Raw genomic sequence first — 72,089 nt, forward strand, 5'->3', positions numbered from 1 at the left:
ATATGTGCCTACGTGGACATCATAAATATTGCATCATTTTAAATAGTAATGTATCCATGTGGGCACATATATACCTTTAAAATACACTATTAAATAGTGCAGGGGGGTAAAACATCCTCCATAAAATTTGGTATCGTAACAACAATTTCGGCCAAAGTTAGAGTATTTTTTACACCTTTTTCCCTTTATCTTTTAACATATTTTTTCAAGTTTTTTGAGACTTAGATTTTTGAATGGTCCAATAAAGGTTAGTCCATAGATATTAGTAACTCTAATAAAGCTCAATTCAAAATCAAATCAATACTAATACTAACAAAATAAATTAATTCAACATTAAGAATGACAATAATATTGAATAATTGTTCTGTAGTTCTACATTGGTTTAGACATTTAAAATACATAACCTAATTTTAATTTTTCATTAATGTTTAATCATGTAATTAATACTTATTAGACTTATTTTATCAATGATTTAATACTTTTAAATTATGATAATTTTCATTACGACTTATCAAATTTGCAATATTTATTTTACATGATTTCATTATTATTTATTGATATTTTAGTGTCATCATTCATCTCATATATTTTGTTATTTTCTTAAGAAATACCTTAGATAGTTGATATTTGTTGGACTAAAGAAATATTTGGAACACAAATTAATTATATGTTTGTATGAATACTTTACCGGAAATATCCAAAAACCTGAAAAAATCCGACACAAATAGTTTGATTTGATATTTGAAAAATCCGAACCAATCAAAAAAAGCCTGAGGTTGGAAAATCCAACAAAACCCTGAGTTTTATTAGTTTGATTTGGTTTATATATTTAAAATTTTGACACAAATAATTTGGTTTAATATTTGAAAAATCCAAATCAACTCGGTCATGTACACTCCTACCTAGAACCAAGCATGAGCCATCTATTTAGTAATAGATTCTCTTAAGAAGATACTTATATAGTTCTTAATATAATTTTGAACATAATTACAAGATTTATTATAACTAGTGTCGGTTCTTAAGAACCCTTCCCTACGATAGATTTGCTCCTATCTCTATTTATTTGAATTAGCATCGAAAAATCTCATTTTAAAATAGTAAAATATTCTTTATCAAAAATATTTTTATTTTCAAGACTTAGAATTCGAGATTATCTTTTACTGATTTTAAAAGCTTGTTTTTTATTTAAATTAATAATAAGCAAAGCTTGAATCAGTCATTTGTGTCTGACTCAGTAGACAATCATTTGAATTTTAAAACCGATAAAGTAAATGACTTAAAAAAAGTATTCACAAATCATTACTTTTGTTTTTCCTGCATATTTATCTATTTGTTTTTTAAATATATTGAAGACTTTTCGTAGCAAACCAAAGCGACAACTTTTGTAATCTCCATTAACAGCACAATATTATTTTATTAATTGTAAAGTTATTAATTTGATCTTTCATTGATAATTTTGGTTGCGATAGTGGAAACATAATTAAGCACGCATCAAGTACATATTATATATAATGATAATTTTGTTATATCACCCTTTGAATATAATAAATATAATGTCTTGAAAAATGTAATAGGAAATAACTATAATTAATTATAAGGTTAATTTAGAAATTAAGTGAAATTATAATTGATTTCATAAAGTGGACAAATATTGTTGGACATATCAAAATAGTATAGTGGACAACTATTGTTAGACGGAGGAAGTACTATTACATAGATCAAGAATTGCTAATCTCTCAATACAAGCCGTGTATGTTAATTGGTAGAAATATAGCGGCGGAATTAAAATTATCATTACGAGATTCAAAATATTAAAAAAAATGATATATACTATTGCTTCATTTATAAAATTACACTGAGTAAATTTTTCATTTAATACTATATTTATATATATAGCTCCACCCTATAAAAGAGTTCCTCAAAATAAATAAGAAAAAGTATAAGCAATAATTTATAACTTATTTCATTAAGCTTTTAAAAAGTCAAAAAGTGATTTTCTCAACAAACAAAAGAAGTGCTTAGTTTGGACTTTAGAGAGTTGAGATGTTTGATAAAAGCTTATTACAAAAAATATAAAGGATCATTTGATAGCTAGTTTAGATGTGAGTTATGCAGGTATCAGATTCTATTTAAGTTATATTATGTTTAGTAGTTGATTAGGAGATAAATTATTCATATATAAAATTAATATGATGGTAAGTTTGCAATTTAAAACCTGCAAAAGTATACGTATAAGTTATGAAGGAATCTATGTATATTTTATACATAATAGAATAGAAGATGAAATAATTAATACATAAATAACTAATCTTTAGATAACTAATAGAATCACCCATAATTAATCTCTACATTACTCATATTTGCATAACTCTAATCAGCTATCGAACGAGCCCTAAGTGCTTTTTGAGTTGTAGCAAAAGCTACTTTCAAAATCTTGACCAAACACAATTGTTGTTTAAATATTGACAAAAAATTTTTAAATAAATTAGTCAACCACAAATTACTATTCTCCAACAAAAAAAATATAGTAAAGATTTAGCCAAAGTACTCCCCCCCCCCTTACACACCCACCCACCCACCATTTGCTACTCGTAATGCAGCAATACAAATTACGTATGATAAAGAACGTCACATTAGTCTGAAAGTTTCAGTGAAATTGCATAATTAACTTAACCAATACGTTACTTTATATAATCATTATATCAAATGATAGAATTAGTCAAATAAATATACCTTGTCCTATGTCTATAAAATATTTCAAAATTAAGCAACTTGAACAAAATAAAATCACAATCATAGCCAAATTAAACTTAGCAATTTCAAAAAATGTCATATTCATTGGTTTCTCCCAACACCTTTGCTCTAAAACTAAAAATACACTGCAAAATTTGTGAGAAGAAATTGAGAAACATGTTGTTGAAAATACAAGGTGTCCAATCAGTACAAATTGATGAAAAACTTGGAAATTTAGTCATTTCAGGAACAGTTGATCCTACAACAATTCTAACCATGTTAGAAAAACTTGGTAGAAAAGCTGAACTTATATGGGAACAAGGACAACCGATAAACGTTCAGACTATCACACAATCAAACGTGATTAATTCGTTGAACGATTCAGACATTATAACTCGTCAACTAGAGCAATTGTCTCGAATTCCAGGATTGCAAACTATGGAGGTGATAACAACTATCAGGTTGACTATCCAAGGCGAATCAAGAAATGACCCTAGTGATAAAGTCTTGGAAATTAGGACTACCAACAATTTGAACAAGCCTAGTCATCCATTTGATCATTCACAAGGTGATGGTAATGGTGGTGGTGTTTTTTGCGCGGCTTCTTCATCATGTTGTGGTTGTCATCATGATGCTATAAGTCATAGTCAAAATATTCATGGATGTTGTTGCCATGGTGGTAATACTAGTAAAAATAATTGTTGGGGTAAGGCACACCCCTCAGACTCTCAACCTCCACTTGCACCCTCAGGCTCTCAACCTCCACTTGCACCCTCAGGTTCTCAACCTCCACTAGCACTAACACCACCATCGTGGTCAAGTGGTAGTACTATTGCATCGGCCCCTCCTTTGCCATACGATTTTTATCATTATCAGGCACCACCACCACCATCATCATCACCAATACACCACACCTATTACAATGCGTTAAGCGATGAGAATGCAAATGGCTGTGCAATCCTATGATTTGCTGCCATATGTGTGTGTGTTTTTGTGTCATCCTTCATGTCAATATGTGGTTTAAGGTACAAATGTTACACAAAAAATAAGGGAGCAATTCCCAGTAGTTCATACAACTGGTTAACTGCTCTTCTAACTGTACTTTTTAAAGTTCGCTCTTTGTTGGGAAAATATTATTGTTTCATAAAAATTTTAAGGTGTGGAAGGTACTTTTGTAAACGAACATTTTTTTTAGAAGCTATGCAATTTATTATTTTTAATACAATGCATAAGAAATAATCTTTAACATAACTAATACAAGCATTACTTATACACTCTACCAAACGTCGATCATGATGAGGAAACACTATTCTAGTGTTCAGAAACTAACTGCCTTAATCCATGGGTATTACAAATATCAACATAAGAATTTGTCTAGGGAAGACCCAAAATCACAGTTCCACAAACTTTTGGGACAGAGTTCACTAAAGGAAATCACAAAGTATCATAAAAGTGTTGACAATTCATAACGATGGAGTTAGCGAAGAATGCAGTTAAATCCCATGACATACTAACGTAATATAACAGATCTAGTCATAATAGAGAACTCTAGACAGAATCTCAGATTTACAGCAAAAATGAACATTAGGTCAGCTTATCAAGAAAAATACAGATATGTAGAATTAAGAAGAAACACAAAGTAGTACAAGTCTGCGTAATTCCAATTCCAATACAGGTGCCATAACGCTCACTGGAACATGATAGCCACATCCAAGTAATCTCCTATCTGAAGTGGCAAGAAACAAGTCAATACCAAATTCCGAGAAAAACGATGAGGTCAATGATCTCATATGAACAGAGTGTTACCTGAAATTTAAGTTCACTCAATGTTTTGCTGCCATTATCTGGTCGCCTCATATTGGGGTAAGAAAATGTAGTCCCCACCTTCATGTCACAGAGAATAAACACTATAAGATCACTGTTTGCTTGAGAACATCACGAACATATACCATTGCATTACAAATGGAAATGCAATCCTGGATTTCTCACACAAAAACATCTGAACAGTAAAATTTGATGAAACATTGCCAGCCTAGGAATGAGGATGTAAATACTACAATTAACCGTCACTTTTTCCAAAATCTCAGAACTTCCTAATTTCCTTTTATTTTGCTACTATTGGGAATTGAAATTTAACCATAAAACTACGACACATGCATTGATAGACTGTAGGAGCATGAATTCCCTGGACATAGTTTAAGAATAACTTTTGATCAATCCCTACTTGAGCATTTTGGTTCATCACCAAGGCAGAACAATGAAGACAAGCGAATTATCTCATGTTTGCTGGTCAGCAGTTAGACCAGAGTCAGAGCTCAGTTTCAACTTTGTAGTTTCATCATCTTTCTGGAACTATATTTTGGGTGTCTTCCAAAATAGAACTATTAATCTACAAGAAGTTAGGTTTAGATGGTGTGTTATATTTTCCTTTACCCTCAATCCTCTAGTCACATGGGTAGCAATTTCAATGCACCAAAGACATTTTTGTTTTCCTTGAATATCATCCATACAGATATGTGTGCACATTAGATGAAAGTTGACAAATTAATAATTTTGCGTCTGATGGTAGTTCAACAATCACAAAAGACTAATCTAGCCAATAAACATAATATCCTAGAAAAGAGGATGGAAGGCATACAGATAAGAAGATAAAGGGCATTGATGGATACAAGGACACTATCAAATGCAAACACGAAGTTCATGTACAAACAAGCATATAGAGAAATGAAGTGAGATAGACCTCTCTAACGACAAAGCGCCCCCTTTTATCCGGATAGACAAAAGCAAAGGACAAAATTGCATCTCTTCGTCTTGCTTCTGGAGCTACCTCTTTAACCTGATACAGTCACAGGAAATAGATAAACCAGATGGAATGTAAATGTTTGCCATGGAAATATACAGCCACAGTACAGCTGAACCGGCATGGTCCCAGAACCAATTGTCTACAAATTGTGCCACAGAATTGCAGATGGATATGATTACTTACACTGCAACTTTTTGCTTGGCATCCAGGCAGACCAAATAAGGTTTTTTCAAAAGAAAGATAACAATATTACAAATCTTCGGTAGAAAGGTTGCGCTGGAAGCCATATTTACATGACCATTTAAAAAAAAAAAAAAAAACCATATTTACATGTTTAAAACAAGCAGAAGTATACAGCCTTATTCTTCTTTCAAGGATTCAATAATTTCTAACAGGGAATCCAAATCTTCTAGATGTTTTCTTAACACCAAAAATGAAAAGTAAGAATTCAGTTCAAATTGATTTTCTGAATAGAACTACTTCCTTCAAAACATCTGAAGTTAATTTCCTTCCAAATAAGGAGTTTTCATTTCTGATAAGTAGTTGGCTCACATAAAACCATAAGAGAGACAGTTTTGACATAACCTGCAACTGTCTAAGCAATAGCTGATAACATCAATTGGTTCAGGACACCTTACACTCTTACTTTCATGCCGAACTTTATCAATATACCAGCTCACAGAGGTCAGAAATTCATAGTATGCTGCACCTAGTTTCAATGAGGTACTATATATGAACTGAACAACTCAAATACAAGCTATGTATATGGAAGAAGACTCAGCACTCAAAAGATAAAAACAGCTCATCTCCCAGACAATTAGTCATACAAGGCAAGGATAGAAGGCACATTGCAAGAAAATTGCAACAATATCCTAACATCCTGAATTGCTTTATGCATGCTGGCAGATAGTGAGCATGAGAATATACAAAGAGGAGGGAGACAACAACTAAATTGAAGAGACCAGTTAAAATATATACTGTGTGTTACTTTCTTCATACCAGATCAGTTAGTTCGCGCAGAGTAGCATCCATCCATGTATAAATTTGGACCTCATCTTTGGGTTCCTTGCCTCTCACAGCAAATTCATTAACATTGTGATGGCCTCCAACCTGTAAGTTCCAAAGTGAAGCACCCACCGAGTATATCATTAATTAACCATAAAGCAATTCAGCTTTTTGGTTCATAATCATACTTGTCTTAAACGTGGTGAACCAAAAAATATGCTCGCATGGCCATTTTTTGGGGAAAATCAACTAGTGAAGCATACGCAAATCATATACATTTCGAAGGCGAACACAATACGAAAAGCAAAATCTTACAGATAACTTCATTAACTTTCAGAAATTTGAAAGCTGGTAAAACTTAAGGGGTCGTTTGGTAGCTGGATAAGTAAAAAGTTATCCATGTACTAATTTTCATATAACTTATACGACGTTTGGTAGGTAGATAGGACATATGTTAATTCATGTAAAAATTAATACAACGTTTGGTTAACAATTTAGAAACCCGCATAACAAATACATGTTTAAGTTATGAGGGAATCTATGTATTATTTTATGCAGGATATAAGGTGGAATAACTAATGCATGTATAACTAATCCCTGCATAAATAATACATAGATTCACTTATAATTAATCCCTACACTACTAACACCTACATAACTCTAACCAGCTACCAAACGACCCCTAAGGGTTATGTCCAATAGAACATCTTCGAAAGGTCTTAGTCTTGCTCATGGTTATTCCATTATAAAAATTTGCCTTCTATCAAAACAGAGAAACAAAAAAATAGAGCTCGATTGGAGAACATACCTTAGTGAAAACACGAAGCAACAGAGGACAAGTCTGGTTTTTGATGGTATCCCCAAAAGAAACAAAAAAAAAGGTTTTGTAAGTAATTTCCAGTATGCAAAGAATATTCGATTTATGTTCTATGAACGCACATTAGCATAGCAAGTACGAATAAAACATGCAAAATATTTGTACATGTTAATAGAAAAATACATGCCAACTCGCTGATAAAGAGAACACACACAAAAATAAAACAATCATTAGATTACTCAGCATGTACAGTCCCAAGATAATACAAAGTGATGCCAGGTCTCAGTTCATATATTTCTAGTATCAGTTACAACCCATTTTCTTCAACTTGGTAAGCAGCTTGTACAACAAACAACACAAGTGCCTGCATTCCTTTTTACCTTTTTAGTCTGCCCAGGCGGAGAAGGAGGAAGGGAAACCAAGCTTCCATTCTTTTGAAAATAAATGCAAAGGCAAACCAGGCAATATTCTATTTATCAAGGTACATGACATGAATTAACCATAACAGCCCATTCGGTGATTGGTACTGTACCAAATGACTACACTGTCTCCTCACAATTTACAGCTTATGGCAGGCAAAAGGTCTTTTTTTGGGTACATTGGCTAAAAGTTTATGCATGTAGATATCCTTGATATAGTACTATGGTAAAATCAGAATAGACATGGAAGAAAGTAGCATATCACCATTGCATTTAATTTTTCTTCAATTTACATAGTGATGCATTCTCCTTTAACTTCTAAATTCTCAAACTTACATTTGTTTTTTGGGGATAGTGTTAAACTTCCATTTACCAAATCAAATTTCATTCCGTGAATACTAATACACCAACCAGAGTAAGACTAGTCAAATCAGTATTGAAACGAAAAGAGTCCAAATAGAGCAAAATGATATGGTCAGCCCAACAGTGGCAGAGGTGAGATTTTCTCTAGAGGCTCATAAACACACGAAGAAGTCAAAAGGAAATTCAACATCTACTATATATATATACACATAATTTTAATACTTAAAGGTGTGGCCTAGTGCGCCAATGAAGTGGTTGAGAGTTATGAGGTCTCATGTTCAAATCTGAGCGGAGATTAAAAAACAGTAGGTGATTCCTCTCATCTGTTCTAACCTTGGTGGAACATGTTGCTAGTGTGAGGTAACACGTATGTGGAATTAGTCGAGGTGCACAAAAGCTGACACGGACACCATGGTCATAAAAAATAACACATAATTTTAACTATGTATAAACAATATAATTTTCCGTCTCAGAGTTGTTGTCGAATAACAATACACCATAAGATCTTTTCTAACCAAAACCCTAGCGAGAGTCCGCAACATAAGAATAGCTTCAAAACTCAAACAGCACCAGCACAAGCTACTTCACTCCAAAAACAACCTAAATCCCTAACCAAACCAGTGTAACCTAAGTCAGAAACAGAGGATTCAAGCAAGAAAGAAAGGAAAAAAGTAGGACCTTTTCGCGATCAACTGGTACGGGGCGTGGAGCAATCCTTTGAGGAGGTGGACCAAGTGGACCTCTGGGTGGAGGAGGAGGTAATGGTCTTCCTCTTCTCTGAACATCCGCCATTGTTGTTCACTCCGGTCCGTCTGTCTGTCACTCTTTAATACAACAGAGGTTTAAGCAATTTTTTCTAGCTTTGGATCTTTATCTTGGGCCTTATAGTATTAGAACCCTGTTGGGCTTTAATAAAATTGAAAATTTGGCATAGAATGGCCATTTTGTATTTTTTGGGTCAAAGAAAAATCCCTGCTTCTCTTGCTACCTATGAAATGAGTCTCTCTTTCATTCACTAAGGGTTTGTTTGGAAAGTCACTTGATAATTGAAATTGGTGTAATTACTAGGGTAGTAATTATCAGCATAGTAATTACACTGTCTAGTAATTACACTGACCTGTTTGGTTGCCACAATGTAATTACACATGTCCTGTTTGGATGCCACAGTGTAATTACACATGTCCTGTTTGGATGTCACAGTGTAATTACACATGTTTTGTTTGGATGCACGTTACAATCATAAAATTATAATAAATTTTAAAAATAAAAATTAATTATTTAAAATTTATACTAGACAAATAAGAAACTTTATAAATGACATTAAATTAAATATTTAAGATATATATATATATTTGAAAATATATTAATTAATAAACAAATTTTCTGTAGCTAATATTATAAAAAATAATTGATTTATATTTTTTCAAATTAATATATTTCAATTATATTGATCGTAACAACTAAAAGTATAAAGTTTCTACGAACATCGTGAAATGCATGTTTGATAAAAAGAATAATATATAAATAAAATGTCATAAATTATTAAATGTTTGACAAAAATATAATTTATCAAGTCTAATTAAAAAATGACGTGCAATGTAAATTCAATATTACTAAAACAAATGAAACTGAAAATATTACATAAGTTATAAATTCAAAACAAAAAATTTAACATAATACTCTTATAACAAATTTCAACATAGCAATAAATATGATTTATTTTTATTTTTTCTTAATAAAGAAAACGTAAGTCTATAAACAATAAATTCTATTTTTATTTAAAAATTAGAATACTAATAAAATTATGCTAATGAGAAAATAAGCATGGCATAAAGAAATAGATAATACGAAAAAATTACGTAGAATCACGTAAAGTAAGGTTGAGAACAAGAAGAAAATGAAATATAATAATATAAAATAAAAAATAAACTTTTACAAATTTTTAGAATAATAAAAATTAAAAAAAAAAGAACTTAAAATAATAGAAGTAAAAAAAAATAAAAAATAGAAATAAAAAAAAATTAAAAAGTAATCAGGTGGTAATTAGTAATTACACCATGTAATTACCAGCAATTCACTGCCTCTGCCTATGAATTGTAGAGTGCAATTACCCCCTACCAATTACACCAATTACCTGCTGACCAAGTAATTACCTGTCCTTCCAAACAGGACAAGACAGTGTAATTACATTAATTACACCAAATCCAATTACCACGGTGTCCTTCCAAACAGGCCCTAAAGAAAATTAGCACCACGTGAATCATGACTCATAATCCTTAAGTAAATATAGGTGTTTTTTCTAGTAATTTTTTCATTGTGTACTTTTTTAAAAATCATTTTCTTTGTTCGAAGTTTTAGTCTCTTCATTTGAGGCACTCTATCGTAGGAAGTGTAGGTCTTTTATTGATTGGTTTAAAATTAGCGAAGTGGTTTTAATAAGGTTTGAGTCAGTTCATGAGGATATGGAGAAAATTCGACTTACTAGGGATAGGTTGAGAATGTCCTAGAGGAGACAGAAATTTTAGGTCGATGTGAAGAGGAGAGAGCTAGAATTTGTTGTAGATGATTGGGTTTATCTTAAAATTTCACCCATGAAGAGGGTGATAAAGTTTGGTAAGAAAGGGAAGTTCAGTCCCTGCTATGTAGGTCCTCATCAGATTTTGAGGCATTTTGGCAATGTGGCTTATGAGCTGGATTTGCCTTCAGAGTTAGCATTAGTGCATCCAGTGTTTAATGTGTCCTTGTTGAAGAAATGTATTGGTGATCAGACTTTAGTTGTACCTTTAGAGAGTGTCAGTGTGAAGGAAAGTCTCGCTTACGAAGATCCCCAATTGAAATTCTTGACCATTAGGTCCGTAAGTTGAGGAATTAGGAAGTCGCTTCAGTAAAAGTCCTTTGGAGGAATAAGTTAGTTGATGATGCTTCTTGGGAAGCCAAAGCTGATATGATGTTCAAATACCCCCATTTCTTTCCTTCCAATTCAGTTTCAGTAGGTAATAGTCATGTTATTCAGTATTTTCACATCTCAGTATATATGCATGTTCATGAAATCAATTTAAACTCCATGTTTTAGTTTAGAGTCAGTCCCTCCTTCAATTTTTAGTGTTTAACTTTCAGTGTTGAGTTGAAGATATTTCCCTACTTTTTTCAATCTAGTTAGATCTCATTCGAGGATGAATGTTCCCATGGAAAAGATATTGTAACACCTTAGAAGTCCCTCAATATATATCAGGTTTGGTGAATGCAGAAAAATTTGAAATTTGTAGATTTTTGAATCTTATCGATAGATTTTATGAATTGTAAAAGTAAGTACGACTCATAGGGAGCAAAATTGGTTTAGTAATTACGAGTGGGTTTCACAAGTCGTGTCTGGTTCTACGAGTCATAGACATACCTCATAAGACAACTTCAGAAACATGAAATTTAGCTTGAACAGGATATAAGGAAAACAAAGGACGTAGTTGGATCTATGGTTCGTAGAAAGGGTCTCGTAGATCATACTTCATAGAATAGGTATTTCAATATATTTGTTTCCTACGGATGGGTAGTACGAATCGCACAATGGACTACGGGTCATGATTTTGATTCGTGGTTTGAAAGTCCAAAAACTCATAAATTTCCTCCAAGTTCTACAAGCAGGGACCTCGTAAAGTCTTTTTGACAATTTTTAATAAGAATTATTTTGGTCTTTTTTCATTTTTTTAATCCAGATACTACGTTGTTTTGACCTATTCTAAGTGGGATTAAAAAATTATCATCAGTCTAAATCTATCATTCTCTCATAACTCACCCATAATTTAATTTCTTCTCTCTTAAGTCTGCTCCCTAACTAGGGTTCCAAGCTTCAAGCCTCAATTGAAAAAGTAAAGCTAGGATTTCCACTTCAAGTATATGAAAACTTTATCAATAGGTCTTTGTTCAACCATTGAGTCTCAAAGAAACCCCAATTTCTGCAAGTTATGATTTCCCAGAACTAGGGTTTAGATGATTTTCATGGCTCTTATTGAAATTCAATTTCTCCTTCATGATTAGTCTTCAATTGAATGATTTTGATCGTAATTCAATGTTTTCAATGATATTTTCAAAAACTCATAGCAAGTAAGTATTTTTCATGATTAGAATTATGTTTTTTCATATGCATGTCTTAGATTATCATATTTTTATGAATTATGATGATTTCGAATAAAGTATCTCTCAATATATACACATATATCATAATTTAAATACTTTCAGATAAAGTATCTTTCAGATTATGTTCATTTATCATAATTTATAAGCTACTCAGTATTTTATTAGTTATCAATATGAGTCAGTAATACAAATTATTATTGTTTCTTGATTTATCATGTTTCCTTGGGAGTATATTTAGCACCGAGTAAACTTTTTGAATAAATATTTTCGTTTAGTGCTTCTGGACCTTTAGTAGTAATCTCTAAGTCCCAAAACTACTTGTCACCGTAGGATTAGTCTTTATAGACTGTAGTTAGTGAATACACCTTAACTTAGATATTGGAATCTTACCTTGGCAAGTATGGACACTCTCTTTTTAATGTGGGAGCGGTACACTAAACTCCATGTAGTAGTTCACATGATTTATGTCAATTTTATTATCTCTTATCGGTTTCTTATCTTGACAAGTATGGACACTCTCATTTTAGTGTGGGAGCAGTACACTAAACTCCATGTAGTAGCTCACATGATTTATGTTAGTTTTATTATCTCCACCCTCAAATTTTCAGATATTACACAACTTTGTATATATGTAATTTCATATCAGTATATCTCAGTTTCATGTTTTTACTTAATCATTGCATCAACATGTTTCACACATTTAGTATGTTCAGCTATCATGTTTATTATGCATTTTCTCATACTCAGTACATTCTAAGTACTGACCACATACTTTATGCTTATATTTTTTATAATATAGGTTCTGACGCTTATCATCATACTCGTGATTAGTGTTATCTCTGATCAGCTAGCAGCATCATTGGTGAATCCTCATCTCCCCGAGGACAACCTTTATCTTTCTTTCAGTATTGGACTTTCAGTTTCAGACATATTAGAGTTAGCTAGAGGTTTGTCTTAGCAACTCATGTTAGTAGAGGCTTTCAAACAATCAGTTAGATTCCGCTATATTATGTTGTCTTCCAGACATTGTCTATTTCAATATTATAAATTCTATCCAGATATTTCAGTTTTAGCTTCCGCATATGTATTTCAATTTTATGTTATTTTGCTAATCTTAGTGTCATGCCAGGAGGTTAACTTGGGATCGCTCGTTGTTCTGAGCATTGTGCCACGTCTAGGGAGTAGTTTAGGGGTGTGACAGTACATATACTATACATATCTATACATACTTATACATATAATTTACATATCTATACATACTTATACATATAACATCCATATGCATATACTATATACACACACCATACACAATCGATTGTATATGTAGTGTATACTTTAGTCATTTTTGATAATTTAGATGACCGAATGATATATATTAGTAACTATCTCAAAATTCTAAAAACTATAAGACCCGCCTGACCATGAAAATTGGCATATTTGAAGCAAAAAAAAAAAATCGCTTTCAAATACAAAAAAATGATATTTAAAAATTGGAGTTTTGTTTAACCATGAATACAAATTTGAGTTGTCTTTAAATTTTCATGAGTGATTTAGAGTGAAAGTGGAAATAAACTTTTGATGTTTTTCAAATTTCAAAATTAAACTTCGAAGTTGATTTTCAATTTTTTGAAATTTTAATGACTAAACATAATTTCCTGAATTTTACTACGAAAATTGAATAAAATATTCATGATCAAATGAACACAAATGAGCATAAGAAAATTAACTTTAAATCCTAATTAAACTTCCCATCAAAGACTTCTACATATATTGAAATAATTGAAATAGGGAGAATATGTCTTTGCTATAACTTGAATTGGTTTAATCATCTCTGTACATACACATAGGCATAACAAGAAAAATAATAACATATCCACTCCATGACACTAAAGTAATACTAAAATCTAAAGGGTAAATGCAGAGAGCAGGTTAACTAAATAATGTTAATTGTGCAGGGTCCTTATAGTTATAGTCTAATATAGTGATTATACTAATATTGTTTGTTTGATATTTATGTATGACTAAAAACTAAAATAGTAAATTATTATATTCTCAGTGGGTTATCGATTAACCCAATATTAAAAAATTAATATCAAATCGATAACCCAATATTTTTTTTTTATAAAACCATTAAATAACTGTTAACCCAATAACCCAATAACATTTTTTCGTTCGGTTTATCAGTCGGTTCGATTTTTACCCCTAGCCAGGGTTTTGTCTTAGCAACTCATGTCAGTAGAGTCTTTTAGACAGTCAGTTAGATTCTGTCATGTTATGTTGTCTTCCGGACATTTTCTATTTCAATATTATGAATTCTATCTAGATATTTCAATTTTAGCTTCCGCAAATGTATTTCAGTTTTCTGTTGTTTTGCTAATCTTAGAGGTCGTTTGGTGTGAGAGATAAAAATAAATAGTAATGAGACAATTTTTGTATCTTGTCTGGTTGTCATGTTTGGGGTAACTTATCCCACTATTTATATCATAGTGATGTGATAAGTTATCATATATACATGGTGGCATAAGTAACCCCATGATAACTAATCTTGGGATAACTTGTTCCCAACCAAACGACCCCTTAGTGTCATGTTATGCCATGAGGTTAGCTTGGGGTCACTCGTGGTTCTAAGCACCATGTCGCGTCTATTTATATCATAGTGATGGGATAAGTTATCATATATACATGGTGGCATAAGTAACCCCATGATAACTAATCTTGGGATAACTTGTTCCCAACCAAACGACCCCTTAGTGTCATGTTATGCCATGAGGTTAGCTTGGGGTCACTCGTGGTTCTAAGCACCATGTCGCGTCTAGGAGATAGTGTAGGAACGTGACAGTACATATACTATACATACATATACATATAATACGCATATATATATATATATATATACATACATACTTATACATATAATTTACATATCTATACATACTTATACATATAACATCCATATGCATATACTATATATACACACCATACACAATCGATGTATATGTAGTGTATACTTTAGTCATTTTTGATAATTTAGATGACCGAATGGTATATATTGGTAGCTATCTCAAAATTCTAAAAACTATAATACCCGCCTGACCATGAAAATTGGCATATTTGAAGCAAAAAAAAAAAAATCGCTTTCAAAATACAAAAATAATGATATTTAAAAATTGGATTTGTGTTTAACCATGAATAGAAATTTGAGTTGTCTTTAAATTTTCATGAGTGATTTGGAGTGAAAGTGGAAATAAACTTTTGATGTTTTTCAAATTTCAAAATTAAACTTGAAATTGAGTTTCAATTTTTTGAAATTTTAATGACCAAACATAATTTCCTCAATTTTACTCCGAAAAATGAATGAACACAAATGAACATAAGAAAATTAACTTTAAATCCTAATTAAGCTTCCAATCAAAGACTTCTACATATATTGAAATAATTGAAATAGGGAGAATATGTCTTAGCTATAACTTGAATTGGTTTAATCATCACTGTACATACACATAAGACATAGGCAGAATAAGAAAGAAAATAACATATCCACTCCATGACACTAAATTAATTGTTAACATAAATTTTGTTACATAATAATGTATTTAGTAAAACATTACAGTAAATATAAAGAACTAACAATTAGACCATACTTCTTATTTAAGTAACAATACAACACAGTAAAGACACATAATAACGTAAACAACTAAAATAATGGACGTTTAATTAGTTAAATTTCTTGGTTGCACCTTCACCATCAGTGGGGTTTTCATTTCGCATGAAAGCCTTAGTACTTCAGACAAATCAACCGTTTTGGATCCATCAGTAGTCCCGAATTCGAACTCTTGCAAGAGCGATGCTACCCAAAAAGTGACTGTGGTCAAACCAAGTGTCTTTCCGGGACAACTTCGCCTTCCAGAACCAAATGGTGCCAGCCTTAGGTCAGACCCCAACACCGAAAAAATAACAGGTTCGGTCTGGTTCATGAACCTTTCGGGCTTAAACTCAAGTGGTTCATTCCAAACCTCTTCACTCCTTGTGATGGCCCACATGTTGACCATAGCAGTGGTCCCCGCAGGAACATGATACCCATCCACTGTGGTGTCCTCAATCGCGAGACGGGCCCACGCCAGTAGTGGGCCCGGAGGGTGCAACCTAAGTACTTCGTTCACTACTGATTGTAGATAAACCATGTTGGTTACATCAGACTCCATCACTGATCGTGACCTTTCAGTAATCCTATCTACCTCCTCTTGTACCTTTGACTGAACGTCAGGGTGAAGTACCATCCGTGCTAATATCCACTCTATTAAAATTGCCACCGTGTCACTCCCCCTAAATATCATTTCCTACATATATGACAAAAATAAAATTAATTCCAAAATCAATCAAATTAAAGAAACAAAAGGTATATATTAACTCTAAATCATATACTATATAGTTACTTACCCAAAGTACGGCAATCATATCAGAGTCTGATAATGCTTCCACCCCTTGAAGAGAGAGTAAAACATCCACAAAATCGCGATGAACATTACTAGGTTGAGCTCGATGTTCATCGATGATCCTACCCACGAGTCGATTCACTTTAGGCACTAGACGTTCACACCTATACTTAATTTTCTGTGGATCAAATTCAGCTAACCAAGGTAGGTGATCAGACCAATTAAGTATTCCCAAAAGATCATAACCTTCATCGACTAACTCGCTCACCTCCTCCGTCTCATCGTTAAAATAATCAACGAGACTATACTTTCGTCCAAAAACAGAACACATCATATTATTCAAAGAAGCCTTTTTCACCACATCTCGAACACGTAAACCTTCTTCACTCCCATTAAAAATCGCCACCATCTGTTTCGCGATTTCAAATCGTTGAGATTCAGACGCTTTAATCTGTTTTGGACAAAACATATGTGTAGATGCAATTTTCCTTAGCGTTCTCCAATAAACCCCATAAGGGGCAAACCCGATCGCTCTATCGAACATTAATCCATACGCAGATTCATTAACAGGACGTGCAACAAAAGCTGTACTGTTCAATATTTCTTTTGCTACGACATGATTACATGTTACGATAAATCTGGTTTCACCTAAGCTGAACGACATGAGACGCTTAGCTTTGAAAAATTCAGCCATATTCGCGATTTTTTGATGAGCTAAACCGGTCATCATGTACATACTACCTATAAAAGGAAAGCCCTTTGGACCTGGGATCGGATTTTTAACGAGTAAATATTTTGTTAATTTGTTATATTTACCCCAAGCTGGACCACCGGGGTGAGTCCAGTAAATCATATTGATGATAAACCAGACGAAAGATAAAATAAGCGCAAATAACATGGAGTTGATGGGGTTGAAAAAATTGCATTTTGTGGCTAAGGCAAAAACCCAAAGGTTTTCTGTGTTTGTTGTCATTTTTTTTTTTTTTGTATTTAATTTGGTTTTGGTGTATAAGATATGAGGTGTTGAATGGGTTTATATAGGCAAAAATTTGAATTATATTTTTGGGAATAATAATATTAGTCATGAGTAGAATAATTGTCACGTGATGTGGGAATATTGTTAATGGATAATACAAGTATACAACTAGTGGGTAATATTTTTTTGATATAGAAATAACACAATTGAGTCAACTATTAGGTAATATTGAGGAGGGATGCACGAATGCATGACAATTGATTAATTAAGGTGGAGGCAACTAAGAACAGATACGTCAGAGGCGGATTCTGAATTTATATGTTCCACGTTAAAAATGTTGAGTCGGGATATTATATTTGCTTGGACGGAGTCAGGATTTTCTCTTAAGAAGTTTCAAAAAATGAAGAAATTAACACACGAATAAGTTGAAAAGGATTCAATAACTACTATATATATAAAAAAAGAAGTTAATCATATATATAAACAATGTAATTTACTATCAAAGGGAATTTGAATGAACCTCTGAGTCTTTACTAGCTCCGCCCCTGAACTCACCAGCCACCTCATTTTGACACGTCCAATTCAGCATGGGAAGTACTATTGGATGATGTAACGTAAGATGCGAAATATTTTATAGAGATTTTAGGTTATCGATTTGAGAATTATTACACCATTAAGTTACTTAAAAGATAATCATATATACAAAATATTATTTAACAAACAGATGTTGATGGATAAATTTAGATATATAGCAAGTAATCTGCTCTAATTGACTAAATTATATAATTGACATAGAATTCCTTATACCTCTAAATTTACATCATGGCTTTGTGGATTAAAATATGCAACATTTTAGTTCATAGTCATTATTAGAACTTATTAAATTCATAGCCACCATTGCACTATAGATAAACTTATGGAATATATTCCAAATGATAAAACAAAGCCAAAGCTTCTCACATTAGAAAAATGTGCTTGATTGGCATCATCAAAGCCATGACATAAGATTTTATCCTACGATGTTGGAATATTATAAACGTATGTTATGATTTATTTATTTTTTAAAAATGTTATACCCAATGGGAGAGTAAATTTTCGACTATAAACTTTGTTAGAGCTTAGCTCATTAGGCATATGCTATGTTAAGGGAGTGATTAGTAGCATCAAATTGGATTTATTCGATTCAAGAAAGCTTGGAATATTAAAAAGTAAAAGGAGAACCAATAATATTTCATTTGGTTCATTTTATATGTCTTAGTTTGATTAAGAGGAAGGGACAAAACCTATCTGAAGTATCTTGTGTTTTTGAGTTTTATAACTGAATTATAAGGTGTGTGAGTTTCATATCTGAATTATCATCAAATGTTTATCAAAAGATACCTCAACTATATATCAGTTGTTCACTTTTTCCTACCTAATATATCATCATCGTTCATGTAGGAAAAGTGAACAACTGATAGTTGAGGTGTGTTTAGATAAACATTCAGTGATAGTTCAGGTAGAACACTCACAAACCAAATAATTCAAGTATAAAACTAAAAAAAAAAAGATACTTTAGGTGTGTTTTTGACCGTTCACTCTTTTTTATTTAATATAAAATTTAAGCATAATGTATAATAAAAACTTTTATATAAATAATTTATTTTGAACTCAACCTTTTTTTTAGAATTAAAAATTTATAATTCCACTCTAATTAAGAGCTTGTTTGGATTGACTTAAAAGTTGGTCAAACTTACTTTAAAGTTATTTTTAGCTTTTAGGAGTGTTTGACAAAATTAAAAATAACTTAAAATACGTTTAAAATAACTTAAGAAAAATTAAAAATTAAAAGCAGATACTCCCCTACTTTTTATTTTTAACTCAAAAGTTATTGACATTTAACTTTTTAAAAACTTTTTTTTTTAAGTTAAGCCAAACGAACTCTAAACCTCAGTCTCATAAAGTCATAAATAATGACATTAGTGTCATCAACATTTCATAAGACTAAATATATAATGTATAATGATGTGGCAAAGCAAACAGCTAGCTTTTATCGCAGTCTGTTAGATATGATATGATTCTCCAATAATTTGTTAGTACACATAATATAATTATTAGTATTGTATAAAATGGTTTACTATATAGTATAATCCACGTCAATTTCATCTATGTATATTTAAACATTATATTTGAGGATGTAAATTTCGTGGTGATTACTTATTAGTGGCAGCTACTTTATATATTAATATAATAATTAGTGGTCCTTCCCATATTTGATTACGTGTATCATAGTATATTCTTAATTTTAATCATCATTTAAGATGGAAATTAATGCGGTTAATCTGTTTATCTACACTATCATTAATATATTAGGACTAGAAATCATCGTGGAGGAATATAATGTTAACAGCTAGAATATTTCTTTTAGGAAATAACATTGAAATTTTCTTCCAATAATCAAATCTTATAAGACTTAATAATCTTCTCTACGATTAATATTACATTACAAGTTCTTCGAAATTATGTAGAGTATCTACCACCACATACACTAGCTTCTAGAGAATATGAAATTAGCTACGAAAATTCGTTGATAATTTTCTATAACATTGTAATAAAAATATTTTTTAACAGTAATAAATATACACATTGATAAAGAGTTCTAAGACCTTTATCACGATTAGCTAATTGCTATTGGATCCAATGTCGATATAGGCTTTAGGAACATTTACAAATAGTGTTAATTAAAAATATATATTCAGCAACAATTAAACTGTTACCGTTAATTAATTGCCGCTAAAGATCTATAGCTCTTAACTAATTGAATTTTCTTATAATTCCATCACAAATATGTCACTAAATGGGATTAGAATGAGATTTTTGTTATTTAGCTACGAAAGTTTATCCGTCGCTAGCAGAAGTCGACATATTTTGGCAAAAGGATCGTAGGAAATGGGAGATAGAAGAGGCCCTTAGCAATCAATGGCTCTCTGATACCATGTGTAAAGTAATGTTTTTGCACTTTACGCTTTCTCATGAGCCTTGAATATAATAAACAATCATACAAGGTTTAAGTCGTTAAAGACAACAAGTACTATAAGGACTCTTGTTGACTATCAAGTATAATTGTACAATGACTCTATTTATGTTCTAATAGTAGTGGTGGGATAGCTAGGGGCACTCTAAATATCACTTTCTTTTTAAATTAGAATAATTAGTTTGAGAATAAATTGAATCACTCTTTAGTAAGTATAGATGAAAGTATGTTACAATAAGCGGATTTATTGGAACTCTCTATCGGAAAATTACGTTACATAAATAGAAGGTTGATTAAAATTACCTTTGACTTCTTAAATTGACTGATAATAAGTAGTTCTACCAAACACCAAATGATTTTAAAAAAATTAATGTAAGCGAGTGTTAAACTAATCGATTAGGAATTGTATTTTTTATATATATTTTGACAGGATCTTCTTGGTTGGAAAATTCAATGAAATAGACATAAATAGTACATTATATATATATATATATATAGTGGAATATGAGATATCCAAGGAAGGATTTCACTAATACCTCAAACTTCCGTACTTAAATATTCAAACAAACCAAAAAAATATTGAATTAATTTGTTATGGAATGAAAATGAAAGCAGGGTCCATTAAGCAAATTATTCGTTTAAAAAAATTGAGCGTGGACTCTGTTAAAGTTGGAACGACGTATTTGATACGAAAGATAAGAGATTATTAATTTTGAAATTAATTTTAAGAAATTAATTTTAAGAAAAGTTTATCCCATATTTGATTGGATAAAATTATGGAGTAACTTATTTCAGGATTGTATTTTTTTTCCAACTCATATTGAAAGTGGGTTAACAATCATGGAATAACTAATTCTGAGATAATTTATTTCCTCAAAGTTTCCAAAATGTTCTTTTTGTTATAAAACGTAAATGAATGGGTTTTGTTTTTAATAGAAAAAATAATTAAAAATATAAGAAAACTAGAGTTTAATTTTCAGAAATTGAATTAAAATACTTTTAAAACAAATAATCATGAAAGTTTGTTTCATGCTTGAAAATAAGATAAATAATAAACTTTAATGTTATCGTTCTGACCATAGACATTTTTTCTCTACAATTTTACTTAATTTAATTGTGTTAGTGTTTTCCCACAATTCCTTTTTTTCTTTTGCAATTACAATTTTGGGTTGATACTATTTCAAAGAAAGTATTAGTTACACCCTTTTTTTTAAAAAAAATGACTTACTTTTCTTTTTAGTCAATTTAAAAAATATATATTTTTTTTTGACATTACTTCAATTTCAACTTTTCATGTAATATGTTTAAGTCCATAAAATTAAATGATATTTTGATATATTTAACAAAACTTTGATCTAGGATCATAAAATTGAAAAATCTTTTTTATTTTCTTAAATTTCGTATAAAGACGGACAATACTAATTGCCATAATTTCTTTAATCTAGAAACATAGACAGTTCTCGTGAATTACTTAGTCCAAATATGACATTTGTCTCTCTTTCAATGGATGACTATATTTTATGTTTTAGGATATAGTTGATATGTTCTAGATTCAATTTGACATATGACAATTTCAACGTATTGTTGCTCCCAATTGGACAGGCAAGTGTACGCGGTCGCACAAATAATATAGTGGCTTTTAAAAGAATTAGATTATCGAACTCAAAGAACTTGTCAATTAACTATTTTTACTAAATTATACTGATCTAATTATTTATTTAAGAGAGCCAAAAGAGAAGAATGCAAGAACAAAATAATAAAATTACTTACAATAGTTAGAAAATCCCAGGGATGCAGCATGTATTGAATTTCATGTATCATATTTTTGGCTTAGAACTAACTTTAATTGTCAAGTTACTGGTTTATAGGGTTGATGATATGATCCGGGTTATATGCCTCTCGTCGCCTACCCTAGTTAGCTATCTAACTACATCGTTGAGCGGAGATAAATAGACTAACTGACGAGCATTTATATTTCATCCTATTTCGTAATCAAGCAAGGTGTTCGTCTGGGCGTCACTCCTGAACACTAATCACCTCAATTTAATGAGTGGACCGAGCTCTCTATATTCTTTGGTCTATCTAACCTCTTCTCTCCCGATTTTAAGATTAGACAATATATTTATCTCATGGTGATCAAGCACAAAATACTAAAACAAGAATATAGAAATAACTTATAATGACAACCAAGATTTAATTCAACAAGCATTTAATAATCAACAATTCATTCGTAGCTACAGCCCCAGAACTAGGGCTTTAGCTACTAATGTCTAAAAAAACAAGAAGAAGAAGAAAAAAATCCTAAAAAGTATTGACAACTTTCTCTTCAAAAGTGCTCCTCCTTACTCTATATTCATTGTCCAATAATTATTTCTATGGACTATTTATAAATGTAGAAAACCCTAAATAAATTAACTGGGACCAAAACAAACGAGAAAACCAAAACCAAAACTGAGTTGGAATTGTTGTACTTCTGTCGGCCGCCTTCAAGATTGTGCGCAGCTCCTCAATTGGCCACTGCCTTCAGAATCTGCCACGTGGCTGGCAGCAATATTCTCCTTTCAAGTTTCCAATTGAATGTTCACTTTGCAGCATATAATTTTGTATATTATTATATTCAATTTAATTCACTGTCTGCTTGATTTCCTTCTATAATCTTTCATCTTAAATTCGTTTTAGCTTCAAACTTCTTCAACTTTACATCAATTTACTCCTACAAATAAAATACACTATTCAGCACAATTCATAAAACTAATGCTCAAAAAGGACATATATAAATAATAAATGTGAGGTAAATAATGATTAAATATATATATTTTTGGCCTCACATCAACACCCCACACTTAAATTTTTGTTCGTCCTCAAGCAAACATTAAAGTTCATCTCAATGTGAGGCAAATAATGATTTTTGAGATGAACTTTAATGTTTGCTCGAGGATGAACAAAAGTTTAAGTGTGGGGTGTTGATGTGAGGCCAAAAATATATATTTTTAATCATTATTTGCCTCACATTTATTATTTATATATGTCCTTTTTGAGCATTAATTTTATGGATTGTGTTGAATAGGGTATTTTATTTGTAGGAGTAAATTGACGTAAAGTTGAAGAAGTTTGGAGCTAAAACGAATTATAGATGAAAGATTATAGAAGAAAATCAAGCAGACAACTTAATGGATTAAATTGAATATAATAATATATAAAATTATATGCTGCAAAGTGCATATTCAATTGGAAACTTGAAAGGAGAATATTGCTGCCAGCCACGTGGCAGATTCTGAAGGCAGTGGCCAATTGAGGAGCTGCGCACAATCTTGAAGGCGGCGGACAGAACGCGTGCAACAATTTCAACTCAGTTTTGGTTTTGGTTTCCTCGTTTTTTTGGTCCCAGTTATTTTATTTAGGGTTTTCTACATTTATAAATAGTCCATAGAAATAATTATTGGACAACGAATATAGAGTAAGGAGGAGGCACTTTTGAAGAGAAAATCATTGATACTTTTTAGGGTTCTTTTCTTCTTCTTGTTTTCTTAGACATTAGTACCTAAAACCCTAGTTCTGGAGTTGTAACTACGAATGAATTGTTGATTATTAAAGGCTTGTTGAATTAAATCTTGGTTGTCAATTGTCATTATAAGTTACTTCTATATTCTTGTTTTAATATTTTGTGCTTGATCACCATGAGATAAATATATTGTCTAATCTTAAAATCGGGAGAGGAGAGGTTAGATAGACCAAAGAATATAGAGAGCTTGGTCCACCCATTAAATTGAGGTGATTAGTGTTCAGGAGTGACGCCCAGACGAACACCTTGCTTGGCTACGAAATAGGATGAAATATAAATGCTCACCAGTTAGTCTATTTATCCCCGCTCAACAATGTAGTTAGATAGTTAACTGGGGTAGGCGACGAGAGGTGTATAACCCGGTTCATATCATCAACCCTATAAACCAGTAACTTGACAACTAAAATTAGTTCTAAGCCAAAAATATGATACATGAAATCCAATACATGCTACAACCCTGGGATTTTCCAACTATTGTAAATAATTTTATTATTTTGTTCTTGCATTCTTCTCTTTTGTCTCTCTTAAATAAATAATTAGATCAGTATAATTTAGTAAAAATAGTTAATTGACAAGTCTTTTGGGTTCGATAATCTGGTTCTTTTAAGAGCCACTATATTACTTGCGCGACCGCGTACACTTGCGTGCGCAATTGGGAGCAACAAGATTTTGATATAAATGTTTGTTAATTAACATTATTTGATATAAATATATGTCATATGGTATTCTTTTATTATAGTTATTATCAATTGTTTGATTTATATGATAAGCTCCTTGATTGAATTTTGGGACTTGTTATCACGATAGAAATCATAATAATAAGAGTCACATCTCTTATAATTTAATTCAAATTTTGTTCTTAATCATATGATAATTAATTAAAATTGATGTTAGCGATCCTAGATTAATATGTACATGATGATTTTTATGCGATGAATATTAGTAGATTTCATTAATTAAATCACATATATATATAAATGATGCATATATAGAGATATGATTAATGTTCTTAATGATTACAATTATCATAAATTGTCAATGATATATTATCTTGAAGATCTGCATAGTAATTCATTGTACTTTGATATATTATCTTGAAGATCTGCATAGTAATTCATTGTATACTTTGATATATTATCTTGAAGATCTGCATAGTAATTCATTGTACTTTGATATCGAATCATTATGAACCTATGGAAATGATTGAAAGGATATTATGTATGATTTTTTTTAGAATTAATGATTGATCGAGATTAAACCTGACAACTTTTGATAAAGAGTTTGAGCTCTATGTTATTTTTAAAAAAAAATATAAACGACTAAATTAGAAAATGAATCAAAATATTTTATAAAAAACAAATAAACATAAACATAAACATAATTTCATGCTTGAAACCAAGATTTTAAAAAAAAGTTTTAATGTACTCATTCTGACTCTAAACATTTTCTTCTATACATTTCTACTTCTCTTGTTTTAGTTATGTTACTTTCCCCCTACAATTTCTTTCTTTTTGTGCTAATACCACTTTGAATTTGAGGAGATGTCTAATTGTGGTCAACTAGGTGTCACTCTAATTTATGTAACAATGAACAATGAATGATCGTGATCTCTTTAGTCTTTACGTATTTGTATCTATGTTGTTTAGATTATTTTTTAAAAATATTGAAGAGTGTCTGTTGAATTCTTTAAAAGTAGTGAATTTTTCTTTGAAGGATTCGAGATGAATGTGGCAAGTATTGTTGAGAGTAATTTTTGAAGGATTCGAGATGAATGTGGCAAGTATTGTTGAGAGTAACTTTTGAAGAATTCGACACGAATGCAACCATAGTTAAAAAAAGTCGAACAACATAATTTGTTATTGCCATATTGGACTTTTTTTTAAAAAAAATTGTTTTAGTCAATGATCTATAAGAAGAGTGCTATAATCGAGGTGAAATTAAGAAAAACGAAGCTGGAAGTCAAAGAAAGTCATGACACACAAAGGTGGAACAATAATTTAGCGCTTATGAATTCTGAATTGTACGTGATATTTTTAAGTTGAAAAGTTCTAAATTTATAATTCATACATATTTCAATAAATTTTTTAGACACATATCAGAATTGAACTAAAGTTATTGAATTTGATTGAACTCGTAACTGTAGCTCCACCCCTGATGACACATATGATCTTTTGGTGATATTATTACAAAAAGTTAGATATGATAAGGTTTAATGTGTTGAAATAAATAGTATAAGGTCAAAAGTGTATATGTGTTATTCTGTAGTTGCTTTGAGGAACAATAGCAGCTAAGCAAGTGTATACATATTGTTGGACCTCCATGTCCAATTGAGCATTCTTCATCTAAAAAGCAGCTTTTTGGAATAATTCCATATGGTGTCAAAAGGGACATTAAACATGGGCAAATATTACCTTAATCTTGCAAGTATGGGTGATTGATAGCACTTCCTCCGTTCAGATTTACTAGTTTATTTTGAGCTTTGCATGTTGGTCTCTTAAAAAATAAAAGATCGATCTGGTATTTTATCATAACATTTATAATATTTCTTTTTGATATGTTAAAAGTGACAAATGTAAGTGAAGATCTCCGCATTTATTCAAGTTGACACCACTTTACTAAAAAATTAGTATATATACACACATTATATTATATGTTGAATCCTTTTAACTTTGTCATGTATTTAATAGCTTTTTAAAAATATATTTTAACTCTTTTAATGAAAATTCTAACTGTGCTACTTATTTTGAGTTAATTAATAAATTATGAATTCGCAATTCGATATCCATAACAGTTTAAAAAATTTAACATACATCTATGATATATGCAAAATAAATAAAAATTATCGAGTTAATTAAATCAATATCGAAACTATAAATGTGCGGCCCAACCCCTCTACAACAACCACCACATATCTAGTGTGATCACACAAGTAAGGTCCGAAGAGGGACTTCTGTGTACAGTAGATGCTACTCCTATTTTATGAAGGCAAAGAGGTTGAATTTGTAAGACTCGACTCATGTAAAACAATTTAAAGCGGGTTTGAAAAGAAAATACATTAGTGAAAAAATCGTGTTGAAAATAATAGAGAAAAGAACAATAACATACTCAGTGTAGTCCCACAAAGTGAGGTTTGAGGAGGGTAAAACAATGACAACAACAAGTAATATGACAATCAAAGTAAACTAGTCAATGCTCGACTGTCTACTAACATTTCTATCCTAATTTTCGATCTTCATATCTTCTTATCTATGCCCTATGGTCATCTCCTCGGTAAGCTACATGCGTGTCATGTCATATTTTATCATCTATCACAATACCCCTACCTTTCCTTAGACCCTCCATATCCAGCTTCTCACTAAGACATCTTCTATTCATAGGCTCTGACTAGGGGTATCAAATGAGCGGGTTGTGGAGATATTAAAATGGGTTGAAATTGAAATCGGGTTGGGTCTTAACCTGTCCAAGTTTACTTTGGGCTCAAATGGGTTGGGTTCAAATGGGCTAAAAAATGGGTTGGGTCTTGACCCGCCCAATTTGACCCGATTAATCTCAATAATTTTAACATAGTGATATTTAACTTTTATAATCACAATTCGAATTTCCGCTCAAGATTTTTTTTAAAAAAAAAGTAACAAATGGATAGATAAATCATAAAAGATGTTAAATAGATAATAATTCATACGTTTAATATAGGAACATATCTTAGTAAAAAGTTTTTAAACGGATTGAAATTGGAGATTGAATTGGGCTCAATTGAGGATTCTCTTAAAACGGGTTAGGTTTGAATGAGTTGAGATTGAACCCAATTCAAATTATCTTGAGCCCAACCCTTAATATTCTAGACAGGTTGGGCGAGTTACCTATATTTGGGTTCATTTTTGACACCGCTAGCTCTGACCATCTGATCAGTCTCACAATTTCCTCATCTTGCCCACCACGTAGGCTAGTACTCTCACCTTATCATGAATATTTTTGTTCATAATCATTTCTCTCCTAGTATTATCGCACATTCATCTAAGCATCCTCATTTCCGCTAGCTACTCGCATCTTTTGAATGTATGAGTTCTTGATCGGCTAACACTTCACCCCAGACAACACAATTAATCTAACCATCACTTTATAAAACTAAGAGTAAAGACATAAATACACCATCAAAGTTGTCCCGTATTTTCATAAAGACACCTTAACTTTCAAAGTGTCCTATCACCCCACAGAACTATTTAATATCTTTGTAAATGGGCCATTTTGACCCATTCCCTCGTCTATTTAGTGGCGCGTGTTGCTCACTCCCTATGATGAGAAAAGACCAGACCCGACCCGACCCTGTTCTTTGAAGAAAGTCATTTCTCCTTTTCTTTTCTTATTTCTCAACTTTCCCTAAAATCTAAAGAAATAGAAAAGTTTTCTCGTCGTGTTGTTGTTGATAATCTTGTTGTTTATGTGTCTTGGAGAAGATTCTTGGAGATTGAAGGTCTAACATGTTAGGGCTCTACATCATATGATAAAAATCTTCTCTTTTTTCGATTATTATGATTTTAGGGATTATTAAAATCTTCTTGTAAAAGTGTTGGAATCGACCTCCTATTGTTGCCATTGTTAAGATATTGTTAGGATATTATAGTTTTTCGTTGTTACAGGTTGATCTTGCTATGGAAAAAACCATGAAATCAAAAAATTAGGGCTATTTTGGGTTTAAAATTGGGGAAGATGACATAAATTGATTATATAATTAATAATAAAGAAAGAAAATGACACGTGGCACTTTTAAATTGGTCCATGGCAGTGAAAACACGGAATGACGCGCCTCATGTGCGTGGTAACAACCCAGACGGGGGAATGGGTCAAAATGGTCCATTTACAACGATATTAAATAGTTCTGTGGGGTGATAGGACACTTTGAAAGTTAAGGTGTCTTTATGCAAATACGAGACAACTTTGATTGTGTCTTTATGTCTTTTCTCTAAAACTAATTACCTTTAAATTTTAGCATCATATTCTTATCGCACAAGATACATATGATGCGAACTTCCATTTCATCCATCACCCCCACTCTTTTTACAAAATTAAAGAGTCTTTGGATTTGATTGCATCTAAGAATTCCTTTGTTTGACCATTTTGGATGTAAGTGTATGACGTTAGAATATTTTGACTGGAATATATGTTTTCTTTTTTGTCAAGATTTGAAGCTTTGGCTAGCTTTGCACAATTCTTATTGGACACACTTTATTTGCATTTTTTTTTTTTTTGACTAAAATACTTCAATTGGGATTTGTCACAAAGCATCATCACTTGGTTCCTACTCCCACCATCCCCTTACTTTATTGATGAATTTCTAAACCAAAATCTTGCCTCTTTAAGAACTTAGATTTCATTACATTATATTTTCCACATTTAACTATTATTGTATAAAAAAAGAATGTTCACAATTTACATTACATGCCCTATTGTAGCTAGGCATTTTAGCACAAATTGAGAAGCCACTTAAAATGTATTCTCCAACTAAAATAAATTATTAAATTAAGTTGGTTCATTGTATTGTTTCTTTCAAAATTTTAGCTTAGAATTGAAACAATTCTAAAGCAAAAGATTTTTTGTTCTTTTCCTGTTGGAGATCAAAGACTTTTTATCCAATAGTAAGTGGCATCATCCATTATTTGACTTCTCCATTATTTATTTTTTCATTTAATTTAGAGGATTCTCAATAAAATAAAATAAAAGGCATGCAATCATAGTAGTGATATCAATGAGCTTGGGGTTCCATATTCTCTATGTAAGATTTGATTCGAGACTGATTGTAAATGCAACGTCCACAAGTTGCTAGAAATCTTATACGAGTCATTTGAATTTTTGTCCGTATTTTATGTTGATCTTTAATTTTTATTGTTCATAATAAAACTTTTTATCATGGGTTTTATATTTTCGTATCATCATAATATACCACAAGTTATTGTTCCCTTAAAGAATTATGCTTGACGGGTACAAATTTGATGACAAAGAACAAAAATTAAAAATCAACTCATTTGAAGAACAAATCGTGCAATTAAATGTTCATCTTTTTCTTTACTCATTTTGATGGTACTGTAAATCAAAACGACTCTTCTTCTTTCTCTCGCTTTATCCCTCTTTCTCTTTATCCCCCTCGCTCTTTCTCGCTCTTTCCTTTTTTTGTTCGATGAGGATGTGTATCGGTGCATATTTTAATATTTCATATACATGTAACAATATATGATACATTCATGAATATATCAGTGCATATTTTGATACCAGATATATGTATTTTTGATATCAGATTATATCTATGTAAGAATATACTAAATATTTGGAGTATCAAACACACTAATGAAATCGATATATGATATTGATATCAGATATACTAAATGAAATTGGTATGGGATACATAAATACATGATATTGATATCGAAAACACAGATACTTAAAATTTGTGAAAAACTCATATACATTTTGAAATACATATACAGAGGAGAGGTGAGAGAGAGAGGAGAGAGTGAGGGGAAGAGTCAATCAAGCTTTAATATAATGTATCTGGAACAAATTACACATAATTTGATGTGTGTATCTGAAATACATATATTTTTTTTGTTTGATATATGTATTCGAAATAATATTTGTTTTATTTAAAAATATATATAAAGGAAAAATGACTGAGTTTTTGAAAAATCGATTAAACTTATGATTTAAGAGAAATCGAATTTCCAAAAGAACAGAGTCGCCACTTAATCTTTAGTAAAAAATCAAGAAAAAATACTTACGGTTTTCAAAATATTTAAACAGATAAAATTAATTGAAAATTAAAAAGGGTCCAAAGTTCAATGTACATTTCGAGAAGGTGTTAGGCCCTGGGAATGCCCGCTAACTTGCGATTGACCGGCAATTTGACTAAAAAAAGATTTTGACTAATTTTAAAATTTTAACTAAGTAAAAAGACTCATTTTATATTAACTAATTTTTTGAAAAAGAAGACTTTAAACTAAGTAAAAGAACTTATTTACTTTAACTAATTTTTGAAAACTTTAACTAAGTAAAAGAACTCATTCACTTTAACTTATTTTTTGAAATTTTAACTAAGTAAGAATTTATTTATTTATTTACTTATTTATTTGTTACTACTACTATTTTTATCATTTTATTTATCTTAAGGGGGAATGAACTAAAGGGAAATTTTCTAAAGGGGGATAACTTAAGTGACGAGACGAATAATAAAGTAAAGCCGAGAAGAAAAATATAAACATTTTAAGTTGAATATATATATAAAAAAAAAGAGTGAAATGGCTATCTCCGGGAATTTAACTAAGTTAAATCATAAAATAATCAAATGTTAGTCAAATACAACAAAATAAATAAGAGCAAGGGAAAGAGTATTGAACTGGGGCCTTTGGCCCAAATTCTCCGAGTTTGTTGAACCTGTCCTATTCTAAAAAAATTTCCGACATGATTTTGGGCCCATTCGATAAAAATTCTGCTGTTGGGCCATTTTTTGGGACCTTTTTGGGCCCATTTTCGCTCCCAAGCACCTGTATACAGCAAAGGTATATTGTCGTATATGAGTCGTATTTTGGCTCATTTTCTTGTATATCGGACTGTATACCAAGTGTATACGATCCTCTTTGATGCCTTAAACTTGTATTTTTATTTTTAATCCCGTATTTATTGGGCGGGACCGTATATCAGTGTATAAAAGGCTGTATCAAGCTGTTTTTCAGCTTTCCAGCATCTGTAAGTTGAATTTCCAGCCCCTATGCTGCATGCGACCTGTTCGTCGGCTATTTTTGGACTCGATAGGAAATATAGAATTGGGCTTATAAGGCCCAATCCATGAAATGCAAGGTGAGGGAGCCTCCAAAGACTCGGAAGGAGGCGGTTCGTGCATAAAAAAAAAACAAGATGGAGATTAGGAATGGAGCATACTTTAAGGTTTTACAATATAACTAAGGCATAAAAAAAAAATAGAAATAAGGTGAAAACACACATGATTGGTTCATCATGTCAACATGATGCAGAGCTAACCCAAAAGACCACATACAACACTTATAAAACTATTTGCTTAAGATGGAATGAAACTCACATGATAAAAGAAAGTACTATAATATGATGACAAATAAACAATCAAACTAATGGTGATCAAATGGAGAAGATATAGGCATAATTACTTAGACAAATATAATAACATGGAAGCCATTGTCAATCAAAAGATGGAGCAGATCATTTTAAGTGATGTCATTAAGTTTAAAAGGCCACACAAATTTAAGCAAAGACATTAATGAAACTATGCACCAATATGATAACTTGAGCATTTTTGAACATGACAAGTCAATGAATTTAAATTAGCAAGTGTCACTGTTTTGCAGATCCTTTAGACATGAATAAGGGAGGGTTTTTGGCTTCTTTCACAATCTCAAATGAAGAAATAAAGCGGGCTCAAGCAACAGGATACCACAGTGAACTTCAACATAAGTTTTGCACACCCAGACATGCATTTAAAGCTAAAACGAGAACGATTTAAACTCAACCTTAAGACTATGAAAATTCATCAACAGACCATCAGAAAGGAGAAAAAGGAACAACTCATGCTTAAGGGTACATACAAGAACAAGACATCACTGTGTTTCGGGAAGAGAAAAAAAAAAGATTTTTTGAATCCGAACCAAATATGATATTTGACTTATTTGCCACCTATAAGGTAAACCGCATGAACAGGGCACGACAAGAAGTTAACATGATTGACACAATCGACTATAGGTTCAAAATAACAACTATAAAACAATAGCTCGGGGGCAGGGGAAACAACAAACTTTCAACGAAACGGAAAACTAACAACAACGAGGACCAACAAACTGGATTCCTCACTGATTTACAGCCAACAAACAAGTCAAAAATGGTCCCAAATAATAGCATACGGACAGCTTCACATAGTCACAAATCAAGCAACAACACGTTAAAGTAAAATGCTTGAATTTAAAGGTGGGTATTACCTTCAAAGGTGCAGCGAGCGGAGACAAAAACGAGCAAGGGAATTACAACTTTCAATACCACAACGAGATTCCAACGAGCTTTGCAAGTGGCGAGCACCGAAAACAAATCTCTCGTCCCTTCTTCCCTAAATATCGCTACTGATTGTATATATTCTTATATTTATATTATTATTTTTTTGGCCACTAAAAAAAAAAATCCCCCCTACTACAAATGAACATAAAAGATGTTTATAGAGGGAGCAATTCGGGTTCAGATTTTTGGGGGGAAAGAGGCCGAAATCCAAATAGAAAGGATCCGTTCGAAATTCAAATGCCATCAATTTCTTTCACCCTTCAAGCTAGACACCATTTTCTTGAGATTTTGACTCATTTCGAAAGGGGAAAGGGGGACGGACGCCTCAGATCGATCTCCCGTCCTTGAGGTGCGACGTGGAGCGATCACATGGCGCCAGGACAAATTTTGCGTGTTGACATGTGCTTTTTCGCTGCTGATGCAGCGAGGAAGATGCTGTGGTGCTGCTACTGGAAAGCTGGGCAGCTTTTGGGTCTGTCGTTTGAGTCGCTGGAACGTTGAGAACGTTGGAGAGCAACGTTAGGAAGCTGGTGGGTTATTTCTTTGCTGAAAATTGAAGTTGGGCCAGGTTTAGGGTCATTTTAAGAGTGTTAAAAGTGGGCTGGGATGGGCTGCTGTACGTTTGGATTAGGATAGGAAATTAAGTGGGCTGGAAATAATGGAATGGGCTAATGGGTTGACTGACCCAATTTTGGTCAAAAAAAAAAAAAAAAAAAAATTGAATTAAGGTGAGGTTAAAATTGGCTAGAATTGTAATATAAAATGACTAAATGGATTGAAAATATGGCCATATAAAATTCAAAACATAGCCGAATTGAGTTAATTTAGTGTATGCGGCTAGAATTTAAACACGATGAATTAAATTAATTAATTAACGAGCTTCTTAATCTTAACGAGATAAAAATAACTAATTCAGGAATATTAACTAATATTAAGTGAGATAATTATCAAAAAATTTTAAACAAGTAATTTCCCTTCTTTTTTTTTTCTTTGATTTTTGAAATGCTCGTAAGAAAATGCAACAATCACATATAAAATTTATATACAAATATTATATTGTTTTAAAAATCATAAACATGACTAAAATTGCTTTAAAACTTAGAAAATAATTTATTTATCTTTTTGAGTTTTGTAAAACTAATTATTCCAAATCATTGAAAATTAAGAAGCTCGAAAATTAATCTTATCGGGGAGGATCAAAATTAGGTGTCAACAATATTTTTCTAGCAGTAAATATAATTAAAGAAATTGTTATTTCAGTATGTAATTAGTACCAATAATAATGTATTTGGTCCAAATAGGGCCAATTTTAAAGAAGAAACTAAAAGGCTAGAAAAATATATAATTGTGTGTGAACGTGGAGAACCAAACCTGACTAATTTGCATTTAAAAACTCTATGAACACCCATAACCACTGAGCTACTACTCTCCATTACGTTTAAGGGATTTAAAAATTTATATATACACATATAAAGCAATACCTAACTTATTGCTATGTAATACTAAGAATAGTAGTGAAAAAATAATAATTCTAAAATGACAGCTGTGGGATTTGAACCCACGCCCTTTCGGACCAGAGCCTAAATCTGGCGCCTTAGACCACTCGGCCAAACTGTCACATATACTATATATCAGTCGAGTTAATTTACATATCACAAATACTTACATGTTGAAGATAGTTTCAACAGTGCATTCTCCTAATCTTTGTGATGTACATCATGTTGTATGTATATTTTTGCAGTTATCTTTTAGTTATTCAATTCTTCTCGTTAAACAATCTAGGCAAAAGGGTTATATTTGTCCCTCTACTAATAAAATAAATTTAATGTGAGCGATCAATATATGTCCGCATCAATCATTCTTGTTATGCCACTACTCAAAGTCACTAATACCTTTACCATATGTACCATCACAATCAACATATACCATTTGCCAATCGTTCGTTATCGTTGGATATGACAATTTTCCTATAATGAGAAAACTAGCTATGAAATATAAGTAGTAAAAAAACAATAGTCAACCCTCATTCTAGTAAAAATAAATTACTACCTCTAAACAAAGAATTGCTATATAATGAGAGCAAACACAATATATAAACAAAGCAAATAAAGAGAGACCAAAGAAGAGAGTGTATAAATTTTCTCATTTCTTCCAAGTGTTTCTCAATTCTCAAGTCTAGTATACAATATGCACTTTTATGCTTTTATTAATAGTTTACGTAGAAACACACAAAAGGTTGTCATAAACATGAAATTAATCATGAAGGTTATGGGGGAAGATCATGGAGAAAAGTTACGGAGGTGTGGGAGTTCATGACATCGTAAAAATGAGGAGTAGTAGGGAATTTATGTCTAGCGTAGTGAATATCCACACTAGCTAATTGTTTCATAACTCTCCATTGGATTTCCATACCTTGATAGGTTATATGACTCATAAAATCTAACTAGTTAAAATCACGTGGGAAAAAATTCTAGTGAAATATATATATATATATATATATATATATATATATATATATATATATATATATATATTTATATTTTAATACATATTATTGGTTGCCTTGTTAAAAATCTTGTCAGGAAATAAACCCAATGAGAAAAAGAGCTTATTTCCCCGATGAAAGCATAACTTTATTTTCTTTGAGATGATGCACCTCAATCTTATATATATACATTTAAAGATCATGTCTAAAAAAGAATTTTGGCAAAATATTCTTTATTTGGCTGCCTTTGATATACTCTCATTTAATTGAAGGCAACATCTATCTCCATACAATATTGACAGAGGCAGACCTACATTGATTCGTAAGGGTGCACGTGCACCATATAACTTTTCGAAACAAATTATATATATGTGTATAGATACCTTAAGCAACGATTATGTATATAATTGCGCATTTTAAAAACCAAAAATTCATTCAGGTGAGGTGGTTAAAGCCGCATGGGCATCATTTTTTTTTCTATTTTTTGCCTTCAATAACCAAAAAACTAAAAGATAGTGGTGCACCCCCAATCTTCAAATTTTGAATTCGCCTCTGAATATTATTTTTTTTCAAGAAAAATCATACATTATGTATTAAATAAGTTGCTAGCATCTTGACATGACTTTGAATAAATATCAACAATTAGTTGTCTTGTAAATTATTATGCTAGAATCTTCACATGCAAATAAATTATTTGAAGAAGGAACTTCTGATAATGCGCTGTATTTGCATAACCAATAAAATCTTCAGAATATTTGTTAAAATCAATAGAACTTATATATGTCACCATGGATAAAATAGAAGTTATATTTTCCCTGCAAATTAATAAAAAAACATGTCATCGTATGGATAGTAATTATAACGACTTGCATAGTCGTTTTGTTCTTTTGAATCTATATCTCCAAATTGAACTTTTTTATAACTTCATTATGTTGTTTATAATTTGCAAGGAAATAATGACATGATTCTCGAGGTGATTGTAAGAGGATTGGGCAAGATTTTCAATTTTGAAAAATTGATCTAAGTCAATATTCTAGGATAATAAACTCGAATTCAAATTCTGACAGATCCGTTAGATTTGAAAGGTGATTTTTGGCTTTGTTGGATGGTTGGTATGAGTCTCAAGGTTTTCGAGCGTGATTTGTAGAGGCGTATCCAGAATTTTGAGATGATGGGTGCACTATTACGAAAATGTGGATCTAAGATATAAATTTGATCGATTTGATATGTAGATTCTTATCACTAAAAATCGTTAAAATTATAAAATTATAGGTACAAAATTAATTCTTATCTATACAAATGGTGTGTGTGTGTGTATATATATATATATATATATATATTTCGTACCGAAAGTATTGAGATTTGAACCCATCGATTGTATGTTATATCATTCAGTACTAGTAATTTTAGTGTACATATTTAGTTTAATTATATAAAAAAATTACAGTGCTAACAAAAATCAGGAATTTCCAGTGTGAGAAACTTGGAATTTTTTAAATATTAAAGCTATATATCTAAAGTGCTATCAATAACCACTTAGAGATGTGTTACACAATTTTAAAAAGAAAAATAAAGCAAGATAGATATAAGATTCAAATTTCTAACCTCACTTAGCGAGGTGCACTCAATCATCATTGTATAATTATACGATACTTTGAGTGTGGATTCATACATCTAATTTTAAATATTTTAAAAATATGACACTACTATGTATGATTTCAAGTGGGAACATGGATTCACGTGAATCCGTTGACCCCCTCCTGCATACGCCCCTGGTGATTTGAGTCTTTGATTGAATTTTTGTGTTTTAAGAAAGTTAAGTTTGACCACAGTCAGCTTTTAATCAAAACGATCTCATATGGGTGACTTGATGATTCCAACGGGTGCAAAGATGCACTCATACAAATAAAGAACTTCAGTGATAAATATTTAGCGGCAATAATATAATAGCCGCTATACTATATTTAGTGACAATAATATAATATAGGTATTTGTAATCAATATCTTAATAAATGTCGTCAACGACTTTAGCGACTCTGGATGCAACTCATTAACTCACAGTGATGGTGGATAAAGTGATGATTAAATTAGGGAAAAATGTCTGAAATATATCCGATCTTTGACCGAAATTGCTGTAACAATATCAAATTTTTGAAAGGACCATTTACCACCCTGCACTATTTAATAGTATATTTTAAAGGTATATATGTGCCCACGTGTCACGACCCGAGAGCACCCCCTAGTCGTAACCGGCGTACTCAACCTCGAAGAGGTCTTATACAAGCCTCATAGATCATTCATTGCATAAGATACTTAAAAATAGAGAAAAATTAAAAACTTTCTTTACAATCGAAGACATTTTCATTAAATAGCAAGCGGAAACCTTCTAGACTTTATACACTATGTCTCAAACCATCTAATGCTTTGAATACAACATTGGAACTTAGCCCATACAAAACTTTAACAAAACTAAAAGACATAAAAAGGAAACACCATGGGTTTGTCCTCGAAACTATGAGGGCTCACCAAGTCTTCATCTTCAAGCACCTTAGAGACCTATCCTTCAAGCATAGAACACCAACATCTCCAAAGCCTACACTTTGGTAAAAAGGGAAAAGAATGGGGTTAGCACATTAGATGTACTAAATATGATGACCATGCAAAAACATGCTTGAAAAGGGACATTTGAGTTCAAATCATACTTGTATGCCATTTTTGATAAAATCTTCATAACATGATATTAAGGCATAATAATCATCACATTCAATATATAAAGTCTCATACATCACATTTAAGCAAGAACCACATATAACCCACAAGTACATACATCAATAAGCCATTCAACCTCTTAGGACCTCTATCTAAAGTTACCCTAAGACACACCTAAGTAAGACATTAAGTGACCGCCCATACAACCTCTTCATACCACACCTAGGTATTCCTCAAGGCTATAATAGACAAGAACCTTTTTATTTATACACAACATGCTAAGTAATCATTTCATCAATATAAGTTACTCATTCATCATTCCATTTAGACAATAAGTCAACATCTTCATTAAGCCATTTAGGACACATTCATTCCTTTAGAGGACTTTCACTCATTAGCCATTAAGGCTTAGGGAACTCACTTTAGTATCTTCAAAGCCTACTCATGCCATGTGTAGATAACATTGCATTTTATTACGTACACGTTATAGAGCCTATCCAATAACTAGAGTGCACATCCCACATGATGGGAATATGCATTAATCGACATAGACCATGAGATCTAGACATGGAATTCGGTGTTCTACCCCCACACCGAAAAGAGGTGTTCTACTTGCCTAAGGTAGAACTAGATGATATTATAGCGTTGGTGTAGACCACTAACTAATATATCTCCTATGTGTGCACATAGTTCTGGGGTAGGAAGATGTTCATTAGAACTCTGGCCTATCATTGGGAGTGTTTCCATCTAACCCTATCCACTCGGTGCTTAGCCTCTATTCCCATAGAGTATTTCATTCACATTCATTGTACTTGATAGGGCTACCATTACTAGGTCTACCGATCCAAAGTACATTACACAAGAAAATGTCCTTTCACTAGGTCTTTCGTTTCAAGGTTCATTAAAGAGAGCTCATGACTTTCCAAGAAAGGTGCCTTCTACATTGGGTCTACCGATTCAAGGTCATTACTCATTCATTCATGAAAGGGCACCTATACTAGGTCTACCAATTCAAGACATCAATCACACTTCATGGAGGGCATACCACATTTGGTCTACCGGTCCTAAGATACATTCATCACATCACATTCAATTACACAAGGAGGAGGATGCCCTAGGCCTACCAAATCAATGTGCAAGATTACATTACAATACTAGAAGGACCTTTCACATTAGATCAACCTCATACATGATCATTAAGAGAGAACATACTTTCCATCACAATACAATAATACTACACACAAGATAATCATTGAGATCACATAAACACCTTCACATTATACAACCATCTATACAATAACATGTTAACACTTCAATTCACCATATAATGCCTTCATGGCCATAATCACAACACATTCAATATATAAGCACCTCCACCATAAGTGGATCAAACCATACAAGAACAATTCTACAATAATCATGAAATTAGATCAACTTACCATTCTCCAAAGCCATGATCACAATTACTCAATTCTCCAACAATTCACCATGAATTGGTATAGATAACAATAGAAATCAATAATACAATTCAAGCTAAGCATAATTCCATCATCATCCAATCATAACCATAAAACCCACTTCATAAGCCAAATTTAGGAGTTTAGTGAAATCATGGGTTCATAGAGTTTTTCATCTTAAAATCATCAATTAAACATCAACATAATCATAACTTATCAATTGAAATCGTTTGATGCAAGAACCCATGAGTTTGAGTAAGAATTAGGATTTTTCATAAACTTTGGAAACTTGAAAACTATTTTGAAATTGATTCTAGGGTGAAGCTTGCCCTAGATAAAGGATCACCATACCTTATACTTGAAGAATCCCACGAAATTGGAGTAGAAACACTTTGAAATTCCCAACCCTAGCTTGAACTTGACCTTGACCTTCAATGGAGTTTTAGAGAGAACTTTTAGGAGAGAAGGATTTTGTTTTTGAAGAATGAATTCTAAATGGAGGTTTAAATGTTTTAATACACTTAAAATACCTAAAAACACTAAAAACAACCGTCCATGCATTTAATTGGCCAAGGGTAGAATTTACCAAACCACCATTTGCTTGGCCAAACACATGACAACAAAACAGGTGAGACTTACGAAACCCCCACCTACGGACTCCGTCGTTGGTGACTGAGACTTGGCCATGGGAGCTAAGGCTCCCTAGGCTAAGTCTTGGCTTACGGAGTGGACTTACAGGTCGTAAGTGGACCTATTGGCCGTAAGCCATGGCCGTAGTTCACCACTTTTTGGCAGCTTGGGGTCTAAACTTAGGGTCCTCCTCAAGGACCCTTAGGGTGGTCCTTGAGGAGTCGTACCCGGACGTTTAACCCCTAAACATGCCCATCTAAGTGTGAGAGTCACCTCCACATGATTTAGACCTCAAACAACACACCAAACTCCAATGGCACCACACTAGAACACATTAACTCAAAAGACTAGTTTTCGAACGTCATGATCGTCCCTTGACGTTTGACCTAAAAACTCTTTAAACTAAACTTTAAAAGCCAAAACTCATCATTTTAACAAGTTAACAACTTCTAAAACACATGTGAGACTCTAGTTCTTCCTATTTCATTTTAGGGTCGTTACGCCACGTGGATATCATAAATATTGTATCATTATAAATAGTAATGTGTCTACATGGGCACATATATACCTTTAAAATACACTATTAAATAGTGCAGGGGGGTAAAAGGTCCTCCATAAAGTTTGGTATCGTAACAACAATTTCGGCCAAAGTTGAAATATTTTTCAGACCCTTTTCCCATTAAATTAACCTATCCATACACATGATAGACTATCCAAAATTTTAATAATTAAGACCTATTCGGACCAAATAAGTACTTAAATTTTATTGTAAACAAATGCACTTAATGTCTTACGGTCTGAATCATTCATTTATGGAGTGGATACACACTAGATCTTAAATCTTAATGTAAACAAATGCACTTAATAACGTGGATTTTAAATTCAGACCTCCATTAAGAGAAAACAAATGAGGCCTAACTATGTGATTGTGTTTAATTATAATCTGGTTATTCTTATTCTTCTCTATTTGTACAACTACATATTTATTATTGTTAATTTAAGGGTCCTTGATTAACAAATTTAATTATATCTTGTTTTACTTGAAAAAGATTGTAAAATTAGATTTTAATTGAACAATGACAGTTCAAAGTTGCTAAGAAATTAACAACTTAAATTGAAAGGCGAATTTAGAGATAATGAAACTTTGGTGATTTCGTGAATAGCATAAAGTGTCAGCTAGAGCTAGTTCGAGATAATAACTATAGAAAATTACTATACTTTATTGAGAGATATTTATGGTAAGAAAAGATTCACGATTGATAGAGTATAGTCCAGCAAAATTATAATTTTTTTTTATAACTATGTTAATTTCATTATCAAAGTAAACGTGTGTATCAGTACAAATAGAGAGCATTGCTGGACATCATGCCCCAACAACCTCCTAGCAACGAGACATTAAAGCATAAACTAAACCAATCTAACAACTATTAGTAGTATGAAGATTTCAATCTGGATAGAAGTTGTGGCTTTCCAACCAACTAGTGAGTTTGACAATTTTCCCTGCTTTAATGTAGACTTCTTGGACTATTTGCTTGATCCGCCAGGTTGTGGTTTGCTTTTTGCTTTGAAAAATTCTAAGATTCCTTTCTCTCTACAAATAGTAGATAGTTGCTGCTAACATCATACAGAAAATCACTTTCTTTGAGCATTTACCTTTAGCATGTTGTGTTGGGTTTTAAAAGGTGTGAATGAAAAATGAAGAGTTGTGACTTTTATGAAAAATTGAGATTTTTATGAAAAGTTGTGACTTTTATGAAAAATTGTGACTTTTATGAAAGGTTGTGACCTTTCCGAAAGATTGTGACTTTTCCAAAGGTTTGTGACCTTTCCGGTAAGGCACAATAAGAACCTTTTCACACTACCCTTTGTTTTTTATAAATTGAGGATTTCCTCTCATTTTAAAAAAAGAACGAATTTTTCTGGACTTCTTCTACAACTACTAAATCTAGTATTCTAACTGTACTTTACTGTCGTTGAGTGGTTCGCTGACACCGTGGTTTTAGATACCGATACATCGGTGAGTAAGATCATTCTATCCTGGGAGGATATATTCCATTAACCTCGGGTATTTGAGGGGAATAATTTCCTTAAGGGGACAGTGTGCATTCAGTGGGCTCGATTTTCTTCTTTAAGAAAAATATTTTGTATATTGTTTCTAATCTGTGTTTTAGGTTCTATATTCTCTACTAGTTCAAATTTTCTAGTTTTGAAAATACTCTTTAAACTTTGTTGTTTCTTACCAAGTTCTTCAAAATTTTGTTTTTAGTATCTTAGGAATACAAGATGAACAACAATCTTAAGGAAATTATTATACTATTGGTATTTTTTGTATTCTATTGATTGGAGAAACAAATCATGGAAGTAGAAGATTAATGCATTACTTCTCTAGAATTCGGTGCTTTGTTTAGCAAGGTCGAAGTGAGAATGTACAAAAAAATTGGTGGTATTCCGGTTAATGATTACACCAGGTAACCTTCTTATTATTTATCTAAGGAGGAAAATAGTTTCAAAAAGTTAAAAGTTTTGATATTTATCATGTATATCTTTGGAAAAAGATCTGCAAACCATATGGTTTTTTGAATGAATTTTCCTTGGCAAAAAGTGCTGCCTTTAAAATTCTTTAGTTTGCAGAATGAGAGATGCACATTTTTGTTTGATAAAATAGTATGTCAAAATGTTATAGTTGGAAGGCTATTTGAAAAGAAAAGCATATCTATGTGATAATCTATGAATATGTTCAATTTTTTTTGGAGACTGAATTTTTTTTTTGTAGTTTTGTACTCCATGTGAAATTTGATTGTGTCTGATTTTTGTAGACTAAAAACTTTTGTAGTTTTCTACTTTGGATAAATTAGACTATGCAATTGGTTTGAAGAATATGAAAACTTCACATAATAAGTCAATGTTGTACTTTTGATTTTCCATAAACTTCACTGTTATATAGAAACAAATTGTACTAAATATTTTGTCTTTATTGTTAGTATTTTAAATACTAAGTGGTATGTCTATTTGTGATAGAGGAAAAATACCAGTGACTTAGAGTTTGTGATTTTGTGCCTCTATGGAATGAACTTTGACATTGCGTAAAAATTGTCAAATGGAATTGAAGCACTATAATTCTTTTGTAGAATAATATTTTCAAAAGTGATTTCATGTTGCCAGTGACACTTTGATAGCATGAGAAAAAAAAAATATGTGGAAAAACTATTTTCAAATATTTGAAAAATATTTTTGAGATCATATTTAAAATGTGGGGGGTTCTTTGCTTATGACAAAGATAAAATTAGACATAGTGGCTAATTTAAATTTGGAGCACAAGATATGAAATTTGATGATACTTTTGTATTATGTTAGACCCACAAAATTCTTGGAGTATATTTGATTTTGTGGTCGTTGAGTTTCTCGTTTACTAGTATATGGTATGACTAGTACGAAACTACCAAATTATATGTATACTTGTTCAAAATGATTGAATTCTTTTATGAAAAAGGTGTCACTTAAAAATGTTGTGATTTTTCATGAAAAGATATGTCTATTAAATATAACTATTTGTATAGACATGAATATTGGTGAATAGTCATTTGTCATATTTTGTAAAAGAAGCATTTGGACTATATTGCCTTTATTGGACCCGATGAAACTTTGTTCATAGGTAGTTCTATAATAGCCAAATTGAAAGTTATGAAAAGATCCTTCCGAAAAGGACATTTGACAAGGTGATGACTCTAAACAATGTTTGTATCACACAAAATTGTAAGAAAGAGGAACAAAATATTTGTGAGAAAAAGCTACCTCGCGGAGAGCTTTTCAAACTCAATATTTTTATTTGTTCTTACTTGCTTGAGTCAAACTGTTTGTGACATGAACACTTGGGGCATGTCAATTACAAAATTTTATAAGAAAAACTGATCAACTTAAAAGTTTTGTCTAACTTTGAGTGCAATAAATAAAAATATCAAGTTTGTGTGGAATCTAAGTATGCTGAGCATTCTTATAAATATGTTGAAAGAAATTCTAATCCCTTAGAGTTGACTTACACTGACATTTGTGATATGAAGTCAACACCATCTAGTGGTGGGAAAATGTATCTCATAACTTTCATTGACAATTGCATTAGAAACGACTGTGTCTATTTGCTGAATGGTAAGGATGAAGCAATAGAAATGTCTAGACAATATAATATTGAAGTTGAAAATCAGTTGGGAAAAAGATAAGAAGTGATAGGGATGCGAATATAAATCTCCTTTTGCAAAAATATGTTTGGAAAGTGCATTTATCCATCAAACTATTGCCCTATTCACTTCAATCTAATGGAATTGCAGAATGAAAAAAGAATCGAACTTTGGAGGAAATGATGGCTACATTACTTATAAGTTCAGGTTTACCACAAAACTGTTGGGGTTTATTTGCCCTGATTTCTTACCATAAATAGGTTTTCCTTTTAGAAAAAGGTTTTAATATTTTACTAGTCCTTTTCTTGTAGGAAAGGTTTAGGACTCTATAAATATAGGTTTGTTCCTTCTAACTTAATTAGCATTCACAATGTAGTCCTAGGGTTTTGAGAGTCGCGGTTATGGAGGAGAATTTTGTGTACCTCCTTGTATTCCGAGTGAATTGGTTGAGGTTGTTTCTCTCTATATTTTGTACTCTCATATTTATAGTGGATTGCTCATCTCCTTTGTGGACGTAGGTCGATTGACCGAACCACGTTAAATCTGTCTCTTTTGATGTGTTTCTCGTTTGTCTTCTTACTCGTGGTCTTTCGAGGTTTGCTTTGCTAGCATCCGCATTACACCTGCTTATTTCGGTCCTAACAAACTTGTGTGGAGAAGCTATCCTTATAGCAAAATGGAGCAACAAAAAGTTGTCATTTCAGAAAGAAAGCAATAAAAAGTTTTATTTGTTCAGGACACAATCTATTCCATATGAGAAACGAAAAGGAAGGAAATCCAACTTAAAATATTTCAAAGTGTGGGGGTGTCTAGCCAAAGTCCAAGTTCCTATTCCTAAAAGGATTAAAATAGGACCTATGACTGTGGACTGTAAAATTAGACTTGAGTAGTCTAGTGAAGGGTCTAAAAGACCTTGGAAAGAAAAAAGGAGGATGTACTTAATAAAGAGATTCATAGGCGTAGTAAATGTCAAAGGACATCTACTTCCTTCGAATATGATTTTGTAACATTTCCTGTATCTTCTATAGACTCATCCTTTTGGAAAGATGGTGTCAATAGTGAGATTGATTCAATCTTGAGCAACCATATTGAAAGTTAATTGATTTTCTTCTAGAAAATAAACCTTTGGGTTCAAAGTGAATCTTCAGAAGGAAAATGAAAGTCGATGGAACTATTGACCAATACAAAGCAAGACTTTTTGTCAAAAGTTGTAGACAAAAATAAAGTTTTGATTTTGTCGACACATACTCGCCAGTAACTAGAATTACATTCATTCGGATGTTAATTACATTAGTTGCGATATCTGACCTCCAAATTCATCAAATGAATGTGAAAACAATTTTCATAAATAGAGAATTAGAGGAAAAATTTACATGCAAACCTGAGGGTTTTGTGGTTCCTGGTAAAGAAAAGAAAGTGTGCGAACTTGTTAAGTCACTTTATGGACTAAAACAGGCACCCAAACATTGACATAAGAAATTTGACCAAACTATGTTGGTAAATGGATTTAAGAATGATGGAAGTGATAAATGTGTTCACATTAAAATCACAAGGTCATTGTTTGTTTGTATATTAGTGATATGTTGATCATCAATAGAGACACTAATGACATAAATGCTACTAAACATATGCTAGAAAGCAACTTTGATATGAAAGATCGTGGAGTTGCTGATGTGATCTTAGGTATAAGAATTCTTAGAACTCCAAGATGTTTAGCATTGTCACAGTCTCATTACATTGAAAAGGAACTTGACTAGTTCAAATAATTGGATTTTAATATTGTCAAGACTCCAATTATGTGAGCTTTTTACTTCAACATAATGAAGGTGAAAGTGACTCACAATTGGATTATGCTAGAGTATTGGGAAGTATGATGTATATCAGAAAGTATACGCGATCAGATACAACATGTGCTATTAATAAACTGAGTCGGTTCATGAATAATCCCAATCAAACTCATTGGATGACAATGAATAGTGTTTTGGGGTATTTAAAACATACTCAAAACTATGTCTTGCATTATACAAATATCCTACAGTATTGAAAGGATATAGTGATGCAAATTGGATCACCGGGATCGAATAAAGTAAAATCCACGAGTGGATATGTATTTACTCTTTGTGGAGGAGTAGTCTCTTGGAAATCTTTCAAAAAGACATGTATCGCTAACTCTACAATGATCTCTGAGCTAGGTGCTCTAGATAAGGCCGATGAAAAAGTTGAAAGACTCCAGAATTTCTTGATAGATATTCTTTTTGGCCCAAAACTTTGGCATCAACATGCATACACTTTGATAGTCAAGATGCAATAGGTAAGGCATAAAGCATGGTGTATAACGGAAAGTCTCGTCATATAAGATATAAACACGATACCGTTAGAAAACTACTCTCTAGTGTAATTATCACAATTGACTATGTAAAGTCAAAAGATAATATGTCGGATCCACTTACAAAAAGGCCTAACTAGAGAGAAAGTTGAAAAATCATCTAAGGGAATTGGTTTACGGCTTAGGAAAAGTCATCATGGCGGTAACTCTATCTAGCAGACTGGAGATCCCAAGAGCTAGATTCAAGGAGAAAAACAAAGTTGTGACTGACGGTTCGATATTGTCAACCAACTCAATCCATTCCCATGATGAAGACAATGCTCAGGAACAAGGATACAACATTAAGGCTTGTTAATGAATTAATAAAGCTTAAAGTTTTTAATGATTTGTTAAGTTTGGCAGATTTGACCAAATAGTGTATCTACGCAATAACACGTTTAGAAATCACCTATGTGAGTGTGAAGTGTTAACCGCTTCAAAGAGGATGATTGTCAAAAGTCCATCTCTCTATACACTCATGGAACCATGAGGTGTTTATGGCTGAAATGAACACAACCATACGAACCATAAATGGTAAAGGGTTAATTGTGTGACATATGGTTGTCTAGGTATACACCAAATCTCGACGGTTCAAAGATATCACATCTACCGATTGACCGAGTATATCCGACATATGGTCACTATGGAAAGTCCAAGGGGAAACCTACTTATCCATATGTAGTTAATTCTTGCTTGTAAAGTACACATACTTGTCCGTTTCTTTGTCTTGGAGTCATTCCACATTCATGCAGGGGATTGTTGGGTTTTAAAAGGTGTGAATGAAAAATGAAGAGTTGCGACTTTTATGAAGAGTTGTGACTTTTATGAAGAGTTGTGACTTTTATGAAAAGTTGCGACTTTTATGAAAAATTGTGACTTTTATGAAAAGTTGTGACTTTTATGAAAAATTGTGACTTTTATGAAAAATTGTGTGTAACGACCCAAAAAAAAATGAACTAGGCTAGAGCCTCTCATGTATTTTTGATGGTTGGTCATGTGGTGTTTATGGTCATATCTCATAGCTCAAATCGAATTAGGTGGTCCCCCTTCACGGTTCGTAAAGTCTTCCTTGGTCCCTGACGGGGCTGCCCTAGTGAGGGGTTTTTAAGTAATTTCGTTTTAATTGTTTATTATGTGGGATTGAATTTAAATGGTTTTTATGATAAATATATAAGGTTTTAAGTCTATTTTAAAGTCATTCTCCAAAAAAAAAATTCAAAATCCTCCCTCTCTCAAAACTCTCTCAAGACCCCATGGAAGCTCAAGGTGAAAGAATGAGCTAAGGTTGATGGTGGCTACTGATTTCTTCTTCAATTTCGTTGGTTCTTCAAGATTAAGGTATGAGGACTCTTCATCTTTGATTCCTTCTTCAATCAAAGAGTCAATTCAAAAGATTTCAAAGTTGTTCAAAAACTCAAAAACAAACCTAAATTCAATTCTAGCATGGGTTCTTGCATTAAATGATTCTAAATGATGATTTATGTTATTTTTAATGATTATTGATGGTTTTAAGAAAGAAATCTTCATAAACCCATGTCTTCTCAAATTTTCTAAATTTTGCCTAAAGTGGGTCTATTGATTTTGAGTAATTGATGAAGGATTATTGAGTGGTTAGATGTGGGCTGTTCTTATATGATCTTAACTATGTTGAATTTTTGGAAATTGTTATTTAATTGTATAATGTGAAGTAGTAGCCTTGAATGGTTATAAATTGGGATTTAGCCTTTATGTTGGTTGTTGGATATTGTTTAGCTTAACTTGTATAGTTGAATGTTGTTATTATCATTGTTATTGTATTGTAAATTGTTGGAATATGAGGATGATGAATATAGCTATGGAAAGAGGGTAAGTTGACCTAACTTGATGAATATTGTATAATTGGCATGGAATTGAGTATTGTGGCTTATGGCCTTTGAAAGGTGGTAAGATGACTTTATCTCTTAATATTGCTATAATTGCTTCTTAGGTTGGATTCACCTTTGGTTGAAGTGTTGCTTGTTTCTTTGAATTATGATTGTGGCCATGAAGGGCATTATATGAGTATTGTTGTATTATTGTGTTCATATATATAAACGAGGCTATATGTAAAGTCCTATATGAAGCTATATGTAAAGTTTTATTTGAAGCTATATGTGAGGATAGGATGTGAATGAGTTTATGTGATCTTGTGATGATCCTATGTAAAGTGGATAGCATTGTGATCTAAAGTATGATTTCTCATGATATATATATGGGATGATGTTGGATTATGAAGTATCCTTAGACGATAATGTTGTAACTTGGTTAGTAGACTATAGTGTCTCTTCTTGTTACTTAAAGTCTTGAATGCATGAATGTGTGAAGTGGACTAGAACTAAGAAATGGTGCCTTTTTTATAAATGCTAAAAGAGGAATTCTAGGCCAAGACATGAATCGGCAGAACTAAGAAATGGTGCCCTTTCATAAGTCTAGCTTTCCTATGAAAATGTATAACCTTGAAGGATGGGCCTTAGGGCGATGTTCCCTTCTTGAGTGAGATGATAGACTTAGAGATGGATGTAGCCGGAACGGCATGAGAATCCTTATCTAAGAAAGTCAAATGAGCTATCCTTATGAACCTTGATTGGCTATAACTAAGAAATGGGGCCTTTCTTGGGAAGAGGTACTATGAGTTGGTTGAACTAGAAAAGGAACCATCTCTAGTACATATGTGATTGAATACTCTATGGGAAACAAGGCTAGCACCGAGTGGATGTGGTTAGGAAGGTGGCCTAGTTGAGTATGAGATTAGGCACAATGAACTTCCTTGGACATCCCCTAAACCATGTGCCTACATGGGTTGCTTATTAGTTCTACCTTTGGCAAGTAGAACACCTTCCACGGAGTAGGGTAGACTCCGGATTCCATACCTAGCTAGTATGGTCTATGTCGGTTATGCCTATTCCCATCATATGGGATGTGCACTCTAGTATTGGATAGGTTCTACAAAGTGTAGGTAGTAGTATGTGATGCTACCTATACATGGCACGAGTAGGCCTAGAATATACTAAAGTGAGTTTCCTAAGTCTAACGACTATTATGTGAAAGTCCCCTTATGTGCTTGGATGTCTCCTAAATGGCTTAAAGAATGTTGGTCTATGGATGTTATGATGTAAAGGAAATGTCCTTATCTAAGGTAATCTTGAGGAACTCTTAAGTGTGCTTGAAGAGGTTGTATGGGCGGTCACTTCTTGTCTTACTCAAGTGTGTCTTAAGGTTATATTAGGTAGAGGTCCTATGGTAATGAAATGGCATGTGTTCCTTTAAAGTTAAGCATGAGTTGTATATGAATATATGTTGAGTATGTATACGGTTGGCCATGGTTTTATATGTGAACATTGACTTGTATTATGTCTCTTATACTTGTGAAGTGAAGGTTTTTATCAAAATGATATGAAAGCATACATTTCTTGTAAGTGTCCATTGTGCATATTTTCTTGCATGGTCTCCATACTTAGTACTTAATTGTGCTAACCCCCTTTCTTTCCCTTTTTGACTAAAGTGTAGGGATTTTGAGATGGTGACATGTCATGGCTACTTGTTAGGTTTCTAAGTGTTGAAGATGAAGACTTGGTGAGTCCTCATAGATTCGAGGACAATACCCTACATGTCCCTTTTTTTTTTATTTTATGTCTTTCTAGTATTTGCTTAAGTTTTGTATGGGCTTAATCCCAATGTTGTATTCAAAGTATTAGATGGTTTGAGACATAAGTGTATAAAGTCTAGAAGTCTTCCGCTTACTATTTTAATGAAATGTCTTCCTTGTAAAGAAAGTTTTTAATTCATTATGGTTTTTAGTTTTATGCGATGAATGAATGCTAAGAGGCTTGTATTAGACCTCCGAGAGGTCGAGTACGCCGGTTACGACCAAGGGGTGCTCTCGTGTCGTGACATTGTGACTTTTATAAAAAGTTGTGACCTTTTCGAAAGATTGTGACTTTTCCAAAGGTTTGTGACCTTTCCGGTAAGGCACAATAAGAACCATTTCACACTACCCTTTGTTTTCTATAAATTGAGGATTTCCTCTCATTTTAAAAAAAGAACGAATTTTTCTGGATCTTCTACTACTACTAAATCTAGTATTCTAACTGTACTTTACTGTCGTTGAGTGGTTCGCTGACACCGTGGTTTTAGGTACCGATACACCGGTGAGTAAGATCGTTCTATCCTAGGAGGATATATTCCATTAACCTCAGATACTTGAGGGGAATAATTTCCTTAAGGAGACACTGTGCATTCAGTGGACTCGATTTTCTTCTTTAAGAAAAATATTTTGTATATTGTTTCTAATCTGTGTTTCAGGTTCTATATTCTCTACTAGTTTACATTTTTTAGTTTTGAAAATGCTCTTTAAACTTTGTTGTTTCTTACCAAGTTCTTCAAAGTTTTGTTTTCAGTATCTTAGGAATACAAAATGAACAATGTTACGCAATCCATTAAAGTTTATCATTCCATGACACATGTGTTCTCCTGATATCAACCCATAGTAACAGATTCTGCCACAACTGGGCAGAGACTTTGCAAGTAAAGAAAATATGAGAAATGCTTTCATTTTCCACCTTCACGCAAAGGACAATTCTAAGTTGTTTGTATCTCTCATCTAAAAAACTTATCCCAAGTACTTAGTCTACCTAGAGCAACAAATCTTAGAATGAAATCCACCTAGGTAGACCAATGTTGTTGCACACCAATTTCCTCCAATTAACTTCTTGAATTGCACCCTCCATTTCAAGTACAAGTGCTTGATTGAAAATTTTGATATATGTGGGAGATCACATAATTCATATCTAGCAGCCACAAAATATTTCCCCGCTTTATAATTTTTGAATGACTCATGATGCATTTGGGATATCCACATAAATGTTCCTATTATAGTTAATACATTAAGAATTTATTTTGATATTTAGAGAAATCATTATCCTAGGCATCTTAATATTGAAAGAAAGTTGTTTGATGTACATGATAACTTTATTAGTCTTGTTTTTATTCTTTGTTAGTCTAATATAAAAATTTAAAATATTGCACGTCGAGAAGTTGATTCAATTGATATGAAAATTAATTGAAATAGTTCTTTGAGTGATCGATTTCATACTTAAAAATCGAATGATATAATATGACAGTCACTTATGTTTTAGATTGAATATAAAATTGCAATTGGATTTTTGATATTTTATACCTACATTGAGAATCTTACGCGTGTCACTCACTCTATCTTTTGTCCTTGGTTTTCTTTCTGTTTCTCGCATACTTTCAGTCAAATTTTCTGTTTCACTGTTGTTAAGCAAAGACCGACATATATTGAACATTTTGTAAGTCTCTAGCCGGCAGTACTCCGTGTTCCGGTGACCTGCGGCGTTCTCATCTGCCAAAAAAAAATAAATTCCGACGGGTTATCGAGCTGGCTTCCCATATCTGGAGACGCTTCTTCCCAGCTCGATCCCGACGCACGTCCGGTCTACTTCTGCCTCGAATTACTCCCACTCCTGCAATGGATCTCAATCCATTCAGGCTGTGTTCTGGACTCAAAGTTATTGGCTATTTCGTGATCCTCATCGTTCTTGCTATTGTTGTACTTTCGTATTATGCCGTCGTCGTTCTTATCTGGGCTCCTCGTCTCCTTGATGGTGGCTTCACTTCCTTCTTATCTTTCACAATTATTATCATCTTTCATATCCTTGTAAGTTCTCATCTTTTGCCTTTTTCTAGTTTATTATTCATCTCTATTTACTAAAAAAAATGGAATCTGTTATGAACATATATTGTATAGGACCAGTTCATAAGCAACACATTTTGCATTATTATGTATTACTTACTAATAAAGAAGAAATTCGCAATGAATTGGAAGAAGAGAGCATGTAAATACAGTGGTAGATGAAGAAAGAACCAAAGAGTGGAGGAAAAAAGGGAAGTAAAGGGGATAGGGAAAAAGAGAGGTACAACAACATACCCACTGAAATTCCACCATGAGGAGGGTAGAGTACCACGAGGAGGGTAGAGTGTATGCAGACCTTACCACTACCTTGTGGAGGCTATTTCAGGAAGACCCTTGGTTCGAGTGCACCAAATCCAAGTACTATGAAAGAAGAAAACAGTGTAGAAAATGTAGCAATTAACATGTTGAACCAACAATATAGTGCGATAATCGCAACACAGTAAACAACTGACGATGAAAGATATCAAAAGTAAGAACTACAATTACACTAGGTGATGTCTGGTTCAAAAAGCCAAAGACTATGAATAGCCTAATACGATGAGAGGTAAATAAATGAGAATTGAGATAGCAAAGGTGCTATTAGTTGTTCTTGCTCCTATCTCTAGCACAAATTGGACAGGTTCTTAGACAACAATGAGATGAGAGTTAGAATGTTTATTTGATTGGTGTCAATTAGGAAACTTGTACCACAGTATGTACTGCAGTGCTGTGTCTCTTAAGAGAAAAGAGATCTTAAAGCTTTTCATATTGTACTACTTCCTTCTTTCTGTCTCCATCTCAAATTAAACTAACATGACTCTGCTACTTGGACTATAGTTGCCAATGTTTACTCTTTGCTGTTAATAAGAACATGTTGGGGTGACAAAATAAGTTCTTTGCTATTTGGAAATAGTACAAATAAAAAATTCTTGAAGTGGAACAGCGAGACCATGTAACATTTTGTGTCATCCTTTGCTTCAATTTGGATAACTCCCTTTGATTAGTAGATTAAGAAAGAAAGATTAAATGGGTTATTACATTAAAGTTTGCTAATATGTGTTTCCTTTGGTGTTGTATAGTATGAGGTAGAAGTTTCTTTAAAAAGAATGTGAACATTATTTTTTCTTTATACACGGAAAAAGTGTATGTTGGATTATGAATAGAAAGAATTGAAGAAGATGGAGTTAAACACAACTTCATGTATTGGTAAAGTAGAGGAAGGTCATTCCTAATTGTTGACAAATGGAGATAAATTTATAAGCCAGAAGGCAAAAGGTTCAAAGATCTTAGACGGAGGAATGGAAGGAGAGATCCATTGGGCAAAGTTTACCATGAAGATAGGAGTATATTTCTCTACCAACCACTAATAGAAGTGGAGGAATCATAATTCTATGAGATAAATATTCGGTGTTGTGATAGCTAACTCGAGTTTTCAGAAACCTTCCGTAGTGTGATGACAAAGACTCAAACCAATTACCTACTTTTTAGGAAGACTGATAGAGGTTTATGTAAGGACAACAACAACAATAACATACCTAGTGTAATCCCACAAGTGAATATGGGAAGGGTGGTATGTACGTAGCTTTACCCCGACTTTGCGAAGGTAGAAAGATTGTTTTTGATAAGCCCTCAACTCATAGAAATTTATGTAAGGACTATGAAGTTATTCCGAGTGAGAACCTCACAAGCATAAACTCTTGGTAATAGATCTAGGGGTTAGAAGAAAGAGGAAAAAAGACTTTGTATGACCAACCAAGGATTAGGTGAGGGGCCTGACTAAGGATAAAATTCAGGAGTTGGGAGAGAAGTTGATGACTACGGGGGCTTGGGACATTGCGGGGGATGCAAATAGTATGTGGACTATGACAATTAATTGTATTAGGGAAACAACCTGAGGGGTGTTAGCGGTCTCGAAGGGTAATTTTGGTGGTCATAGAGGAGATTGGTGGTGGAATGGAGAGGTCCAAGGGAAAGTGGAAGCCAAGAAGATTGCTTACATTAAATTAGTGGAAATCATTCATCTTTTAAGGAGATTGTTGGAGCAGTACATGGATGGGAAAAAAGACATATATATGGACTATGGTGTTCATTGACCCAAAAAAGGCCTACAACAAAGTCTTAAGGGAGGTTTTTTGAGGAAATGCATCAAGTCTAGAGGTGTACTCGTCACATACATTAGAGTGATCAAGATTATATACGACAAAACCAAAACCTGAGTGAGAACAGTGGGAGGAGACTCAAAACACTTCCCATCGAGGTGATCAACTATTAGCGTGTTTTTACTTTCCGTGGTGATGGATGAATTGCCACAACATATTCAAAGAGAGGTACCATGGTGTATGTTATTGCAAATGACATAATATTAATTGACGAGACATGCAACAGAGTTAACAATAGCTTGGAAGTTTGGAGACGGTTAGGTTGAGTCGGACTAAAACAAGTATTTGGAGTGTATGTTCAGTGACACAACAATGAGACAGTGTGTATGTGAGGATTGATACACAAGTTATCCCAAAGAGAGGGAGTTTCAAGTATCATGGGTCAATAATCCTGGGTGGGTCAATAATCCTAGGGAATAAGAAGATTGATGATGATGTCACATATCATGTTGGAGTGAGGTGGATGTAAAAGAGACTTGCATTTGATATTCTATGTGATAAGAATGTGCCACCAAAACTCAAAAGTAAGTTTATAGAGTGATTTTTACATCGACTATGTTGTATGGGGTTGATTATTGATCATGAAAGAACTCACACATCCAGAAAATGAAGAGACGAAAATAAAGGATGCTTAAATGGATGTGTGTGCAAATTAGGAGAGACAAAATTAGGAACGAGGATATACTGGGCAAGGTGGGAGTGGCCTCTGGTGAGGACAAGATGGTTCGAGTATGCAAAGAGAAGTGCAGATGCCTATTGAGGAGGTGCAGAGATGTCAGTGATAGTCCTAAGAGAGGTAGAGGTAGATCGAGGAATAATTGATGAGAGGTGATTAGATAGGACATGACACACTTTCAGCTAATTGATGACATGATCCTAAATAGAGTGCGTGGAGGTTGAGGATTAGGGTGGAAGGTTTGTAAATTGTAGGTAATCAGATGATTTTTTTCTTTTTCTTTGGCAGAGCATAGAGCACCTTATTCTTTCAATTTTATTGTTCTACATTACCTTATTCTTTCAATTTTTTAGTACATAGTTGTTTCTTTTACTTTGGTTATCTTTTCTTTTTTGCATTTGATATTTTTCTTTTCCTCAATAGTCTCTTCATAGTTTTCATATTTTTCCTTTCTCTTGTATTTTCCAAACCTGTTTTGGAAAACACTTTTCTTATAGGCGAGGGTCTATCAGAGTCTCTTTGCCCCACAAAGATAGGGGTAAGATCTGAGTACAACCCCACCTTCCCAAGACCCTACTTGTGGGACCACATTGGATTATAGTTGATGTAATGATGGTGGTTGTATAATGATAATGTATTTGATTTTCACTCTATCTGTGTCATTCTCTCAAATGTTGTTTATTATTTTTCAATAATTTATTGGGTGCATCAAATGCAAGAAATGAATAAAGTTTTGAGCCCTTTCTAATGAAGGACTACGGTTATACCTTGGGTGGTGACTTTAATGCCTATAGATTCTTATGAGAAAGAATGGGGGATATAGTCCAGCTATATAAAAGATATCTGATAGTTTTCCCGGCATGTGGAGTCAATTGACCCTCCTTTATTTGCAGTTATATTTCAATAAATGAGATGCCTGCCTCTTGGCTGGATAATACCCCTCCAGACGAGCAGTTTCAGGAGCGTTCTGGTATAGTAACAACCGTTGAAGCACCTAAGCATCTAGCTCAGTGTAAAGCCAAAATGATTGGAAAGTCTGTTCTAGGAGAGCCTGCAATGACTGGGAAATTGAATGTTTGTTTGTCCTCACTGCTGAAGGAATATATGAGTAAAGAAACCATAGAAGAATTAGATGCTACATTGTGGACCCAGAAAAGTGATGGCAATTTTATAGTTAAATCATGCTGTAATTCCCTAACTGCCTCAAGTAGTATCAATGAAGAGAATCGTGGAAGTTGATTGGAAAACCAAAGCTGCTAGTAAGGTTGGTCGCATTAGTAGGATAGGTGCTGATAATGCTTCTCTGACAGAGAATAATCTACGGAAGAGAGGCTTTTAACTATGCAATGGGTGTTATCAAGGTCAGCAGTAATTTGAGCATACTGATATCTTTTTTCCCACTTCCCCTATTGTCTTTCAGTTATGAAGACACTCTCTAAGCATATATGGGATGAAATAGTCATGTCTAGAAGAATATGTTGAGAGAATTAATTTGAAACAGGTTGGGAAGTTCTATCTTCTGAGAGTGAAATGATTCTTTTGGTGTTGTGTGGGAAGGAAGACTAACAGGAGATAAAGAAGATATGAATCACAGTTCTAGACTGTCTTTTGGGAAAATAATCAAAGGTGTCCTGAAGGTTAAATGGGTTTTGTATATAGCTTGAAGTACAAGGGTTTGTATGTAATTGCTATGTGGTAGAACCTCAAAATATGTCTGCAGCGGCTATATTCATCTGTTTTCTTTGAGAAGGTTAAGATTTTTATATACAGAGCACAAATATATGCCAAAAAAATTACATAACTCAATTCCTTTATATACATCTTTTGTACCTATCCAGTTGTAAAGTGCTGGTTGGCTATTACCAAAACTTTTGCTAGTTATGTGAAAAGGAAGTAATAATCTATGACATCCAAATTTGTGGAGAAGAAATACTTTATCTGTTTGTCATATATTGAAGGCGTCAATCAAGACAAGTTTTTAAAATTTATCAACCTAGACAAATTTGAAAGTTAATTCCATCAAAGGAAAATGGATTGAAGGATATACTTGGGAACAGTTACCATTGAGTGGATTTGGGCATTTTCTTCCTACAAGCTGTAAAGGAAGGGTATAGATCAAGTTGAGATTGGAAGAGAAGTTATGTTATGCAATATGCAATTTTAGCAGTCAAGGGTTGGAGATATTTGAGGAAGCGCCTAAATTTGGTCCTTGGAATTTTCTCTCATGCCAGTTGTGATTAGCTTAGATATTACTAACTAGACAAAGTCTTGCATATCATTTGCAAAAATAGTGACTACTTGAATGACTCAAGCATGAGGTAGACTTAATGTACCTGCTCAAGTAGAAGTTTGAAACTATATTCCGTACTGCTCAAAGAGAGAATGATACAGCAATGTCTAAATGCTTAGCATACTTACTAAATCCTGAAACATTCAACAGCTTTAATGAGCTATCTGTAGTGTGCTTGTGTTCATGCCTTTGAGCTTACCATCCAATTCGCAGATCTCTGAACCTGCAGTCTGTAGTATGCAAGTACTTGACAAAGCTTTGCTGAGCTGTTCTGGCTCCTTAATAATATCCTTGGATGTTATATTAACCAGATTCAAGATCATCAAAGATCAAACTCTACTTTGCCTGTTGTGCTCAAACGACTCATTAATAAACACGACTCCTGGAAAATCTTTATTTGTTCAGAGACTGCCCTTTTGCTGTGCTCATAAAATTCATGAATAATAATACATGACTCAGACATTTCCCTATTGTGTAGAAACTGCACTTTTGCTATCTCTGATATGGCTGGAGTTGCAGGTCATTCACGCATCTCAAACATGAAATGCAATTGTTAAAATTGCAAATTTACAAGAAGAATGCCCTAGAGGAGGCATCATTTAATTTGGAGGATTGTTTCCTTCAGTTCAGTATTTGTGTTTAACAAGCCTAATATAAAATTGTAATTCATCTTGCAGCTTGTAATGCTAATGTGGAGCTATATTAAGGTAGTAATTCAGGATCCTGGTTCTGTCCCTGAAAACTGGAAACTAGTATCGGAGCAGAACATAGAGGAGGGCAACTCAGTTGCTTTATCTGATTATGCATCAATCGAGAATCCTACTCCAACATTATCAACTGAACAGATAGAAAGAAGACAGTCTCAGTCTAGAGGCTATTGCAGTAAATGCCAAAACGGCAAGCCACCACGTTGTCATCACTGTTCTGTCTGTATGTGCTAGTCTGATTAACTATTTGCTTATTCCCAAACTTCGATTGTACAGATAAAGTTTTCCTTTTTTCCTTCAGCAGAAGTATAGGTAATAAAATGGGTAAATGGATTGTAATATGAGTTGTATGATTCTTCACCCATGCTCATTTGTACCCCACATATTTTAACTGTTTTGTCCATTTTCCACCTCTTGCCCAAAGGAATACCATGTCTTGGAGCGCTACACCCCAGGATCTTTGTCTTAATCCTTATCTGGCATATTTGGTGTGAGATGAGAGGTTTACTTTCGTATTCATTTCTCCTCTCTATTGTCTTTAGACATTTCTCCTGTCAAAGTCTGGTCGATTTGGGTAGGCATATTTTCCCATGAAGTCGCATGCATGGTATTTCGATTTCTCTGTACCATGTCTTAGAAGTGTCGCCTGATTATTTACATCATTTTATCCCTAAGACCTTTTGTTCTATGGCTATCGTGGCATGTCTCAATTTGCAGTAGTTAGGAACTTATATGACCAAAAACTAATATCTGCTGAACTGAAAATTCTATTTTGTCTTGTAGGTCAAAGATGTGTTCTTAAGATGGATCACCACTGCATATGGGTTGTCAATTGTGTTGGGGCTCGCAACTACAAGTTTTTTCTCCTTTTTGTGGTATGAAGTTGGCTTTTAAACATTTTTGCTTAGTTTTGTAATGCTTTTTGCAGAAAAATCTAGAAGAAACACACCTGCAGTCTTTTCTTGCCTGTGAATGAGGTCCTGAACATGTTCATATCCTAAATATGGTGAATCTATAACGGCCTTCTTCTTGCTGCTATTATTTGGTCGTCGTTATAGTTATGCCATTCATTGAAAGGTCTGTAAAGTAATCTTAGATAGAAAGTTGATGCAAGTTTGAATCATCTTCTTATATCCATTTTGGGATTTTCTGTTTCCTCTACATGTTTTTGCCTACTGAAATCTTGGTGACCGAAATCGACTTTAAGACCTTTTTCATGAATTTGGTGTGAAAAAGTTATGCTGCTTTCTTTAACAGCTCTCTTGATTTTTGATGAATGCATGAGGATTGAAGTTTTTTTTGATGAAAGCATGAGGATTGAAGTTTTACGATTAGGCAACTGTCTTAAATTCTGTTCTGACAAACCGAATCAGTAAGTAGTAAGTATAAACAAGCCAACTTATGTCACTCAATCAACTGTGATTCCCCACTTTGGAGTTGTCATATGACTCCCTATATCTATTCTTCTCATTAGGGCCCAGTCCTTTTCAGTACTTGTAAATAATTTGTCTTTTAAGGCAGATTAAGTCTTCTGTAAAAGTCCAGGTTCATTAAATTTCACACATTCCAATAAAAAACAGAGGTTCACTAAATTTCACACCTTCCCAATAAAAAGTAAAGGTTCACTAAATCTCAAGCATTTGCAATTACTGAAATGCAATGTTCTTGCTAGACCAAAAAGCTTTGGTGAACAAATGGTCTTACAATTAGTGTAGGAGCAAAATCTCAAGTTGGTTTCACATATATAGCTCCTTTTTTCCTTTTGAGTGCTGTTCTTAGGGGCATTCATTTCTAGAGATTATAGATGTTTTAAGTTAATTTCCTTCCATTAAATTTCAGATTCACTTTGTCCACTTTTTAGTACCTTAAACATTATCAACTATATTGGTGCATTTGTATGTCTAAGAAGAAGCCAAATCATCTGAAATGACTTCTAGTTTTATCTTTATTTGTGCTATCTGCATCCTCTATTTGATTTAAGCATTCTAATCAAGTCCAATCATGTATGATCACACATCTAACTTAACGTTGGTAATTTACAACTCTTAACTGGAGGATACTTTGGGCCTTACTGACCCAATATTCACACTCATATAATATTGTCTGCATAGGACTTTTCAATTTCAACCATTTTTGCTTTTAATTTATGAGTAACCATTACATTCTCCAAGAAGATAGGGTGCAGATGCTTGAATTATCTGCATATAGATACCATAATCACATTAGCTCACTTCTTTTATTCTTATATGGGGACTAAACTTGGAGGTTGCAGCACATATATTATGTTATACTTTCGTTATCTTAAATCCTAGTTTTCTAGGGATGCTTCTCCACGTTATTACATTTTATTGACTTTTCAAATAGCATGCACTAAGAAATTTTTTCCTGTGTGCTATTAGTTAGGTCATCCATAAATAAAGTAGGCAAGTAGGGAATTAAGGAAATCTCTGATTTATAACCACAGTTCTAAGAATCTCCTCTTGTATTTGTTTCCACTATTCTCACACTAGTGACCACTTCTATATACATACTCTTTATTGCATTTATATATTTGATATGCTTTTCTTTTTACTGAAGCACCAACCAGATGATTAGACTTTGATGCTTTACCATCTGCTATTTCCGAGTATATGTATATCACGTGAATATCCTTCTATTTAAATTTTCATCAATATTTTTGATAAAAATATGGTACCTGAGTAGGTATAAACCAACTTTGCTCTTTATCCTTGTAATGTGTCTAAGCTTATGCTCTATCATCCTTCCAAAAAATTTCTAGGACACCTAAAGTTAATAACGCGAGAGTTTGTATACCTTTGAATATCTCTTTTATTCTTTCTATTTGGGACAAAGATAGACTTTTTCTGCTCATTGAAATCTTTTCATTCTTTAATATAATACTTTGGTTATTTTTTTAGCTATGCTTCCACAACCATCTCCAATGATTTTCTAGACCTCTATAAGGATCAGATTTGAGCCATAGGTTTTTTTTCGCTCTCATATTCTTTATGACGATTTTGCTTCAATATACTTAATTTTGGTCATACTAGCTCATACTACTTTATACATTTTTCCCTTATTGCCCTAGCTTCTGATACAACTCGTGTAAGACTTGTCTTCTTTTGTTTTTTAGCTTCTTAGCCCTCTTGTACTCTTTAAAGAACTCTCCATCTTCAAGGCTGGGAGCTTCACTTTTTTTTTTTTTGCTGTAACTGCCACTCAGATTCGTTGTTCTTCCACCAAGTTCTTGTGGTAATGTTCATATGTCTCAAGACATAGCTAGAACTTCACTTGCTATTTTCTTATGTCAACTTGTCATTTTCTCCCACCGAGTATTTGAATTATCTTCTTTGTCTCTTGCTTCCTCTTTCAATAGCTTGTCTTTAAATGCTATTTCATTTGTACCACTTATTCTCCACCACCAATTTCTCAATGGTGTGTACCTTCTTTCCTTTTTCCTTATGCTTGCTTACTTCACATCTAGAAGTATTAGTCTATGTGGGGGTGGTTTGTGCTTTTCTTGATGTAAATATGTAGTCTTACATGTGGTACTATCACTTTTAAAGACAAGGATGAATTTAGTTTCTCTTCGGGCAGGGGCGGCTCAACGCAATCGGAGGCCTAAAGCGAAATTTCAACTAGAGGCCTAAAATCTAAATAAACTTTATATGCATTAATTTTTTTTTTTAAAAAAACTTACATTTTTAAATGCAAAGTATACTTTATATTTTTTTTTATAAATGATTTATTCGATTTCTTTTACAATTATTAGCTTTAGATAAGATTTTATCAATTCAACGTTGAAAAACATTTCTTACTCGGGCAATTATTATATGAATTGTTAACATAGAATTTGATTCAACAAGTTGATAATTTTGTATACCCCACATTTTACTATGCTTGTTGTAATGCTTGAAAATCTAAGAAGAAATAGAAAAAGAATTTACAATTCACTCAACACTTTTCGACTATTGATTCATATTTTTGATAGAATATTACTCTAACTTATCAAAAATTTAAAGAAGAGAGTGTAAAAGGAGTTAAAAGAATAAAATAATGTGAATATTAGTGTAGTGAGTGTAAGAAAATAAAACATTTTTTCTTGATTTCTTCTATTTAAATGGGATTAAAGAGAATAAAATATATATATATTTTTAAAATATATATATTATCATAAATAATCAATCTTTTCTATAAAAATTTAACACATAATTTATTATTGGTAAAAAATTGAGGCCCCCTAAAATTGGGGGCCTAAGGCCAATGCCTTATTTGAATAAGCATAGAGCCGGCCCTGTCTTCGGGTACCTCCAATTGTTAATCATTATCAAGTGTGATTCCCTCTTTATAGAGTTGTTGCAGTTTAAACGAACGCACAAGGAAAACTCTAAAATATTATTCCTTCAATCCTATTTTATGTGACAAACTTTCTTTTTAGTCAACCTCTAGAAGAATGACACCTTTTTATATTTAGAAACAATTTGACTTTAAACTCTATTTACTTTGGTGAGTGGTGACATGATTTTATGGTCTCATAAATGTCATGACATGTTCTAAGACTGCACATTCAGGAGCTTTTCTTTCTTTCTCAAATGTCTGTGTGTAGTCAAACAGCTTCATTTAAAATGGGACGGTGGGAGTATGTTTTTCTTCATTTCTAGTGTCATAGGAAGATCTGCCATGTGTTTGATCAAAAACATCAGTGTATTGAGCCACATGTCTATTTAGATCTCGATACAGATCTGGGATTCTTTGAAACAAAGTATTTCATGTCTTCTTAGAATTTAGTTTTAGTTTTTCATTATATGCACACATGATATTGATTGTCTCATTTTCTTGCACTAACCTTGATGGGATTAGTCCTGTCATCCGTTTTCTTTACTTATTTCTCAACTATCACAATTTATAGATATATTGATTAATATCTATTAGTATCGTGGTAAGCATTAAAAAATGCATCCAAGGTCATAACAAATACTTTGTTCCAATTTATGTGACATAGTTTGAATTGCCACAAAGTTTAAGAAGCAAAGAAGTCTTTTAAAACTTGTGGTTTTAGAAATGCCATAACATTTTTGTGGCTATCAAACTTTTGGACTTCTGGTCTTAAAGTATACCATAACATTCATGTGGTTATGAGGCTTCTCATTAAGGGAATAATGGACGTGTACAGTAAATTGTTTCAAATTTTGACTTGTCATTCTTTTTGGAATGGACTAAAAAGGAAAACGTGTCATATAAATTAGAATGGAGGGAATAGTATAAAATGAAAAGCATAAGAACATTATGACCTCTCAATATTAGAGGGATGGGGTCGAGCATGGGAAGCGAAACAACACCTCTTGGTTTTCCTTTCTTCTTCTTATCTATGCTATGGCTTTGAGTACTTAGTATGGTTAAGGAATTGCTAGGAATTGTTTGTAAGTTTCAATTATCACACAACCCATTAGTTTTTTCCAAAGTTCATATTTTGCCCTTGGTATTGTGTATTGTCCTCCTGGTATTTCCTTTCTGGACATGTCTCAAAACTCAGAGACACACGTCAAAATAGAGTGGCACGTGTGTCTGAAATTTAATAAATTAAAATGACATGGCAAACTCATATTCTCATTTGTTTGTGTTGGATTTGGATACAAGTCAGCTCTTTGCTGTTCAAAATTTCTTTTCCTACCTCTTCCCAGAATGAATCTTCGATGATATAAAAGTTTGGTTTCTGTGCTTCTAAGGACACTCCCATACATATAATATGTAATGTTTCCTTTCTGTTCCTGTCTCACAAGTATCTTTGCAGGTGTACACATTTTTGATAACTACGTTGGACACTCTGGTACTGCTGCCCAGTTTTATAAAATTCTTTCGGCAAACCAAGAATCAGTCATTATTACCAGGGAATATTGCAGTCATTTTTCTAGTCTTCGGTAAACAGCACCTTACTATCTTAGTGACTTAGTCTTGATTGTTATGATCCCCTTGTTTCTTACGGATTTGACCTTGATGCAGTTTTGAATCTAGCCTTTTCACTCAGTCTTCTCTGCTTTGTAATTATGCATGCATCTCTGCTCTCAAGCAACACCACTTCGGTGGAGGTATGTCAAACCTTGATATTATAGTTCATTATATGTCAATTTTGGTGCTTCTCCTTCAACTCGCGGAATGATAAGGAAAACAAACAAATATGTTCCCTTGAATAGTTATCATATTGTTTTCTGTCGTCTTTTAGGTTTATGAGAAGAAAAAATCCGTGCAGTGGAAGTATGACATGGGCTGGAAAAGGAATTTTGAACAGGTTTTTGGCGCAAATAAGGCATTATGGTTCTTTCCGTTGTTCTCGAAGAGAGATATGGAGAACATACCGGCACTACATGGAATGGAATTCCCAACACGTTCAGATGCTGTAGAATGAGTTGTTATATAGGGACGTATATATAACTTTGTATCATTACCTCAGACAATGCAACAGCAGATGCTAGAGTAGGCAGTTTACCATCAATTGATTGGTTGATATTTCAAATTTACATTAGGAGCATGTTGGTTGTGTACTTATTTATCTTATGTGTAAATGTTCTGTAACATAATTCTGAAACATGTCCTGTATGAAAGCTCAATTTATTGTTGGTAACATCTGAAATGGTGTAACGACTGCCCAGCTGACATGGATCTGGTGAAATTGAATTCTCCGGGAACCCCTATATGATGTCGAATCAGGAACGTTATGAACAACTATACAGAGTATCAAGAAATGTTTGAATCAAGTTTCTATTACTATAAATTGAATTCTATTCTCATGATCTATATTCATGAAAGGATGAAACTTGCCAAGTTGTTGTAATATCCCAAAAAAATTGTTTTAAGTTCACAATACATTCATAATTGAAACCGATAACCTGAACCCGAAAAAAGTTGCAATGTCTGGGCGATAATTTGTCAGGTAGAAAAGAGTCCCGACAAGTCTCCTTGCAAGTGGATGGGTCATCCAATAGCTCTCCTGCATCTGAGGCTAATTTTATATCTTATTCCAGTTTGCATGCAGAAAGACTAGCAATGGTTTATTAGTAATGGATTATTGGTTTAGTGGTTCAGACAACTTTGATTTTTTTTTTGTTATCGGGTTATCAATTTTTAACGGTATGAGGTTTTTTCTTAATGGGTTAACCGATAATCGAATAGTAAATTAAGTAATTATATTTATACGATTTTGTATATAAAGTCCTAGAGTTTAGTTTCCTACTTTTATTCCTGGCTATCTCAAAATCTTGGTTATTCTACAATGTAAAAGTGTTTGTTTTTGAGCAAGATGCAACTTGTGAACTCATGTACATGATTCATTCGATTTGTCACCTTGTTTCTAAGTGATTTTCATTAATTTATTTTTGTATCAAATCTTAACGGTTAAACCAATAACCGAACCGATAACGATCAATAACTGATAAGGCAATGGCTTAATGGTTCTATAACGGTGTAGCATCTCTACAAACCGATAACCAATAAGTCAAACCGATATACTTTAAAACCGAACCAAACCGATCGACGCGCAACCCTACATCCACCCCCCAACCCATCTTCTCCAGCGCTTTTTGCAGAAAACAATCCCAACCCCACGATTTTTCTTATCAAAATTGATTTGTTTTATCCCCATCAATCAAAGTCTTGTGCTAAATATGAGTTCTCCAGTACTAAATATTAGTTTCTTGAATTTTTTTGAAACCTTTCAATAATCAGACAACATGATTGAATGTAGAACCGTAGATCAACTACTAAAAGAAAGGGCAAATGCGATGTAATGTGCATTCCTCCATTAACACCTATCTCTTTTTAAATGCTTCAAATTCTATAAAAAAAAAGGTAAGATATTGATAGGTGCCAATTAATAAATAAGTCGTTAGTTCGGTTAGTGGTCATGTGAGTAGCACGTGTTAGTTGTTAGTCGGTTAACACTGTAGCCAAGTTAGTTATAACTAACTGTAGGAGTCTGTTTTACTTCACGTGTATAAATAGGAGATCAACCCCAATTGTAAAGGTATCGAATTATAAAGGATCAATAAACAGTTCTCTCTCTTTCTCTTCTCAATTCCTCTGTTCTATAGAACCAGCTGTTCAAGAGAAATTAGTTAATTTGCTCTTTAGGCTTAGTTCGATTTCTTTCCCAATTATCGGTACGTATCATTGGTATCAAAGCAAGTGGTTCTCTGATCTGTAACAATGGGAGATCACAATACTCGGATGCAGGAGTTGCGCAAGGAAGTTGACAGTCTCAAACACTCCATGGAAGGTGTAACCAGCTCTGTTGCATAGATTCGATAATCAGTGGATGCTAGTGTGGCTCAAGCCATGGACGAATTTCGAAGGTTGTTCGCGACGTCTATGAACAACAATGGAGGTACCAGACCAGCAGTTGAAGGAGTTCCTAGAGATGGAAATAGATCTAGAAATTATCAGTTGCCAACTCGTAACTATCAGATGGATTTCCCTAAATTTGATGGATAGGGGTTGAGGGAATGGATTTACAGATGTGAACAGTTCTTCGATGTAGACGAAACTCCAGATGACTCAAGGATTAAGTTGGCATCTTGCAATTTCGAGGGTAAGGCACTCCAATGGCACCAATCTTATATGAAGCACAGAATTTCCAGGGAATGGCCACGATGGACTGAGTATGTTGGAAGCCTCTTTGCCAGGTTTGGAGCTGAACTGTTTGACGATCCAATGGGTGATTTCAAGGATTTGAGACAGGTAAACTCTGTTCAAGACTATGTCGATCTTTTTGATGAACTACTCACTAGGGTTGAATTATCAGAAGACCAGATTGTTAGTTGCTTTGTTAGAGGATTGAAACCAGAAATTGGTTTACCTGTTAAGATGCTCGCACCAAGGTCACTAGCTAAAACGGTTAACCTAGCTAGAATATAGGAACAAACTCTAGTTGTCCAAAAGCAAGTGTTTTCTGAACCATCAGTACTTTCCAATCCCATAAATATACACAGGTTTGCTGCTACTAATTCTTCTTTTTCCTATGGATCCAACCAACCAACGAAGCATAACCCAACTACTTCTAAATTTCAAAACCCCACCTTGGCCAACAACCCAAACCCTCAACTTAAGCATGCCAAGTTGTTGTCACCAGCTAAAATGGAGGAAAGAAGGAGTAAGGGTCTGTGTTTTAACTGTGATGAGAAATACAGTTATGGTCATGTTTGTAAGAAAAAGAGGCAACTATTCTACATGGAAGTAGAAGAAGGAGAAGGAGAACCCAAAGAAATAGAGGATGACATAATAGTAGACCCTGCTGAATTTTTGACCATGATTGGTCAAGGCCTAGAGACTGATAATGAAGGGGCCATTTTACCTCATGTATCTGTACATGCTATGAATGGATCCCATGATTTTAGAACCATGCGAGTTACTGTGTCGGTGAAGGGCAAGGCAATGCATGTGTTGATTGATATGGGCAGCACACACAATTTCCTTGACTTGAATACAGCAAAGAAGCTGGGGTGTGTGATGACAACTATCTTACCTTTTGCTGTATCGGTTGCTGATGGCAAGAAAATCCAGAGCAATTATGTGTGCAAGAAACTAGATTGGAAAATGCAAGGGGTTTCATTTGATTCTGACATGTTAGTTTTGCCTATTGGTGGATGCAACATGGTTTTGGGAATTCAGTGGCTGATAACATTAGGAGACATTATGTGGAATTTTAGGAGACTAAAAATGGAGTTCACTATTATGGGGCGCAAAATTTCCTTAAGAGGAATACAACCTGCTGCAGTAAAGATGGTTCATCAGGACAACATGGACAAGTTGCTAGCAAAACCAGCAGAGCTTTGCATGATTTCGTTTGGGGTTTATAAAGAGGAGGAAAATGACAGCCTGTTATCAATTGAGGCAGTTCCAGACAGTGATGTAGAAGGGGTTAATGATCTAGAGTGCATCTTAGAGGAATATAGTGATTTGTTCGAAGTTCCCAAAGACCTACCACCATCTAGACTCCATGATCACAAGATTATGTTGCAAGATGGAACATCTCCTATAAACATTAGACCATACAGATATCCTACAGTACAAAAGGATGAAATTGAGAAAATGGTGGAGGACATGCTTCACTTGGGGGTAATTAGACATAGTACCAGTCCCTACTCCTCACCTATTGTCATGGTGAAGAAAAAAGATGGTACTTGGAGAATGTGTGTAGACTATAGAGAACTGAATAGCCATACTGTGAAAGATAAATTCCCTATTCCAGTGATTCAAGAGTTATTGGATGAACTCCATGGTGCTAAGTATTTTTCTAAATTGGATTTAAGATCTGGCTACCATCAAATAAGGATGTTTGAATCTGATATCCCAAAAACTGCATTTAGAACACATCAGGGCCATTATGAATTTATGGTCATGCCTTTTGGCTTAACCAATGCCTCTTTCCACATTTCAGAGCCTTATGAACCAGATTTTTCAACCACATCTCAGAAAATTCATACTTGTATTTTTTGATGATATTCTAGTCTATAGCCAAAGCTGGAATGCTCACTTGACTCACTTAAGGGAAACTTTCAGGATACTGCGATCTCATGTGTTGTTTGTGAAGAAGAGCAAATGTGCCTTTGGTGCTCAACAGATTGACTACCCCAGCCACATTATTTCTGAATCAAGAGTAGCTATGGATACCCATAAGGTGGAAGCGGTGCTGAATTGGCCTCAACCAATTACTCTTAAGGCCTTGAGGGGGTTCCTTGGCCTTGCTAGTTACTACAGAAGATTTATACATGGTTTTGGGATCACTGCTAGACCTCTTTATGATCTCCTTAAGAAGGGCACTTTTCATTGGAATCCTGCAACTTCTATAGCCTTTGCAGAACTGAAAGTTGCCATTACCTTAGCACCTGTGTTGGCCCTCCCAAATTTTTCCAAGAGCTTTGTGGTAGAAACTGATGCATCAGGAGGAGGGATTGGCATTGTGTTGCTTCAAGACAATAGACCAATTGCTTTTTTCAGTCAAGGGTTATGTGCAAAGAATCAAGCACTATCAGTCTATGAGAGAGAGTTACTTGCATTGGTATCTGCAGTACAGAAATGGAGACCATACCTATTGGGCAGACCATTTGTGATTAAGACTGATCACCATAGCCTAAAGTACTGTTAGAACAGAGAATTACTACACTAAGTCAGCAGAAGTGGTTGATTAAGTTTCTTGGCTATGACTATTCTATTGATTATAAGAAAGGGAAAGATAATGTGGTGGCCGATGCCCTTTCAAGGAAGGATGATCTAGTTCAGCTTAACAGTATCTCTGGAGTGGAGTCTAAACTATTAGAAGCAGTCAAGGCTTCTTGGTCACAGGACCCTTCCTTACAGAAGTTGATCCATCAGATTCAAGGAGCGGGAGGTCATAAGCCTTATTTTAAGTTTCATGCTGGGTTGTTAAGTAGGAAGGGCAAGATAATAGTAGGCTCTGTCCCTACTCTGAAGAAAGACCTGATGGATTTCTATCACACCAGTTCTAGAGGTGGTCATTCAGGCATGAAGGCGACTCTACAAAGATTAAAGCAGGATTTCTTCTGGAAGGGAATGAAACCTGATGTTTATTCATTTGTTAGGCACTGTGCAGTTTGTCAACAATGTAAAGGTGAGAATGTTGCATACCCTGGCCTGCTACAACCTTTGCCTATTCCTGATAAGGTGTGGCAAGATATTTCCATGGACTTCATTGAGGGTCTTTCTAAGGCTGCAGGCAAAGAAGCTATTTTTGTGGTGGTTGATAGACTGAGTAAAGCTGCCCACTTCATGGCGTAAAGCATCCCTACACAGCTTTAGAGGTGGCTCAGTTGTTTATGGATGGGGTGTTCAAACTTCATGGCATGCCCAAGACAATTGTATCTGACAGAGATGCTGTGTTCACTAGCAAATTTTGGAAGGAGTTGTTTAGACTGCAGAAGATGTCTCTTCTCACTTCAACTGCCTACCACCCACAAACTGATGGCCAAACTGAAGTGGTTAACAGGTGTTTAGAAGGATATCTGAGATGTATGACTTTTGATAAGCCTAAAGAATGGCCGCAATGGCTCTCACTGGCTGAATGGTGGTACAACACCACCTTCCACACCTCTATCAACTTAACCCCCTATGAGGTGGTTTATGGACAGAAACCACCACCCCTTCTCCCTTACATGGCATTTGAATCTAAGTTGGATCTAGTGGATAGAAGTCTACAAGCTAGGGAGGCTACTCTAATGAGTCTCAAGTCTCATTTGGCACGAGCTCAGAACAAGATGAAAACACAGGTTGATAAAGGGAGGACTGAAAGGGAGTATGCAGTAGGAGATTGGGTATATGTGAAGTTACAGCCATACAGACAAGTATCATTGAAAGCCCACACCTTCCAGAAGTTGGCTGCAAAGTTTTTTGGACCTTTTCAAATCATAGCAAGAGTGGGTTCTGTTGCTTATACTCTCGATTTGCCCCCTAATGCTAAGGTCCATCCTACTTTCCACATCTCTCAGCTCAAGAAGAAGTTGGGTGACCACACTGCTTCTGTTGTTCTACCTTTGGTTCGCTCAGATGATGGACATGTGTTGCTGGCACCAAAAGCTATTCTTGATAGGCGATTGATCAAACGACATGGCAAACCACTTACTCAATTGTTGATCAAGTGGTTTAACACGGCTGAGGAAGACAGTACCTGGGAGGATTACCAGTCATTCATTCAACAGTTCCCTTCTTTTCATCCTTGAGGACAAGGATGGTCTCAAGGGGGAAGTATTGATAGGTGCCAATTAATAAATAAGTCGTTAGTTCGATTAGTGGCCATGTGAGTAGCACGTGTTAGTTGTTAGTCGGTTAACACTGTAGCCAAGTTAGTTATAACTAACTATGGGAGTCTGTTTTACTTCACGTGTATAAATAGGAGATCAACCCCAATTGTAAAGGTATCGAATTATAAAGGATCAATAAACAGTTCTCTCTCTTTCTCTTCTCAATTCCTCTGTTCTACAGAACCAGCTGTTCAAGAGCAATTAGTTAATTTTCTCTTTAGGCTTAGTTTGATTTCTTTCCCAATTATCGGTACGTATCAGATATCGATTATTTTTAGTCAAACTAAATTAAGGAGGAAGAAGGGAAACAAAATAAGAAAATGTGTTCAAACTTGAGGAAATCTCTGCTGCTGGAATTCACTGCTTCCTTTGTCACCATCAAATATATTTTTCCATGGAAGGAGTTTAAGTTTGGGAAAATAGGGAAGAAGATAAAGAAATGAAATAAAATAAAAAATAGTTAAAAAAGCCTCTCACGCGCATATAATGAGTGTATCACACTCATTGTGCCATATTAGCAAAAAGTGTCAAAATGACACAACGGAACCCTATATAAGATGTTTAAATTGAACATTGTTCAGTTAAAATGTTTAATTAAAACTTCG

At 33.4% G+C, this 72,089-nt stretch overlaps 3 protein-coding genes and 1 non-coding gene across 4 annotated transcripts; 1 reads left to right on the forward strand and 3 right to left on the reverse strand.

The window, feature by feature from the left end:
• Positions 1-4,219: 4,219 nt before the first annotated feature.
• On the reverse strand, positions 4,220-9,005 carry LOC125830997 (histone deacetylase complex subunit SAP18). Its single transcript, XM_049510193.1, has 6 exons — positions 8,819-9,005; positions 7,350-7,382; positions 6,536-6,646; positions 5,474-5,569; positions 4,540-4,617; positions 4,220-4,459 (listed from the first exon to the last, which is right to left on the reverse strand). Exons 1-6 carry the CDS (start codon positions 8,930-8,932, stop codon positions 4,421-4,423), a joined length of 471 nt encoding a protein of 156 aa, XP_049366150.1. The 5' UTR covers positions 8,933-9,005; the 3' UTR covers positions 4,220-4,420.
• A 6,819-nt stretch (positions 9,006-15,824) lies between these two features.
• On the reverse strand, positions 15,825-17,697 carry LOC125830968 (cytochrome P450 78A3-like). Its single transcript, XM_049510157.1, has 2 exons — positions 16,709-17,697; positions 15,825-16,608 (listed from the first exon to the last, which is right to left on the reverse strand). Exons 1-2 carry the CDS (start codon positions 17,675-17,677, stop codon positions 15,982-15,984), a joined length of 1,596 nt encoding a protein of 531 aa, XP_049366114.1. The 5' UTR covers positions 17,678-17,697; the 3' UTR covers positions 15,825-15,981.
• Positions 17,698-34,855: 17,158 nt separating this feature from the next.
• On the reverse strand, positions 34,856-34,935 carry TRNAL-UAG (transfer RNA leucine (anticodon UAG)). Its single transcript has one exon. It is a non-coding gene; the product is annotated as a tRNA-Leu (tRNA).
• Positions 34,936-52,387: 17,452 nt separating this feature from the next.
• LOC125830982 (probable protein S-acyltransferase 12) lies at positions 52,388-65,295 on the forward strand. Its single transcript, XM_049510177.1, has 6 exons — positions 52,388-52,831; positions 58,649-58,901; positions 59,462-59,553; positions 64,470-64,596; positions 64,679-64,764; positions 64,899-65,295. Exons 1-6 carry the CDS (start codon positions 52,643-52,645, stop codon positions 65,079-65,081), a joined length of 930 nt encoding a protein of 309 aa, XP_049366134.1. The 5' UTR covers positions 52,388-52,642; the 3' UTR covers positions 65,082-65,295.
• Positions 65,296-72,089: the final 6,794 nt, after the last annotated feature.

Source organism: Solanum verrucosum, unplaced genomic scaffold, assembly GCF_900185275.1.
Source record: "Solanum verrucosum unplaced genomic scaffold, falcon-dt-bn FXZP01000049.1, whole genome shotgun sequence".
Lineage (NCBI taxonomy): Eukaryota > Viridiplantae > Streptophyta > Magnoliopsida > Solanales > Solanaceae > Solanum > Solanum verrucosum.

Excerpts from the sequence above, each read along its gene's own strand:
- LOC125830982 (XM_049510177.1), top strand. The coding sequence starts at position 52,643 with ATGGATCTCAATCCATTCAGGCTGTGTTCTGGACTCAAAGTTATTGGC. Across the intron at positions 59,554-64,469 it reads AGTTTTTTCTCCTTTTTGTG|GTGTACACATTTTTGATAAC; the intron begins GTATGAAGTTGG and ends GTATCTTTGCAG. Across the intron at positions 64,597-64,678 it reads AGTCATTTTTCTAGTCTTCG|TTTTGAATCTAGCCTTTTCA; the intron begins GTAAACAGCACC and ends ACCTTGATGCAG.
- LOC125830997 (XM_049510193.1), bottom strand. The coding sequence starts at position 8,932 with ATGGCGGATGTTCAGAGAAGAGGAAGACCATTACCTCCTCCTCCACCC. Across the intron at positions 7,383-8,818 it reads TACCAGTTGATCGCGAAAAG|ACTTGTCCTCTGTTGCTTCG; the intron begins GTCCTACTTTTT and ends ATCAAAAACCAG. Across the intron at positions 4,618-5,473 it reads GGCGCTTTGTCGTTAGAGAG|GTGGGGACTACATTTTCTTA; the intron begins GTCTATCTCACT and ends TGTGACATGAAG.
- LOC125830968 (XM_049510157.1), bottom strand. The coding sequence starts at position 17,677 with ATGACAACAAACACAGAAAACCTTTGGGTTTTTGCCTTAGCCACAAAA. Across the intron at positions 16,609-16,708 it reads ATATGATTGCCGTACTTTGG|GAAATGATATTTAGGGGGAG; the intron begins GTAAGTAACTAT and ends TCATATATGTAG.